This window comes from Python bivittatus, unplaced genomic scaffold (assembly GCF_059951505.1).
Source record: "Python bivittatus isolate LINGU-HERP-01145 unplaced genomic scaffold, Pbiv_v1 ctg000220_np1212, whole genome shotgun sequence".
Taxonomy (NCBI): domain Eukaryota; kingdom Metazoa; phylum Chordata; class Lepidosauria; order Squamata; family Pythonidae; genus Python; species Python bivittatus.
The window spans coordinates 24,158,075-24,230,163 of NW_028277048.1; the positions used below are offsets into that span (position 1 = coordinate 24,158,075).

Consider the following 72,089-nt stretch of genomic DNA (forward strand, 5'->3'; position numbering starts at 1 on the left):
GATTAAAATATTGCAAGCTTTCCCTACCTCCCACCCTTTTATTTCAAAACAGTAATCTTACAAGCACAGGCCCTGGCCTTTGCAGGCTGTTCACTTGTGGATCTATCCAGCTACATGAAGAAGGATCTACCCATCTCAACCCCAGTGGAACTGTGGGACTCAGTTTGTGCACAGGGTTTGTGCAGCTTACAGCTATTGCAACCCATCCATGCAATAACATCAGGTGGAAAGAGTAATGTTTGACCCAGCCTATATTTTAGACCATGACTCTGGCCCATTCCTCTTACCCCCATCTTATAATCAATAGGGTAACGTTCCCAACATTACATTTGGTTAGACTTTTGCCTTATGTTGCCACTGCATACTTAAATTTCTTAAAATCCAGTTGATGTATTAATATGCAAATCCAGCTGTCGAACAGTCACATTGGTTCCAGATTGCCTAAGAGCTTCGAGGGTGCCTAAGAAAAACTGCAGTGGCTGAACGATAGTGCCTGGCAGTGGTTAACTCTTGCTGGACTCAAATGCAGAACACACTTATGTCATGTGCGCGCATGCGTAAGGTTCTCTTGTTGTCTTCCACCCAGGAAGAGAGCAAAACCAGCTCTGTTTAGCATGGTTGCTACACACTGTATCTTTTGACCACGTTCTGGGATTATATAACAGGGCTAGTCAGGGCTGGCTCTAATCAGTGACAGGATGGAAAGCCATTTTGGAGCCCTGTGCTATTGAATTCAGACTTGGAAAAAAATCATGACTACATGCAAGCAAAGCAAGATCACACTGACCATCGAGACAGCCTTCCATGTTCCTACACGTACAGAAAGAACTGTAGTATGCCCATAGCAACCTCAGATTTATCTGGCGCAAACGCTTGCACGGTAGTACCTATCCATTTAAACCTTTGCATGTGCTTTGAACTTACTCCTCTGTGCACACGTATGCACATGCATGCACACACAGCTAGAGGCATGAACAGATTCTCTACGTTCAGTCTAAACGCTACCTTGCAAAGGATCCTTAACTGGTGTTTCAAAGGCAGCCAGCCCTTTGGGCATAGCAGCTGCATTCTTTCCAAGTGTGATCCCTCCCATTTTTCAGGAGTTGGTGGCGAGACGGGCTGGCGTCAGGTTACAGATCCAGGGGGTATTTATATTAATGTACATTCTCTGAGAGGTGGGTATCCCCCCCCCCACTTTTGTTGCTAGTGGAACAAATTAAAGATTCCAGAAGCTGTCGCCGGTTGTATGAAATTTCCCTGCAGAGGGTCGGTTTGAGTTATAGGGCTCTAGCCCAAATCCTCTTGGTCAAGTTTCAAAGGAGGTCTATTGAAGTCACGGACAGAGGCCAGGATCAGCAGTGAACATTGGAGGGGTGACCTTGAACTTCCTTTGAGCTAAGGAGTCAGAAATCCGATCTCTGGTCCCAGAAGTTAGGAGAGTGTTTGGGTTTGTGGAAGGAGTTGCTGAGTTTTTTCAGTGTCTTTTTAATCCTCAGAGCTGTGAGTCTTGCCGGGGGACTCTGGAACCAGCATTCTTTCATGATCTTAGCTAGGGCAGACAAAGTCTGGGAAGTGAGGGAGAAGGGAAAGAGAGAGGAGATAAGTAGAATCAAAATCTAGGCTTAAAATATTTCCCAAAATTCTACACAACTAGAATCTTGCATGTGTATTCACTGTTGTGGTGATAGCCAAAGCAAAGAAACTGCATTTGAGCCAACTGAGGTGCCATCATTAATGCATAATCAAATATGAAAATCTCTGTACTCCTCTGGTATGGTCAGACTCGATCAATTTCAATTTGTGACACCTGATAAGGTAGTAAAGCTCTCTCTTCTATTAGTAAAGCTCTTAGTAAAGCTCTTAGTTCTAAGAAGTTCCCCTTGTTCTTTTGCTCAATATGGCTTGTAACTTCTAGCCAGGAGGTTATTAATGATGTTTTTTGGGGGGGGGGGGCATGCCTTCAAATCAGTGTTGACTCCTGGTGACTACCTGGACAAGTCCCTGGAGTTTTCTTGGCAAGGTTTTAGAAGTGGTTTGCCATTGCCTGTTTCCTAGGGCTGAGAGAGAATGACTGGCCCAAGGTCCCCCAGCTGGCTTCGTGCCTAAGGCGGGACTAGAACTGACAGTCTCCCAGTTTCTAACCTGGTGCCTTAACCACTATACAAAACCACTACAAGAGGACAGGATAACTCCCTAATTAAAAGGGAGAGTTATTAAATCTTTTCTTAAGAAATTAGCATTGGATCCCTTGGAGGTAGGCAGTCATCATCCAATTTGTAATTTCCCATGCCTGCCTGTACAGTAGTTAGTAATAAAATAGATGAGGAATAAATACATTGAAGTCAAATTCAGACGTGACAATGTGGAAAGATCACAACTCCAGAAATTTAGTAGAATTACCTGTTTTACATGGGACTACAATCATGTAAAAGGAACTGGTACATGGTTCAGGTGTGCTTTGAGATCCAAATATCTCCCTGCTTAACCAGGAGTGCATTTGATCACCTTGAACTGATATGCCAACTACTTCCTTTCTTGGAAGAAAATTACCTTAAAATGGTAGCATATGTGCTGGTAACCTCCGGACTTAGTACTGAAGTACTAAGTGTGGGGCTGCTACTGAATCTACTCTTGAAATTTCAGTTAGTCCAGAACACAGCAGCAAGCTAGTTTTGGGAGAATTCAAAGAGACTGTATCTCTCCTGAGTTGAAAGCATTATACTCACTGGCCGCAACTTGTTTCTGAAGAGATAACAAAGTGCTGGGTATTATTTACCCTTATTATATAGCTTGAATCCAAGTGACCTTCTTCTGTATAATCACCCCATTGTCTGGTGCAGTTTGAGGAGGTTCACCAACAACTGCTGTAGGCTTAGCTTGCAGCAGCCAGAATCACTTTTTAAAAGCCCTCAAAATGCTTCTTTTTGAACATGTTTATTGATTTTAGAAATATAACTTATTTAGCATTTTGATTGTGAGAGATTTTGGTAGTCAGCAGTATAGTAAATAAACAAATATTAATATAGTGTATAGAACACAGTAGCCCCTTCATATCACTTATTAAGCCAAACCAAGCACACTATGGGGTACCTTGATGCACCAACCCATATTTATAGGAGAGTGGCACTCTCTCTATATTTCTAGGGGTGAATCTCATACCCCTAGATGTGACTAGTTTTATTGGAACCATTTTGTTTAAATTTTATTCAGGTCTCTCAGAGCAAGGACTGTGGACCATACGCTAGGGGACAAGTTCTATGTGTTTGTCTGTCATCACTGGACCATCACAGATCTAATGTGTAATAAATTCTTGCTGTTTTTTCTCCAAATTTCTTAAAATTTTCATGGTGGATGGAATTTGATGTCAACTTTAGCACTGATGATACCACACAACTCTGGAGCACACCTGGAAGAGCATTTATTTTGCATGTAGATGTTCCCTAGTTTATCCCTTGGTATCTTCAGATAGTGCTAGGAAGTCCCCTCTTTTAAAGCTCAAGGATTCTCCTGCTGATGTGGTAGACGATGCTGAATTAGATGGTCAATTGCCTAACTCCAGTTGGGGTTGCTGCTATGTTACAAGGCAGAGCATTTACCTCTCATTTACTTAAAGGAAAAGAGACTTCTAGAAGGATTGGGGAAAAGGCTGTATCTGCAACCAGCAGGCAAATCTGCCCAAAGAAAAAAGCTGAGGAAATGAAAGGTTCATTTGGGCTGACAGTTGAAGCTACTCCGAAGATTTATGATTTCCTTCTGAGGACTCAGGCTGCATTTCGGAATTTAATATCTTCAGACTAAAGGATACCCAAGGAAACAGAATGTAGAGATACCCTCAATTTATCTGATGGACCAGGGGTTTCTGGAGATGTCTATTGGAAGCAGGAAGCTATGGACATCTTAACTGAAAGTCAGAACTGAGCCTACTAGGAATGGCGTTTTCCAGGCTTTCCATGAGCTACCATTCACAGATTGTGTTCTGATTTCCAACAGAGTGCAGGTCACCTGGGTGGGGGCAGTTACAGATGCAGCCCCTCTCCCCTCATTATACAGGTCCAAAGATTGTCTGACAAGAATTGCAGAAAAGTGGAAGGACTTGCCTGGTAACCACACAGTTCTGGGAAGGGAGGGTGGTGTCCTAGCAACAGCCTTGGCCCGTAAGGAGAGTGGCAGTGAGAACATCAGAAAGGCATTAATAGTGAAATATCATATTTATTGAACAGAAGGCAACCCTGAATTTAAGATGACTGCCCACCTCTGAAAGAGTAGACAGGAAAAAAAAAATCCTGTGCAAGGCCCACCCTCCCCATTTTGCCGACCCAGAGTTGCCAACTCCAGCTAAAATCAATCTGAAATTTTTCCCCTCCCAAATAAATATGTGGGTGGGATATGCTTCTGGGTGCATGTATGAACCTGCCAAAAGTCACACTTCCAAGAAGGGCAGGGACAGGGACACAAAATATATTAACACAGACACATCCCTCCTTCCAAGGAGAGGAGAGGAGAGGAGAGGAGAGGAGAGGAGAGGAGAGGAGAGGAGAGGAGAGGAGAGGAGAGGAGAGGAGAGGAGAGGAGAGAAGAGAAGAGAAGAGAAGAGAAGAGAAGAGAAGAGAAGAGAAGAGAAGAGAAGAGAAGAGAAACGCACAAAAAATAAAAAAAGAGAATGGGGAGAGGCAAGGAAAAGGGGTCACTGTGCTGGGAAAGAAACGAAGAGGAAGGGAGGAACAAATCAAGGGGATGAGCAAGCACAGGAAAGGGATGGACAAGGAAGGAAAGAAAAAGTCCTACTTAGGCACTAAAAAAGGGTTAAAATTTAGTAGACAAGTGCCTGCTCCCAAGCCATGGGTAATCTGCAAAGGCATCCAGGTTTTTCAACAGTGAACCTGCAGCCATTTGCACATCCCACTTCTTCTTATCAGTCATGGTATGCCCGTAACTGACAGTCTGGACCAGCTGAAGCCTCCCATTGGTCTCCCAGGGCAGCCCTGTGTAAAGCACCATTGCAATAATCCAGGCAAGATAAATGTATGAGTGTATCTTGTGATGGGAACTCCATCCCTAGAAGTTTTCCATACTTGGCATAGGGCAATGTGAGTGACTTCATTCCTGTTTGTTGTTACTTTAGAGGAACATCAGCAAAAATTGTTGGCAGTATTTGCATCTGTTTTTCTTCCTGGGTGTATGGCAAAGTTATGCTACTGCTTCACTATGCATGCAGATCTTAGCTCTACAGTGACATCTCAGCATATAGCTTGTGTGATGACATTACAGAATTTTCCATGCTCTAGGAAAAAGTTACATAATCAGGAGGACATGGTATTGACTAATATATGCTAAAGCCATTACTGTTTGGCTTTAGTCCTAAGGATGTGTTATCTGTATCTCAAGGCTTCTGGTAACAGGCAACAATGATCTGGTTAGGCTGGTCCACTCCATTCTGTATTCCACTTTCTCTTTTCCAGATAAAGTATAGAAAAGACACTCTTGAATCCCCTTCTCCTAGTGGGATTAGCTACAGAGATGCTTGGCCCAAGGAAATCTGGATTCAATTCCTCCTCAGCCAGGAAGCTCATCAGGTGATCTTGAGCTATTTGCTATCTCCCAACCTAATTCGGTTTGGGGGACTATTGCAAGGACAAGATGAGGTAACCCCTTGTTATTCACCATTTAGATCTTCTTGAAGGAAAACATGTCATTGAAATATGAGGATTGGAAATAAAAGCTTTATGGGATAAAGTAGTGGACTGGGCTCTTCAAGAAGTTAAATGGTGGGCAGACTCAGTGATGCTGGCCCTTCATTCAGTCCTTGCTTAATTAAGATTATGGCCCTGTGCAAATTGAGTTGCTAATTGGGGTACACCCTTGTTTACATGAAGAAATCCTCAATTTGGTGGCCTAAAATCCAACAAAGAAACCCTTATATTTCACTTGTTTTGAATGCATACATTATTCTCTCTCCAAGGAGGGTGAATAGCTATGCTGGCATCTTATCTCCCGACCACCCAAAGCCCTGGGCATCCTCCCTCTGGCTTCTGGAATTCCAGCAGTCGCTGCCCACAAGTCTTCCTGCTTGTCTTATCTTTGCATTCTCTTTTTCCTTTCCCTGAATTTGGGCCAAGAATCTCTCCCCAGGATCTGAAATTATAATTTGCAACACAATCTGCACTTCTCTCTGTCTTATAAAAGTCAAGAGTAGGTCCTGCAGCTGATTTGCCGGGTATCAAGTCAGAGATTGGTCTGACCCATTAAAAACAGAGATTTTCTTCCTTCTTCCTTACTTCATTCATCCAGCCCTATCTCTGGCAGATGTTCTACAGTCCTAGAATACTGGTTGTTGCAGCAAAGAAAATGGGAAAGGGCATAATGTAGGAAAAAGATTGGAGAGAGAACTGGAAAGGACAAGATGTTATGGACACTGCGTCTTCTGGCTAACTAGAAGATACAAAGTTATATGATAAATCTCCATGTGGAAGCCAGGCAATCTGAGCTGTTAGAAATATTCTTTCTCCCTCAGAAATTGCCCCACAGAGAGTTTGCCTTTCAAATTCACCTCACAATTTTTGCACTACCTTACAAAGCAGTCCCTCAAGCAGACCATGGGGTAGCTTGAACAATGGGAAGCAGCTGGTACTCTACCAGTCTCAATCGTCACTTCTGTCCATAGTAAGTAAAATATCCCAAAGAGGCCATACTGTAATGTGATGGAGCAGCCCTCATCTAGCAAGAGGGAGATCCCAGGAGCTGAGACAAGGCAGGAGTTCTCTTCTGCAGGGAACTGCCCACCCTGCGGCTCTAGAACAGTGTTTCTCCACCTTAGCTGCTTTAAAAAGTGTGGACTTCAACTCCCAGAATCTCCCAGTCAGCATGCTGGCTGAGGAATTCTGGGAGTTGAAGTCCACACATTTAAAAGTTGCTAAGGTAGAGAAACACTGCTCTAGAGCAAGTGCTGAAACAGTCATCAGAGCAGCTCTTCCAGAGGAGAAGGGGAGCCAATTAACTGATGGGGTTAATCATCTCATCTTTCCAAGAAAGTTGGAAGATACATGGCATCATAGGGATAATAGTTTCCCTCGTGTGTGGAAGGGGCCTCTGTCTCTCCAAGCTGTTAAATAGATCTGGCTGGGAAGCTTCATTCCTATGCTGCCATGGTACACAACGCTCTCTTTGCTTCTCCCTTTAGTCTGGAAGTGGATTGCCACACAGCAATCCTGGCTCAACAAACGTCCTGTTTGGAACAACAGGAACCACTCCCTGTTTGGAATAAAAGTGCTCTTTCTAACAGGGCTGCATCACTCACCGGGTCAGAGAACATCCGGTTTGGAATGGTGGGTGTCTGCTGATCAATGCAAACCACTTTCTTCATGTCTTCAAAGCTGGGGTCGACTGGAACCAAGTCAAAGAAAGGAGGTTTATAATCTTCAATAATCCCTGCAGGACAAAAAGATGGAGGGAACCGGGAGAAGTCTGAGACTGAAAGCATGCAGAAATATAGGTCATGTAGCCCATTTTACAATGGAATGGCTCATTAACTTATTCAGTATGAACATCTTCCTGTGCCATCTGTTGCATCCGTCCCAGGTCCCAGGGTTCTGACATAGTCTGAGAAGACCAAAGGAAAGCTACACAGAGCCAGGGATGTGCTGATAAAGGATCAGGTTCATACAGATAGAAAAGAAAATTACCCCTTTTCAATTCTATGGGTATACAGGGATATATATGGAAAGAGGCTAAGTCTACCCATTATCCCAGACAGGGGGAGTCATCAGGAACATGGAGCGGGAATCTGTTTAGATCCCATGCCAGCAGTGATGTTCCCCAAAGCCATATAAGCTAATGGCTTTGAGGACGCTGCTGGAGAAAAGACCCATCTTGACGTCCATTTCTGTCCTTTGGGAACCCAGCCAATTTCAAGAGTGTGTCAAATAAAAGACTTTAAAACATTTCCTTTGGGAAACCTCAATGAAAAGATTCCAGGCTGACAGCCCGAGGCATAGGTGGCCTCCTCAGTGGACGCAAGCACAAGAACACATCAGAGCAAAGTGCTCCGGTTGGTTTATTCCAGTGCCTCCTTATTCTGTGAGAATCCACAGAGTGTGCATTAGACAGACATTTGGTTCGACTCTTATTCAGTAGTGAGTACTTTTAATCAGTAGCCAGATTTTCTGTTCCGATTTGCTAATAGTTTAGCTGAGAGCGTTGAAATGTTTTGTAGACTTTGTAGTGGAAAAAGTAGGAAGAGGGTGCAAATCAGCAACTGCTCCTATTTGTATCATACCATTTGCAAATTGATCCTTAAAGTTTGAGGCATAAGAAAAAAATTGGGTAGAGCAAATGGTTGGGAGAAGATATTTGCTCTTACCACCTGCAGCAGATGCACAATTTCAGCAAATGCGCAGAGTTTAAGAAAGAACAAAGGATCCGAAGACAGCCTAATGTCTTACAGGTCATATGGTAATGAAGCCAATATGGTTTGTGCATCATAGGATCTTCCAACCCACAATAAGATCAACTTCCTATCATCTCAGCGCTGGCAGAATTTTGCAAATTGGCACCAAGCAAAGCACTAATCATCCTGATGCAAAACGATTAAGAAGTTACAAAGCTATCAGGTATTACATTCCAGACATGAGTTTTTTCTGGCATAATGTACTTAAGTGAAATTACAAAAGCAGCATGAGAAGAGCTCTGAGAAAGCTGAGGAGATGAGCGGAAAAATGCAGGAAAGACCAAAGTAGAAATCTTTCAAACAACCTCCACCGAGAAATAGCAAATGGTAAGACTGCTTTGTTAATGACAGCATATACCCATACATGCCTCATGAGCAAATGCTCACGTGTCTCTCATTAAATGCAATAAAGCAGTTTCCACTAACTTAGAAAGGTGGGCGAACTACAGGAAGTCTGAAGGCCTTGGCCTAGGCTGTAGTTTTCTTACAGGGAGAATGGAAAAATGAGGCTAAATCATTGTAGACCAGTTTTTTTTCAAATTTGGCAACTTGAAGATGTGTGCTGGGGAATTCTGGGAGTTGAAGTCCACACATCTTCAAGCTGCCAATTTGAAAAACACTGTTGTAGATCATTGCTTTTCCTAGATGAATTGGCCTAATGTCATGATATTCACCCAAGGCCTTTGCTCTGAGCTTCATTATCTTTGAAAGGTCAGTGGGAATGGGGCATGGCTTTGAATTGGAGGGATGGGGCTGTTTTCAATCTCTTTTGGCATCGCCTTCCCAGGGGGGTTTGCTTAACTTCTTGCCTAATGTCTTTTTGTGGCTACCTAAATACTTTTTTCACTTGCCCTAGCCTGGCAATAGATCTTTTAGTTTGGTAGCGTTCCTAGTTTCTCTTGCTTCGATTATTACGTTGTACAATATGATGTCTGGCTATCATTCTGTATGATTCGGTTAACTACTAACTATTGATGCAAAAAAAGTTCTATTATGAGCTGTGTCTGTAAATATTAAGAACTGATATTTACTACTTAACTGATCTGTTAAGTAGTTTTATATTTTACTATTGAGTTTAATGACACTTTTAAAATTGAAACTTGGTGATAAAGCCTCTTTAGGAAGAGCAAACATGCCATGGTAGCCAATGGTAGTTCTAACACTCATGGAAAAAAGCAATGTTCTTAATGGCAGTGCCATATTTGCATATTTCATGGATGTGTTTTTACGGCAAAAGCGTCATGAATCAGCATATGTAATGAACATGGATCTTTCAGAATGGAAGATAAAAAACAAGGGTGAATACTGGCAATACTTCTTCATGTGAATTCTGTTTCTTATCTATAGAATATAAATCTCGGCAGCCACTTGCAGGGCAATGGTCATCCAGAGCTCATGCTAGAATCAGGATTTCTCACTATGAAAGCTACTTTAATTTTGCCAAACATAAATCTGTCATTGCAGGTATTGATGACTCAGATATCTTGATCTTGTTTCTACACTGCAAACAAACAAATAAACAAATAAATAGTACTGCGACCTCCCAAAGTGACAATTTGTGATGCTCTTTATAAATCTCATTTATAGGCTGCTCTACTCATTATGACTTAAAACATGCAAAGAAATGTTTGTGATACTAAACCAAGTTAGTTCAATTTTTGACCTAGGATAAAAGTTGTATAGTTTCTGCTGCTGCCACATATTTTTGCCAAGGTTAATAACAAATTATCTAGTAAGAGTCCGTAAAGAATATCGTTATAAATCTGAAAAGTATGGGGCATCTGTTGAACTAAAGGATACCATCACCCCTAAAGATATTAGAAAACAATGGTTACAAAATCCTTGCATCTTTACAGCTAGAAGGAAGTACCAATGCATTAACTGGAAAAGATTCAACAGTTTCTGTTAACTTTCCATCCAAATATTGCATGCTGTTACTACTACCATAAGTTCACTATCCTCATCAGCATAACTTTCAACTCATAGGGCATTAAAACAGGTTGCAATAAAAATAAATCCAAGTGTAAAACAATTACAACTGAATAAAAAAGCTACACTGAAAAGTCCCCACCTGGAAAAGAAGCTGTTGACTGCTTTCTGCAAGACAAAAAGAGTGGGGTCTAGATGCAAATCTTGAGGCTTCCCATAAAAAGGGCCTCTCTCCAATGTGCTGAAACTGGGGGCATCTTTTAAGGGGGCATCTTTTAAGAGGCGGCCTCTGGCTAATGAGTGTTACACACATCAGGGTCTCAACAGTGAAAACCTGCCATCACACAGTCAGGGCATGAAACATGTAAAAGAAAACTCCAGATGATAACTGAAACAAGGCTTGCACCAGTAAGAATATTTCTTTCCACCATTTATATGTCCCTCAATTCCAGAAAGGCCATGACCTTGGAATGCCAAACATGATCTACTGTACCTGGAACATGAAGGTCCATGAACCAGCACCAGCACCAACGTGCACGCACACACACACCCACACACACACACTGAAAAAGACGTGCAAACACTGTATAGATGGATTCAGTATTTAGCTTACTCTATATACACTGCTGTCATATATTTTTGAAGTACAATACAATGTTGAATGCTATGCTGAGGTTGGATATGAACTTTTGTATCAATGGGCTTTTAAATGTCTGAAATTATTGCTGGTATGGTTGTTGAACTCGGCATTAGATGCCGGTCCCTTACAACACTCAGAGCAGTGCCTACCAGTTCTCAGCACTAATGCTTCTGGTGCCACCTGGTGGCCAAGATCTCTACTTACCTAGGACCTCCCAGCAGTTGCCTTTGTTAAACCATTCTACTGTATACTAAACAGCTCAATATAATTGGACCCTAATCCATTTAATCCATCTGACAACATGATCTCGAATTTTGAGGATCCCTATGCCCAGTAAAGAACACCTCAGTGCTTTGCTCTGGCTAGAAAACAAGCATGATACCATTTTTCCTCAAGGTGGTCTAGCCATGCCAAGCAATACAGACCATTTTTCATATTCAGGTGGTACAGGATCACTCCAAAGAGGAGAGAGTGGATGGGAAATGTACCTTAGGGCACTTAAAAGGCATCCAGTTAAAGGTCCTTCACTGTGAATATAATTGGCTTATTAACTGGCAGTGTTCATTCTGAAAGGAAGACAGAATTAGCCCAGCCAATCCATGTCTCAATTGGATTTTTTCCCTGTCTTTAAAGCAATCATTATTTTCTTTGAAGCCTCTTGTTTCTGTAGTCAAGGATCAGACAGGAATGAGATTTAGAACAAAGAAATTATCAAGCCCACAAAACTTCAATAGTATAATCCCTGGTTATGGAAACACCAAAATGAAACAGGGCAGGCAGCAACATGGCCAGCTTCATGCACTGAGCTGAGCTATTGTCTGCTTAACCAGTTTACTGCATAAGCCATCATTGGTCTGGGTTCACCCAACACACTAAGCTATAAATTATAAAGTACAGTGGCTGGGTATTGGGAACATCCTAAGCTAAGCCAAAAATAAGAAACCCATTTGGGTTTAGCACAGTCTGTTAACCAGGCCAGCAACTTCATGATTTGAGAAGTCAAACGGCAGGAGGCCATATGGAAGCATGGGTTTGTAGGGCGGTATCTTAGAGGCGCAGATTGAGAGCACCTTCCCACAGGCTTGCACAAAGACTGTTCTTGGTATTTCTTTGGTGCTGCCTAATGATCATCTGGGTTAGTTAAAATGTCTGCTTCATTTTTTCCTTCCATCTTTGATGAGCAAAGTTATTTAGTCCTTGGAATGCCTTTCATAAAAAAGGGAAAAGGCTGATGCTCAGGGATATCTCCTTTGCATAGGAGGAGGAGAGACATGCCATGCATCTGATGAAGTGAGCTTAGCTCACGAGAAAGCTTATGCATTTTAATAAGTCGGAAAAGATCCTACCAAACTCTTTCTGACTTTTTTTGTCTCCTTTGCATAGAGAAAATCCCAGGCTCAATCTCCAGCATCTCCAAGCAAGGATGGGAAAACCAGAGGGGTGCAAACTTTAGTTGTAAGCTGCCGGGTCATTTGGGAGTCGGGTGACCTATAAATTAAACCAACCAACAAGGAAACAAACTAAGGCTCCTCAGGATGCATAGGGGCCCTGAGTTGCAGCCTCCAGAGCGCCTAAAGCATGTTGCAATCCAGTTGTTATTTTAATATGAGAGGAAGGAAACATTGCTCAGAACATGGTGACTAATTCTCATGTCATTCATGGAATTTTAATTTGATTTAAATTATTATTTTTTGTTTGTTTGCTCTGGACCCATTGCATCTTACTCTGGACCTACCTACTTTTTGGAGTGTGGCCCTCACCCTGCCACTCAGAGACTAAAGTCAAGGACTGTAGCCCTTGATCTGAAAATGAGCACACATTCCTGGCATAGTCAATACTAAACTAGATGAACCAGCACTCAGCTTCAGCATTCCTTGCAGGATCTCCCTTCCCATATAATGCTCTCACCCCCGACAGGAGAACTGAATCCTCATGTTGAATATTTAGGAAGCTTTTAAAGACATGGCTCTTCCAACGTGCATTTGGGAACTGAGGTGAGAATGGGAGAGGTTTCTGAGCTTGGGATGAATCTAGGCTTTTTTATGTTATAAAGCATCATGGTTTTTATGATACAATGATTGGATTGTGATTGTATTTATTATTTTATATATTTGATAATTTGATAAGTACTGTAAGATTATATATTGTATGTTACTGCTGTAAACTGCTTATGGGTCAGACTGAAGCAGCACACAAGCATTTATAGTAAGTAAATAAAAATATTAGTACCCACTTTCTTCAGGTCGTGCGTATTTTCATCCGTATTTGTTATAATCTGCCTCTGCCTTTTCGAACAGGGGAGTTGCTTCTGCCCCTGTTGCCCTTGTTTGCCCCCTTTCCTGCTTTTTAATAGTGTTGTGAAGATGCAGTTAACTAGAATCATGCCATAGGTTTCCGCTTCAGCATTCTAAACCCAGTGCCGGGTTAGCTCTTGATTCACATGTGTGCCTCTCACTTAACACCATGGATAGCTGCCTAGGGGGCAGAATTGCTTATCCCAGCCCATCGTTTCAGAAAGGGGTCTTTTCAGCTCCCATTTAGAGACACTAGAGGGTTGAACCTGGGGCCCTTTGCAGCAACAGAGATGCTTTACTCTTGAGCAACATAATTTCTTCAAATCCCTGCTCTGTGGGACCAAGTCTGCCAACTCAATACTTTTGATCCCTAAAAAAAGCAGATTTACAGATGTTTTCTTGCTTTTTCTCTATAAGGCAGTTTCTGCCAAGTGGTAATTGCCAGTAGCCATTAGCTGGAAGTCCAAAAATAGATTGGATCTTACTGCAGTGAGTTTATTGTATGCACAAAGATGGAAAGATTTGGCACTACCCACAATGGAGAAATGGTTGATGAAGGTGATGGAACTCGCTGAGATGGCTAAATTGACTTCTTTGATCAGAGAAAAGACAATATCTAAGTTTATTGCTGACTGGAAACCCCTTATGGATTTTTTGCATAAAACAGGGAAAAAAATGAACTTATGATTTATGGTTTTGATGATTAGATAGGATAGATTATAGAAAGAAGTGAGTCATGATGTAACTTTAGAGGAAGAGGTAAATTTATAATTGTACTTATAACTGTTGTAAAGAAGATTGGAAGCCACTTCTTTGTATCTTTTTTCTTTCTTTTCTATTTTCTTTTTCCTTTTCCCCTTTCTTGCACTTTTAGCTTTCTCTTGACATCTTTCTTTTTCTTTTCTTTTTCTTTACATTAGTTTGCATTAGTTTTTATCTTTCTTTTAAAAAAATCTTTAATAAAATTATATAAAGAAACAAAAAAACCCCCCAAATACACTGGATCTTTGCTTAGTCTCCAGTGATCCCCACTGCAAACTTATATAGAACGGTCTGCACATGACAGAACTGGACAGGCAGAATCCTTTCCCAGCCTCTTCCCTAAAGGAATGTTAAAAGCACAAGGAGGGAAAAGTCAATCCAGAAGCCGTTACTGGAGGCCTCTGCGTCTTTGCCAACGTAGGAGCAGAGGCAGCTTCCTTGCTGCGGTGTCCAGAAGATAGCTGAAGTTCCCTGAAGGTGGCCAGTTGCCAAGCTAAGCTGTGATGCTGCTTGTTTCCTAATCAGAGTTGAACAAACAAAGTGCTGATTGAGTCTAATGGTCCCTTTAATCTGCAAGCTGGGCGCTGACACTAGATTACAGTGTTTATAATTTACAGCTAATCGTTCGTGTGGAAAAAGAAAAAACGAAAACACGATCCAACTAGGCCAGTCAAAAACATCCCCATTAACAGGCCTGATTAGTGATTGTTTCTACACAGGGAGCCAAATGCAAGGGAGATGGGGACGGGCAGGCCAGGCCCCTTCCATTCTCTAGCTGCAGCTGAGATTCCAGATCCTCAATAGAGCATTTACTCAGCTGCAAGGCCAGCAGAGGCCACAGGTTCTTCCTTCAGATTAAAGAGCTGGAACAACCTGCCATCTCCCAAGGACTATTAGGACTCTAGCGCCATGCAGTCCCTGTCCGTGCTGGCTGGAGGGAGGAATGAAGATGGTCCCTGCCACCTTAAAAGAACCAGGGGCCCACCATGAACTCTGCCAGGTTCCATCTATTCCACAGTAAACCACAGTTAAACAACTCGTGCTCAGCACAATGTATGAACTGCCCTGTTTCTAGGCAAGACAGTTAGGATCTATCCACAGGATCCCTGAGCAGGTAGGAGTTGCCAGAGAACTGCGATCAGCTGGTTGTTATCCCACTCCTCTACAAGTTCTAGCTTTGGGCACAGCACTGCAAACACAACTTTATAGACACCTGCAGGGCTGTGCTGAAGCTGAATCCAGCATGGAGTAACAAAGGAGGTGGCCACCTCGTTGTGGGATTTCAGCCACTGCCGATCAAATTGCCTGTTGGTACAGAAAATTGGGTGAACGGTTTTCCCCGTTCCTGGAAACACTACAGCATGAAGGTGAGGAATAAGTAAAATCCTAAATAGCTAAACACAATCTCCATGTTAAGAGGGAGTAGACCTCTGAACCCCGGATAGACCTTTGAATCCCTGCTGCTGGGGACCAGCAATGCCAGAGCCTTGCTGATTAAGGCTTTGCATTACTGACTGCTAGCATGGCTGGACATGGTGGCTATTTGGCCTGATCCAAAAAGGTAGCATAAGGCTCCCTTACAAAATGGCTGCCCTGGTAGGTGTGGCTGGTCACAAAACCCTCCCTGAAAGAAGGAGAGAGTGCTCTGACTGCTCTCTTTAGCTTCCCAGTACGCTCCCCATTTTATCCCTTTCTGAGCAGGTGGGCATACTGCCAGAAAAGCACTGAGAGAACCAGCCATCATTTAGTTCCTAAGAATGCATCTGAGTTATATGTGGAGACCAGAAGCATTGTTGGGAATACAAAAGATACTTGAGGGGCTATTGTTTTACTTTGCACCATGCTAGCTTCCCATTTTTGTTTTTGTTTTCTTTAAGTTAAAAGAATCCTTAAATAATGAGGTGGAGCAAAGTGTCTGGCATGCACAAAAGAAGATGTCAGTGAGCTCGCTGGCCCCAAGGGCACCATCTTGAAGACCCCAGCTTTAAGGATGGCCATATTTGTAATATAATGTTGCCGAGTAAGTTGTTCTTTCTAAGTCACCATTTTCAGTTGAGGAATGGGGTAGAAATGGTTTAAAGAAATTCATGGTTTTAGTGAAAATCTCAGAAAACAGACCACACGGTAGCCATAAAACATTGCGGATGAAGATGCTATTTCAGATATTTAAAAAGTTCTGTGACTAGGAGAAAAACATCTGATTGTGTTTAGATCGGAGAGGCTAGAATTCATGATTTCTGCAAACCTTCCAGTCTATTTTTTGTAGAGCTCTCCTTTTGAACTTAGAACCTTTCCCTACTTGCATCTTACCATGGTATAAATGTCCTGTGGCAACAACAGGTGGATAGTACTTTAACTGAGCCTTGAGGAAAGGCCCTAGATTACTGCATCTTAACTTATTTCCATCTGGCTCCCCTTACCGTTCACGACGGTTCTTCGGGCTATCTCCCATAGCACCAGGCCAAAAGCCCAGATATCTGTCCGCTTGAAGGATTCAAAACAGTCCATGCGAATCTGTTCATCTAAAACTTCAGGGGCCATATAGCGTTTGGTGCCCACCCGTGGGTTGTTCCCAATATCCAAGTAGTCACTGCTCTGGGAATGCATGACTGCCAGTCCTGAAAAAGAGCCACAATGCCACCGTTATAAGGGGGGTGTTGCACACTGTGAAGCAAAGCCCTCTTCTATTTTTCTGCAACAATCCTGCATCAGGTAGCTAAATATCAAAAAGGCCAGATTTAAATGGAAAAGAGGCATCACTCCTGAGTTTAGGAGAATGGCATAACTTTTGTGACCGGGGGCGGGCGGGGGGGGGCATGAGAATGCACTTTGGCTTAGTGGGAATGGATATATGTATGTGTCTTTGTCTGCAACATACAAGTTCATGTGCACCACAACTCCTGTCTGTCCTCTTTCTTTATCTGTCCTTGGCTTTCTACAGCGCTTGTTAGGAAATGAAGTAAGAAATGATCCATGATTATTTTCTGGAGTTGGGAGGAACTTGTTCTTCAAAGTGCCATTGCTGTTCACTCTATAAACTCTGTTGTATTGAAAAGCTAATTAAAAATAAGGCTGATCAGGATAATCAATAAAATCTCTTTGGAGTGTCTAAGTCAGGGGTTCCTAAACTTTTTGCCATCACATCTCTCTTTAGAGTAATATTAATGTACACACCTCCCCTAAAAAATCCAGGCACCAAAATGAATGCAAACGAACAATGAAAACAATCCAGTGAAATTTTGGGAAAGGTGGATTTATTGTAACAATGTATGTAAAAGGTTCTTCATACCTCCTCTGGACTCTTTCTGCACCACCCCGAGACGGGTGCAGCACACAGTTTGGGAAACCCTGGTCTAAATAGATGGTTTAAGCTTGCATCCTTGGGATCTGATTAAAGCTAATATTTGAAGCCAGGAAACTTTGTTTCCCTACTGTGAATGGTTGATGATTGTGGGTTATTTTGCCTTTGGCTTGATCTGTTTATATGAGTTATGTGAAGTTATTGCACTATAAACATCTTTGGGAATAGATCTAGTCTTTTGCTTAGACAAAGGTCAAACTAGTCACCACTGATGCGATCAGCAATTATGTGCCTTTAAAAAAAAAAAAAGTTATTATGTGATCTTGAATTTTCCAGGTGTACTTTTTAACTTTTTTTCCAAAAACCAAAATTTTAGTTTTATCATAATTAATTTGTAATTGATTGCCTTGTCAATACTTAACTAGTGCCCCAAGTAAATGTTTCAAACCCAATCTACTACGTGAAAGAAGAACAGCATCATCCGCGTAAAACAAAGCCCAAATTTTCCTTTTTGGATTTTGGAGAAAAAGTTAAAAAGTACGCCTGGAAAATTCAAGATCATATGATAACTACAAGTAGAGAATGTTAGTTATTTGGGCATTTTATTTAACCATGCTCTAACCTGGCAACATCATTGCAAGACAATACTTCTGAAAGCAAAATCTACTATGATGGCCTTGTTTCAATATTTTTACTCAAAAGGAGGAATGTTTGTTCCTGCAGCAATACAAGTTTTTAATGCCAAAACTGTATTTCAGATTTATATGGAGCTCCCATTTGGATCACATTTCCTAATAATAACATAGTCCAACTGCAGACGAACATTTTAAGATCTCCTTTAAGTGTTCCAAGCTGTGTTCTAAATTCTGTTATTCTTTTGGAAACAAAGGCTTGGTTAAGCACTATTAAGTTTTGGTTGCAAATATATGTTTTTAAAAACAAGGAAGGATTGCTTCAGGAAATCCCAAATGAATCCTTCGTAGATATGTGGTTTAAACAGGTGGCTGAAAAGATTAGTCTGATTGGCACTGATTCTGATTAGTTATTCTCCAGGGATATGTCATCAGCATTTCACTGTATCAACCGAAGACTATGAGATAATTCAGTACAGGAATTAATGGCTAAAGCCAACGTTTCATGTTCATCTGTAACCTTTGGAATTAACTACAAATATACTTTTCAACTCCCTAAATATTTGAATAGCTTATATTTAAGTAAATACAGAATAGGCAGATCAAATGTGTTGCCATCAAATATGCTGTATGGTAGATTTTAAAAAATTCCCCTCTCTCAAAGATTTTGTCCTGTAATGGTATTGATCTTGAAACAGTGGGTCACATTTTACTGTATTATGAATTTTATAAGAGTCTTTGGCAGGAAGCTATCTGAACTATTTTAAAATCCAAACCAGGAAGAGATACTTTTGAGTATGTAAAAATGTTACTTGCAGATGAAAATCCTAAAAAAAATGTAAATGTCAGATATGAGCTTGTGAAAAGGAGTGGTTACTTCAGATATTCTCCATTCCATTCCATTCCATTCCATTCCTACAGGTCACAGACTCACAAAACAGATCAAAATAAAATGAATAAAATACAATAAAATAAGAACATGAATAAAAAGAAATGAGGTATGAACAATGCAGCATCTAATTCTTTACACCATATAACCAATACAGTGAACCTCGGTAAGAACTGCAGTAAACAGGAAGTAGTTAAAGTGGTTTGTAGCAGAGGTGTGTCATTTAAGATAGAGCCAGGATGGCAAATATAATGTTAGGGCATGCTCCCCCAACCTTCCTGATGTATCAGTTTTAATTCCAGAATTCTCAGTAGGAATTCTATGAATTGAAGCTCACACAACTGGAGGGCAACCAGATTGCAGAAGGCTATTAGGTTAGTGACTTGGAAGTTCTAAGGACCAGAGATAAGAACTTTCCTCAGATTACTTCCCCTAGAAAACTTTTCTGCCCTTAAGGAAAAGGTACACATCAGCATCTCCGCTTTGCCAGAAATGTTTGCTCTGAAATCCACTCACCTAAATCAGCAATGCAGCACTGCTTGTTGTTCTTGACCAAGATATTCCTGCTTTTCAGATCCCGATGAGCAATGGCTGGCTTGCCCTGGGTGCCAAAGATCTCCACATGCAGATGAACGAGCCCACAGATGATTGAGGTGGCCAAACGCAAGCAGGTCTCCGCGTCCAACACTGTGCATTGCAAGTAATCATAGAGGGAGCCATGCTCGTGGTAGTGAGTGATTAGCCAGAGTTGGGTACTTGAGTTCCGTGATGTCATGTCTGAGGCAATGAACCCTGTGGGCAGGGAAAGAGAGTAGTGCTCAGGGGCAGAACATGCGCAAGGTGAGGATTGGCATACAGGATGCAAAAGGAATATACCAACATTGCCAAAGAAGCTATTGCCGTTTGTTTGCCTAGGACCACTTGGGACTGGTGCACTTGCTGAATTTCTGGAGGAGCTGCATTGTTTCCACTCACCCAAGATGTTGTCATGCCTCAGCAGCACCGTGTTATAGATCTCTGTCTCACGGAACCATGACTGCTCATCACGGGAAGAGAAAATCTTGACAGCCACATTCTCCCCATGCCAAGTACCACGCCATACCTCCCCATAGCGTCCTTTGCCTGTTATGGGAGAGAGGAACATAGTTTTCAAACTCCTTTGCTTGCCTTCATGAATGCTTTCTTGCCTGAGCTGACTGGTGTTTCCCATATTAGACGAAATGTTAGTGTTCAAACTACTAATGTGTATGACTCATTTTTTGCCAGAGCAGCTGCAGGAGTTGATGACAATGAAAAATCCCTTGATCTATTTAATCAGAAATAGTTATTGATGAGTAGTTGGCTCTCTTAGCCTACTTTCCAACTGCTATGGATAAATGTACAACCCATTCAGAATCTATATGCTATTTCTTTTAAATGGGCGAGAACAAAACTTTCAGAGGATGATCACTAGCAGAACACAAAGTTTCTTTGTCAAATATATATTTCCAAAACATTTTGCTAGTGGCAAACTGGGATATTTCCATGGAAAAATTAACAGAGGATACGCAGTTCTTTCCTTGCCCAATGTTTATCCATTAAGTTAAGAATTTTCTTCCCAATATCTCAGGGTTAAGGCAGATCAGCTCAAGTGCCAGCTTAATCTTCATTTTGGGTTGGCTTGCAGATAACAGAAACAAACATCTTTAATGAAATGGCTGAGAACCGAGTGACAATGTTAACAAGTTTACGTGAAGTATCTGTTAATGGACCAGAATACTTCAGGCTGCAGGAAGAGTATCCAGTATTTGAATCTGTCCATGCACAAATAATCCTTGCGCACATAAAAGAAGACAGGATATTTTTTTTCCCATACTACAGAATCAGCTTTGCACCTCTGTGTTCTCATGATGTGTTCTGTGTTGATGTGTTCTGTGTTCAACAACTGAGTTAATGTATTTCTGCTTTAGTAATGGGATAACCCAATGTGGAAGAAAAGTGATCTTTCTGTTTACAGGAACAGGGGAAATGTTGTCTGTCTTCCACCATCCCAGCAACCTTCAGTGCAGCCTACAACCATGATTAGAAGCTTTGGGAAAAGCATCTGGTTACAAAATTAATAAAGTGATGTCATGCCACCTTCACAGCTCTAGCTGAGATTTTTGAGGAGGAATAATACTTGGTAGCCAAGCAGCTTCACCCCATTACAAATATATTATTATTATTATATTATTATTATTATTATTATTATTATTAGTAGTAGTAGTAGTAGTAGTAGTAGTAGTAGTAGTCACACAGTCAGCAAGGTGTTTAATCTGGATTTGGCATTTTTATCCACCTATTGAGTCCTTTCCAAGGACCTGGAATAGCCAGATGTTGTAGTCTGATGGTGTTAAAGGTATGATCACAGGATATAAGCTGCATTATTATTATTATTATTATTATTATTATTGTTGTTGTTGTTGTTGTTGTTGTTGTTGTTATTATTATTATTCATACAACATATATTAAAATGTGGATGGGAAAGTGCTAACAAGTTTGAATTTTTCCTTTTTGCAAATTGGGGGTGGGTTCTGCTCAGACTTCAGTCGCTTCAGAACCTGCCATGATTTGATGGGGGGCACGGACTGAAGGCCTTCTTTGCTGGAAAATGGACGTTGATGGAGTCTTGGTGTTCCCTGCCTGCTTCACTGATCAACAGCCTACAGGAGCAATGGCTGGCTTCAAAACAATTTGGAGGGATTGTGCAGTGGAAAGAGTGCTGTGTGGAAGTGTCCTGAAGGTGCAGGCCAGACGCAAATATGCCACATGCATTTGCCCAACCATTACCGCAGTCTGTACATTCCTGCAATTCCAGACAATTGTGAAGAAAGAGATGGCTCAAGTGTGTCTACTTTATCAGAGAACTGGGAGGTATCCAGCAGGTTCAACCGTTCTCTGCTGGTGACAATTCAGACATTTCTTTCTCTCCTTGGCTTACCAACACATTCAACCAAGGTGATCTGCCGAGCCACAGTTCTTTGGACTAGAAAGGGCAGCCCAGAGCCACTTCCAGTGGTGCAGTCGTCATTCAGCAAGACCTGAACACAATTCAAACATGGGAAGAATCTTAGAGGAATAGATGGAGAGAGATGTTTTGGTAAGAGCAACAAGGTAGGCAAAGCATGCCAAGCCTGGCTTCTGGAATTTCCAACTCCTTAATAAGTTGCCCTATGGACCACATGACCAAGAAGGAAGGGGGCTTAAAATGGGGAGATAGGCAGTATTATGTGGCAATTGCTTCTGTCACAGGAATGCACTGGGAACTTTTTTCAGGGTTTTTTCCCCTGGAGTCCCTGCAGGATCTGGCCCATAATCTTTCTTTTGCTGGCTTCTCCCCCCACACCTGGAATTCTTTCCAACCCCTTTACCTGCAATGGCAACTGCAAGTAACTGCACAGGAGGTGTCTGTATTTTCTTCTGTGTGATGTGGTAATATGTTGCATCTGATGTGTTTCTGCTTTCCCTATGTCATACCTTTTTGGGTCTATGTGTGCATGGGAAGTATAGGGCAGGTGCGTATGCTCTGCTGGGGGCCACATAACCAGGAGGGAGGGAGGCTTAGAATGGAGCAATTGGCAACATTCCAAGCGCTTCTCCCACAGGGATACCCTGGGATTTTTTTTTCTGGCCTTTTTCCACCTCCCATCCAATTCCCACTTGGATCCGGCCCATTTTCAAACTCAATATTTCTTTTGCCAATTTTTCCTGCCATACCAAATTCATCCTAACCTGTTCATTTTTCAGAGTGTTATTCTGCTGATGGAAAGACAGACAGATGGACAGGCAGAGTCTTGATCCCTTTTGTATAATGCCTTTCCAATATTCTGTTGGGTTAGAACAAATAAAAAGTCAAGATCTAACACCAGCCAGAAACTATTGTAATGCACCTTTGTCTCTGACTTCCCATCTCAGAAAAGTTGTGTCCTCCATGACTCATACCAAAGTTACCTCTGAAAGAAACTTTAGTGGATCTCTAGAATCCTTCCTATGGGAGAAGGCAAAAGCACCAAAGATAGCAGGGGACACATAGCTACAGCCAAATGTATTTGTCCCAGTGGTGGAGGCAGATCAGCATAGAAAACAATGCTGAACAATTTAGATTGGAAAGTATTCAAGAGCAGTAAGATTAAACAAGCCAAAGGCAATTAATACAAGTCCAGGCAATGATATGTGAACCTAATCTGTCATCATTAAAACAATCCTGGCTTAGAGTTATGTGAGCAACCACAGTGGCACTGAAATGCCATTCCTAATGCATACTTACTTCTAAGGTGCTGTCCCCGACCAGAGAGGTCTTCAGCATAAAATCCACATCCCCCAGTTCATTAGGCCCAAATGTCATATGTCTCCGCCGTCTCAGGGCCAGCTTCCAGACAAAGAGACCGACTAATATAATGAGAATCAAAATAGCAAACAGTGGAACCAGGATCATCAGGAGAAGATTCTTCAAAGATGGGCCCTCTTCAGGCAGATTTTCACCTGATTGGAAGAAGAATCCATTTGGTTACTACTGTTTTTCTGATGGCAACAAGTCCTATAGATTAACCATGTATGGCTTCCCAGTTATTCCAAACCAGTGTTTCTCAACCTTGGCAACTTTAAGATGTTTGGACTGCAACTCCCAGAGTTCCCCAGCCAGCATACTGGCTGTGGAATTCTGGGAGTTGCAGTCCACACATCTTAAAATTGTGAGAAACACTGTTCTAAACAAATGGAAATATCCCTCTGGGAGGAGGCAGCAGCATTTCTTCTTTACTCCATAACTCAGGAAGCCCTATAGGCTTTGGATCTTTATTTCCTCTGAAGATATAATTAACAAGAAATAGCATTAATATGGTATCCAGAGATGATTAAAAGTGGGAAAACGTAGGACCTAAAGAACACTCAAAGCAGGTTCAGGCTCTTAACCTTGTTGGGACCAGAACTTCTGCACAAAATTTGTTGTGGCTTTAAGAAAAACTGACAGGCAGTTCATGCTTCCTGAAAGCCTGGTAGGACTCAGCGTGAAGGCTCTTGCTCTATGTTGATGCTGAACAGGAGCATTTGCAAGGGGAGGGAGCCTAAGAACAAGTTAGCCCCCATTTTAAAACGTGGATGCAGGTCACATGACACTAAACAAGCATTTCATCTGTTTCTGCTTACACACATTCCCTCAGTCCATTTTAACAGGATTTTGGGAAGCTTCTCTGAGAACGTGACTAAACTGAACTTCAGTCTTCCTACTATGAGATGTACAGCATGTTGAAACATTTTGTTACAGGATCCACATATTCTATTCTATTCAGTTTATTTCAAACTCAATCCTTGATAGCACTTTTGATTTAAGTTAATCATTGGCTAAACAACTCGGTTATCCTAAAAATAGAGACAGGGATCTATTCCCCTTTGCTCTAATGAAGATAGTTTCTTTAGTTGGCAAAAACAAAACTCTTGTCCTTTTTTAAAAATTAATCTGATTTATCTTTTTGTCTTTTTGCCCAAGCAAGATGACTATGGCAGCTAACAACACGGCTTAAAAAGAAGGCAAAATAATAAAATTAAATAGCACTAATGGATTCACAAAAAGTCTGGCATCTCATTTTGTCCAAGAATGGAAAGATGACAACTGCTTGCCTTGTAATCATAAGTGAGAATGTGTGGAGGAACATTCAAAAGGCACACAGTCTTGTTCCTGTCTAGGGGAGAATGGTCTTCATACAAGCAAATAAAAATGTACCTGTTAGCTGGATGGAAAGATCCAAATTGCACATGTTGCCCTGGCAGCATTTCATGCCGTAGTTTTTTGTGATAGAGCCCCGGCATAACTCAGTTTCTTCCTTCAGGCACCCTTTCTTATGGATCATTTCTCCATCCTGCCAGTGTTTGCTTACAAAACACCAATCTCCTGAACACGTGAGGTTTTCTGAACATAATGATTTCATACACACACAATTCAGCTGACCTGTAATACAAAAGAAAACAATATATTTCATGGATGTTATATAATTAGTTCCTATGCCTTCTAAATCAAATAATACAGCAGCTATACAGTATTTGATGGCTGGATTCACACAATTAGGATATTTGGTTTTGGTTGAAAATATTGGGTGAACCCAGTTCTTCTGGCTTATTTAATAAATTATGGTTAAACAGACCATGGTTTAGCATGCAGGTTTGCATCCATATGCCTGCCAGCTTCTTTGAGTCTCGACCTGCCTACCAGGCCTTTGGGCTTCAGCCCTTCATGTCCCATGTAGACCAGTGGGATTAATCTGCCCTCTTTTGCTACAAGGAAACCATAGGTAACCATTCTCATTTTGGTGATAATGAGAATGAAAACAGAATCTATGACTCCTTTCCCTCTTCCCTCTTTTCAGAGTATGTGTGTGCACAGATATGTGTGTAAGGAACAATTCTGTTTCGGTAGGTGGCATGTATGGCTGTATATATGGTGCTGGGGAGATTTTATGTGGTGTATGGGTGTATATGTGTCTAAACGGATGGCTTAGGGGGAAGAAGACTGTCCATTTGTATGGGTTATGGGTGCATGCGCTCCCATGTGAGTTCATGGGAGCATGATTTGTGCAGAAAATTATGTGTGTGTGTGCGTGCACGGTTGAGTCCAAATGGATCTTGTAAATATGCACTACAGCTTGTTAACTTTTATAGAGCTTCCAAATGATGCACATTTTATAGAAGTTCCAAATGATGCAATCTTTATATACTGAACAGTCCAAGTTCTACCTTCTTTCTGTCCATCTTTAAGAAATGGTGGAAAGTTAAAATGAGGAAATGTAGTGGTGGTGGCTGGTAGGATAATATCTGAAGTGACAACATAGGATGAGACTACGCAAAGAGACTGATGTGTGCCTTTCAGATTTCAAGAATTTGGCAAAGTTTATGCATACAAGCCTCCCACATAACTCATGCACTATCCAAACCTGTGTTGAAAAAAAAATGATGTGCAAACTGCTTGCATGTTAATTCCTCCCCTTCGGTTATTAAATAAACATACTGCTATATTGGGTAGGATAAACCAGAAACATAAGCTTCTCATCAGGATCTGCCCAAGATATGCACATAGGTATAGCAGACTTTGGAACAACGAAATGGGTGAACACTGCATTGTAATTCTGACACCAAGAAAGAATGGGAGAGAGGCAGTGTTTTGTGAAAAATGGGTTGGGTATGGACAGTGTTTGTCTGTAAAGAGAAATGTATCTGGGAGGATGTGTGTGTGTGTGTGTTTGTGTATGTGTATCTGCACACTCATGTAAGTACACTGGATGTGCCCTGAAGGTCTGCCTTGACATCTGTTGTGCCAAAAAGGTTGCCTCCTTGGGCCAGCCAATATTTAGGCTTAAACGCTTTCAGAAGCAGTAATGATAGAGAGGACAAGAAGCAAGTTTTGGTTGGATCAATGCCCCATGGATGGAAGCTCTCCAGGTACCTGATCATACTACCTTGAGCATCCCAGAAAAAGGCAAGACACAATACAAGAACAGAGGCAATAGCCAACTGGGAGTATCCACCACTGGGAATCACTACTTCAAGATGTTCTGCAGAGCCTGGAACTGGAATTCCCGCCCGGTCTCCATTCCTAGCAGAGGCTGCGGCAAAGAACTGGTCCCTGCCCTTAGCTTGGAAAGACCTTTTACATCACTGAGTGATGACAAAGGGTTGCTCGTCAGAGACAATAGCAATTTGGGATTCAGTACTGAAAAGCATGTCTTTTCTTGTAAAGACCAATTACCCAAGCTGCCTCGATTCAACTTGCAGAAGTGAATAGGAAACAGTAACATTTCAAACTCTGTCTCTCTCTGTCTCTCTCTCTGTCCCCATGTCCTCTGCTTGGCTTTCGTTGCTCGAACTGTTGTTATCACTGTAGCAATGTCAGAAAGAAGCTGCTGGGGAATTGTTCCCAACTGACATGCTTTGCTGCTTTTCCACCAAACCATTGATATGGAAGAGGAGAAATTAGTGATGGTTCTAACCCTATCTGTCTGCCCTGCCCATTATTTTTAGTAAGCACTCTACTAGCATCCAATGAAGTGTTCCAGGATAACCATTATAAGTATACAAAATCAGTCATGGGTCATTTCCACAAAAGTGACTTCCAGCATTTTCCTAGGATCACCCAGCCATTGCTGAAGTGCTGTACAGTAAAGCCAGTCCACGTTATTGTTATTTTGTACAATGATGGTTGTATAACTCTGGAAGATACTACCAACCACTAGTATTAAAAGGGGTATGTTCAGTGCTGGGAGAATAAAACAATAGGACCATTGTTTCTCATCCTGGCAGATACTAGCCTGGCCCAGCTGATGCTGAGGAGGAAACTTTAAGATATGTGTCCATTTCTTTCATTTCTTCAAAGGTAGAAAATACACTTTAATGTTGGTTTCTTCAAGGGGCCCTCCTGGAAGATATTTCCCTTAAAGCACATAAGGCATCTCATTAAGAAAGAGCCACATTTAGGTTCTGGGTGTCAATGTTTAAGCTTTTTATAATGATCCTCCAGCTTTCTCAGTTGTATGCTAGGAGAGTGTAATACTGTAAATGTAATCCTGTCACGCTTCGATTTTTTCCCCTCCTTTTTCTCCTCTCCTGAAACTGGGCATAATTATCTATAGATTAATCAGTGCTCACTAATGCTATAGTTACACAGCCACCTCTACGTACATGGCATTTAACAAACTACAAGGCTGTATGTTCTAAGCTTCAACCCTGAGGAAAACAGCAGAGGAAATGGGATGCTATGCCAAGGAAGGAGTAAACAAGGAAACACTGCACAGACAGATTTTTTTCTGAAAAGGAAAATGACAGAAGTGGTGGAAATGAAGATTATGATGTTGGGAATATGACTAAATAGCTCACTGGAAGCTTCCAAAATCACCAGCTAAGTTACTGTTACAGTCATAGGAAGAGATCCCATCAATTTCATAGAAAAAAGTTGTTTTTTGAGAGATCTGATAAAACCAAGATAGGTGGGCTTGCAAGTAGCTGCAAGTATATGGGGCAGAAAGGAAGAAGGGAAGGATCTTTTGAAGGAATAGATGTCAGTCCTAAGGCAGACCAGATTAAGAAACAAATGCCATCTGTATTTGTAGTATTCTTAGAATAGTCATAGTAACAGAATCTTGTAAGTATAAATGTGCTTCCCTCCTCCCTCATTTTATCTTTGTGTGAATTAGGGAGGGGCCTGCCTGAGGCATTTTCTTAAGTTTGTTTCTTGGAATGGGCTCAAGCCCTGCTTATCTGATCGTTGTCTTGGTAATGGATGTTCCCACTGTCCTTCAAGGCCATTTTCTTTGTCCTCTGCAATAGGAGACCTTCAGGCAATAAGAATTCACACATTGCACAAAAAACCTTAATGTGGTTTGTTTGGCTTTGGCTTAGCAGGATGTATGAACCAAGCCATTGTGGTTTGTAAGCCATAGTTTATGTCTTAACACAGTGAATAAAGCCAGGCAACTGAAGCTGATTCAATAAAATATACTGAAGCAAATAATGGTTTAGCACATAAAATGAACAATATTTGTGAGTGTCAGTGGAGCTGGACATGAATATTTTTCTCTAAACTTCATAGATGTTAATATAAACCAAAACAACATAATTCTATAGAAGCTCTCTATCCTTCAAATATTTCTTACCAGCTGTGAGCGTGATGTTTCCTACAAGACACAGAATTACCAATAAAGGGCGTGTGATAGCTGTTTGCGGTAGCATTTTCTCTGCAGAATGAAAAACAAAATGAGTTACTAATAAGGATCCTAATAAGCCCTTTTCAAACACACACTGTAATAAAACTTGTCACATTAAAGATATATGTTGTGCGTATTTCCACATACACATCCTTGTTTTTTTTAATTAAAGAAAAAACACGCAGAGTATGGTCATCCACGTGTGAGAGAGAAGTAAAAAACAGCAAATAAACAAAATAAGCCGGAAAAGATAGAACAGGGAAATCTACCAAGGAAACAAATGAACCAGGCAAGACACATTTGCTTAAATCATTTTTGGATAATTATCACTATGCAAATATTCATGGACAACCAATCCTTGTCCTGATATAGGGCTAGTCAGGCTGAGAGTGACCCAATCAATTTGCACCACTTCCCTCCCTTCCTCCCCTAACTTTGTATATAACTGCATTCAAGGCTTTTAAAAACAAAAATGGGTCATAATATCTGGTGGAAGTTGCCCTCTACCAGATTAAGCTATTTTTGCATCTAGCTTAATATTGTTTTTCAGACTAGCAATGGTTCTCCAAGGGCTCAGAAAGAAAAGGGTCTTATCTTTCATCTGTTACTTGATTTTTTTAAAACTGGAGATGCCAGAGACTGAATCTGGGACTTTCTGCTTGCCAAACACATATGGAACTATTAAGCAATGGTTCCTCCTCACCAGTACAACAGAGCTGCAGCATCAGGCCAAAGAAGCATAACTTCATTAATCAGATATTGTTAAAAAATAGAAGAGTAGGCACAACAGTAAATGTTTCTGGGAAGGGTGTTCTATAACTAGGACATCGTTTAACCCCTGGAAGTAAGATCACTTGAACCATGGGCTCAAAAGTTGGTATCAAATGAATGAATGGAATATGAAATCTATCAGATATCCTGGAATTAGATACTCAGTGGTTCACATGGTCTGTGCAGTAAGATTTATTTATTTATTTTATTAGATTTTGGCACTACCCAACTCCAAAATTATTCCGGGCAGCTCACAATATCAAAGAAGTAACAAGATAAGAAACACCATACAGTATAAACAAACCACATAGCATCTGGCCAGTCAATACAGAGACTCATTCAAAGGAACCCCATCCACTCCACCCCAAAGCCTGGAAGAACAGCCAGGCTTTCAAGGCCTTCTGAAACACCATCCGAATGGGAGCCACATAGCTCTCCGAGGGATCTCGTTCCTGGGGAAAGGTGCTGTGACAGGGAAGGTGTGCTTCCTGAGTCCTGATAGATGGCACTGTGCTATCAAAGGGACCTAGAGCACACCAATGCTGCCAGCTCTTACCAGCCAGGCAGAAACCATGGGAGACAGGCAGCCCCTCAAACAACCTGGTGACAAATGATCTATCATTTCAGTCATTATTAAGAAATATTCATAAGAATACTTTCAGACTACCAGTCCCTAGCCTAATTTCACAACTGAAATGAAATAGACCTTGAGTGGGTTACCAAAACCATAAGAGAACTGGCATGTTTACTTCTCCGCAAGTCTGCAGTTCTCTGCAGGAACCCACAGCCAATGAGAACTTTCCTACCTTGCCAACAGATGAACACAGAGTTGTCTTGGCCAAACAGTTGTTAGTCAATAATCGAATGCAACACACCAATCACTCAATCTCACAACAGCAAACAAACTACTTCTACTTTAAAACAAAAAAGAAAATTCAGATGTTAGTATTTCATCATCTGCTATGATGGCATACCTTCTGGCTTGATGATCCTATATTTTGGTCCCTTTTTCAAGCCCTGCTATCTGGCTACCATGGAAGAAAACTGGGAAGTGGGTGGTGGGGCAAAGTAGGCATCTCCTTCAATGATCACACAGAAGCCCCATACAATACAGTCGACTGAAACTCAGCCATTTCTGTGCTTTGAACAGAAGTTCCCCATTTGCCTGAACATTTGCAGCAGTAGCAGCAGCAGGAGGAAGCTAGGCCTAACATGATAGCAAGAACAACACTGGTGACTGCTCAGTGGGGGTCCTCAGTTCATTTTGTGAGCAGGCGTGAACTCATATCAGATAAAACTTTATCATCTTGCAATTGATAGGGTGACTCCACCTCCCACAAGACTCCTGAGATTCCCTCCTTTGCACAATTATGAATGGTGCAGGAGAGCTCTTATCTTTCTCATCTGGCCATCCTAAGTGCTAGATGGAGAACTTGGGAAACTGTTTTGCCACTGTGCCTGCAACAGAAGGACAAACTTTTAAGCAGCAGTTGATTTGGTTCTTCTGTATGTCAGGGAAAACTAACTTGGTGTCTTCCCACATTCTAAGATATTCTTGATTTGAATTTCCATCAGCTCAAGCTGGCATAGCCAGTGGCAAGAGACTGTAGGAACAATATTCCAAAGAATCGATAAAGTATTCAACTGCCTATTCCCATTCTACACAAATCACAGTATTTGGAGATGGTGCACTAGAAGGCTGTTAATGATCTTAGGAAACCTGGTTGCCATGAAAGAGGGAATGTGCAGGGCCTGTTTGCACATCCAGTTCATTCGTGACCCTTAAGCTTTTGTATTTTTATTCTCTACTTTTCCAGCCCACCCAGAAGACAAAATGCTATTTAGTGGCAGGATCTGGCCTCAAAAGATGCTGGGTTTCCCTTGTACTGCTCTGATGGTGATTTTTTTTTTTTTTTTTGCTGCATTTCTGGCTTTGTTCTAACTTTTCCCTTATATCTTCATGAATTGAGGCCAACTGTTGATTTGAGAGAGACTTGGGGGTTTTGTAGCAAGCTCATCAAGGATATAAAAATACTCTTTGCAAGAATCCAAAAATGTTCCAGCTGCTCCACTGAGGAGATAGGAGCAAAAAGGATTTTTTTTTGTTTTTGTTTTGAGGGCAGGGGGTTGCTTATTTGTTCACTTCCTTGTGAAAGAGAAACTCCTGCCAAACTAAATCCAGCAGAGTCGTGACCTTGCCCAATCTGCTCCCAACTTGTGCAACCTTCCTCTTAGTAAATGCAGAAAATGTGGGTCCTGAAAGTCCAGGACTCATTTTGTTCTGTTTCACCCACAGATTCCTAGCACAACAAACAAGCTATGTCTCGGTTTCCTGCCATTCAAAAATTCCAGCCTGTCGTCTGGGCGTTGCAGCCTGGACAGGAATCAAGATTGTTTAGATTCTGCTGTTGATGGGGGGAAACGGAGACATATACAGAGAGATCTATAAGTCTGTAAAGATCTATCGGAGGAAGACATAACCAGCGTGGCTCCAGCCATGAGGCCGCCTAGCAGGGCAACAAACTACCCCACAAAAAATAGCTGGCTTTGTTCCTGCTGATGAAAGAAAAATACAGACATGACTTTCAAACAAGATTGGCCTATAAACACTGAGCTCAGAAGAGAACACTGTTATCAAAGTCCTGCATGGAGTCGGATGCTATCTCCCAGTAAATCCCGTGCAGGTGCTTCTTTCTCTTCTCTGACACAAACTCACTTTTCTTACAGACCTTAACAAGTATTTAGCATTACTTCTGCACTCGTGCAAGCCATCGTTCATGTTAAATAGTCTCTGACTGATGGATCCACAATTATATTAAACCACTGATCATTTTGAACATGGTGTGTTGAGCAAGCAATAAAATGTCAATTATGATTAATAAATGGCAATGAATGAATTTACACATCATGCTAAGCCATAGCCAGACAAACATTATTACGGCCTAGTGCATCTTGCCAATGACTGCTCTGAAGTGGAAGGATCTGTCGGAAGCCTTCTTTGACTGTTCCCACTTTCCAAAGAGTTTTTTTTTTTCTGTGTGATTATGTTCAGATTATGGAACACTCTCTCCCTGGACTTATTCACCTTAGGGCCAATTTTTTAGATGACAGGAGAAGTCTGTCTGGTTCCCATGTTTCTTTTTTTCCCATTTTATTTCCTCCCCATCTGGTCTCTGTTTCTTCTCTCTTTCCTCCTCTTGGACAGCTCACCAGCTTCAACACTTGAGTTCCCCTTTTCCTCCAGCTGTTCCCAGATTCCTCTGCCTTCAATGCAAATTTCAGTGACCTCTTCCTTTCATAACTGGCTTGAGCTCTAATTCTCATAGACATTGTCTACATTGGAGTCCCCAGAGGATACGCCAAAGAGGCGCCTTCTCATGTCAACTGTCTTCTGTGTCTCCTCTTTAGAGGAGACTTGGGAACTGTACAATCAAACCCTTCTATAATTCTGCTCCAAAAATTGGGAAATCATTGGGCAATTACATCTTGCAAACAGTGGAGAGAAGAAAAACATAAAAGCATGGAGGTGGGGATACCATTTTTTCTTCTTATGGATGAAACTTAAAACCAAAATGCTTGGGGATAAATCATATTTGGAACTCAGCACTATGTGAGTCAACATCTGATCTAAACATTTTTTAAAAAATGTAACGTTCCATAACCTATACAGCACAGAGGAATGGTTTCATAACTTCATTGAAACTACTTAAATTTCCCCAGTGGCCCCTATACATGTAAAATCTAATATTTACACACACACACACACACACACACACACACCTGTAAAATCAAATGAAACCTGAACCCTTCTTTCTTAATCTTTATAGCCCATTGATTGAGATTTTTCTAATCTCAACATGACTGCAGCTTCCAGAATTAGTTTTCGCTGGATGAGTGTCTCCGCCCATGCTCTTCCCCTTACCTACTGGGATGGCTCAGAGCACATCTGGAGGGTATATTGTTCAGGAAGTCTAGATAAGAGTGCAACCGGTCTAATAACTCTTGATATCTATTAGGATAAGTGTACTATACTGTTTGGTTACCACTTATCATCTATTTAGTTTCTTGGATCTAGTTACTTATTCATTTGATTTATTTCTACTCAGAGTGAGCACTCCAGATGGTGTTCAGGGAAATGCATGGTGTTTCACTTCAGAATGAAACAACTCAGAAATAAATGCCTAAAGGCTTAAAAACTGTGTCTATCAATTTTCCATGCATTTAAGAACCAGGAGTTTAGTCCATTTTCGTGTGTGTGTGGGGGGGGGGGAGAGAGAGAGAGGTATAAATCAGAATATACAAATATGAACTTTCTTTCATTCCCCTTCCCCACTCTTGCAGTGATTAAATGACAAACCTACCTAGGTATTTGAACAACTCCCAGGTTCAAAAGAAGCACGCCTCTTGAAGGTCAGTTTATGGGATCAACACAAATTCAGGCCTATGGATTTTTCAGAGGGATACAAGAAGGAAGATGCTGAACACAATGAATATTCATGCTGATTAAATAAGTCTTTTCATATATTTTTTATATCTGAGATGCTTTTTAAAATGTATCCTTAAATAACTCAGAGTAGATTGAGAAGTGGAACAATGAAGTTAGAATGGCTTCATTGGTGGTCAGAATGCTACCACGATCATCTTCAAGTTGCACCAGAGTCATGTTTCACATGCATGATGCTGCTAGAACAGTGGAGTACTAAATGTGGTTTGAGGACTGTGAACTCGCTCCATGGTTAAGTAATCACACAGCTGCTTCAACCACAGCCAGGTTTCTGCACAGAATCAGTCAAACCACATTTTGTAGAAGCCAATTTACTCATGTGACTTGGCTCTAATTTGTACATTCACAATTTCTCCTTTTTATAAGATAGAAATATAGGACACTGACAAAAGCCAAGCCAATATAGGACCCTGTTTAGCTGGGTTCTTCCCATTATCCGATACCGACCCATTCAAGTGGAGATATTTGGGAGTTAAGCCTGGGACTCTGCTACTGAAGGCTCTTCCAGGCGTAGGTGATAAACTATCAGCTATGCAAGATGACATCCCAGGATGACCTCTTGAAGCAGGAGCAAGCTGAGATTTGGCAGGATTGTTCCACTCCTTGGAACCGTGTGAATCCACTAGAAAAGGGTGGGTAGATGGGTCATCTCACTTTGTTGATAGAGCTATACTATACTCCACTCAAGAAGAGCCCTAAGTTACAGTTTCATTGTTAAGTTTAAATGCAATATGGATTTTGATATTCTGTTGACTTTTGGTTCCCCCCCTTGCTACTCTTTATGGTTTTTAGCACTAGTGTTTCATAGCAATTACAAGTATGACTTGAGTATCAGGTTCATGAAACATGTGGGACGCAATGACTGGCCTCACTATAACCCTAAATCATAATTTGATTGTTTAGTTTTTGCCTAGCGTAATGTGGGAACTTAGCCACTGTGGTTTGTAAGCCATGGCATATTGCTTTCTTTGTTGTATGAACCCAGCTAATTATAGTTTATTCATGTATGGCACATGATGTGAGCCCACTCAACGTGCCATTTTATCAGCCTGCACCCCTCATCTCCATCTGTAAAAATATAACCTCACTTTATTCAGTCATTATTACTGAGAGTTTATTGAGAAGCACTTAGAGGCCTTGGAAAAATCCTCTCTAAATACAGAACAGAATTTTGTGGCTGACAGTCTCAAAACCTCAGATTTATTTGCTGATTCTCCTTTTTAATGTTAAAATAAACAATCATGACTTGGTTCCTCTTTTAACAACAGTTATCTATTGCGTGTGTGTGCAGAAGTGACTTTTGGCCAAATTTCAAGGTAGAGAACTGGAGAATTTCCCACAGTTGTAGTGCCCAGTCAGTGTCATACTTCCGCTCCATGACAGCAATGAAAGGAAGAAAGCATAACTGAAAGAGGGCACCCAGGTCTTACCCCACCATTCCTGTAATTTCAGCAGTTGTTTAAGTTTCAGAACATTGACAACATCTCAAATCATACTTTAATCTGAAGGCAAGCAGTATTTGGGGGGCTTAAGGGTGCACGCAGATATTGTGTGGACAGTTAAGGTCACATTCAGAAGGGGGATGGGGACACTGGGGAAAAAAGAGCAAGGTATTAGCTAATATTTAATACACAGTTAACTAAATAAAACTGTTCTGCCACCTGCAGCTGGATTCTTCTAAGACGTCCAAAAGAAAGGCATGAAATCCTTTACAGACAGAACATTCTCATATGTATTTTGGCCAAGGTTGTCCAATATATATAATTTTAAATTTTAACATTATAATTTAATAATTTAAAATATATTTAAATTTTAAATACATACTTATATGCATGTGTGTATATATATTTATAAAGACACACATACACATACATGCCCATAAAAATCAAAGATAAACTATTTATATGCATGCATATAACGCTGCCTATTTTGTCATCAAGTGGGGCATTGAAAAGATGAAAAAAGTCATGTTATGTTAAAAAAAGTAAACATATCAATTTCAAAATGGTTCAGAAGTTTAAATTTAGAAGTTCAACCATGAATCTTAGTTACAAATTGAACTGTCATTGATTTCAGATGGCAAAGAACTTGGTAATATTTTCAGAAGGTTTATTTATTCAAATTTATACCTCTGGGGTTGATGGGCAGCATATAAATTGAATAATAATAAATAAATAATTATATATCTCACAAGAAGTGACTCTGGGCAGCATACAATAATCAAATAAAACAACACATATACAGTGCATTCGGAAAGTATCAGACCCCCTTCATTTTCTTCAATTTTGTTATGTTGCAGCCTGATATTACAATTGTTCAAATTCCCTTTTTTTTCTCATTAATCTACACTCAGTACCCCATCATGACAAAGTGAAAACAGAATTTTAGAAATGTCTGTAAATTTATTAAAAAGAAAAAAACTGAAATATCACATGTACTTAAGTATTCAGACCCTTTACTCAGTACTTTGTTGAAGCACCTTTGGCAGTCTTTTTTGGTATGACATGACAAGCTTTGCACACCTGGATTGGGGGATTTTCTGCCATTCTTCTTTGAAAATCCTCTCAAGCTCAATTAGGTTGGATGGGGACAGTTGGTGGACAGCCATTTTCAGGTCTCTCCAGAGTTCAAGTCAGGGTTCTGGCTGGGCCACTCTAAGACATTCACAGAGTTGTCCCTAAGCCATTTCTGTGCTGTCTTGGCTGTGTGCTTAGGATCATTGTCACGTTTGAAGGTGAACCTTCGGCCTAGTCTGAGGTCCTGAGCGCTGTGGAACAGGTTTTCATTGAGGATATCTCTGTCCTTTGCTCCATTCAGCTTTCCCTCAACCCTGACCAGTCTCCCAGTCCCTGCTGCTGAAAAACACCCCCACAGCATGATGCTGCCACCACCATGCTTCACTGTTGGGATGGTACTGGGCAGGTGATGAGCAGTGTCTGGTTTCCTCCAGACATAACGTTTAGAATTGAGGCCAAACAGTTCAATCTTGGTTTCATCGACCAGAGAATCTTGTTCCTCACAGTCTGGGAGTCCTTCAGGTGCTTTTTTGCAAACTCCAAGCAGGCTTTCATGTGTTTTGCACTGAGGAGAGGCTTCTGTCTAGCTGCTCTGCCATAAAGCCCAGATTGGTGGAGGACTGCAGTGATGGTCGTCCTTCTGGGACTTTGTCCCATCTCCACACAGGATCTCTGGAGCTCAGTCACAGTGACCATCGGGTTCTTGGTCACCTCTCTTACTGAGGCTCTTCTCCCCCAATTTCTCAGTTTGGCTGGGCGACCAGAAGAGTCCTGGTTGTGCCAAACTTCTTCCATTTGAGAATTATAGAGGCCACTGTGCTCTTGGGAAGCTTCAGTGCAGCAGAAATTTTTTTGTAGCCTTCCCCAGATCTGTGCCTTGCAATAATCCTGTCTCTGAGCTCTGCAGGTAGTTCCTTTGACCTCATGGCTTTTGCTCTGATACAGTATGTGTTGTCAGCTGTAGGCCTTCTACAGAGAGGTGTGAGCCTTTCCAAATCATGTCCAATCAATTTAATTTTCCACAGGTGGACTCCAATCAAGGTGCAGAAACAGCTCAGCAAGGATCAAGAGAAATGGGAGGCACCTGAGCTAAATTTCAAGTGTTGTTGCAAAGGGTCTGAATGCTTATGCCAATGTGATATTTCAGTTTTTCCTTTTTCATACATTTGCAAACATTTCTAAAATTCTGTTTTCATTTTGTCATTATGGGGTACTGAGTATAGATTAATGAGAAAAAAAAATGAATTTGAACAATTGTAGTATCAGGCTGCAATATAACAAAATTGAAAAAAGTGAAGGGGGTCTGAATACTTTCCAAATGTACTATATAAAACAGGCATTAAAAATATAAAAAGTCAACATTAAAAATAAAAGGTATTAAAATTAAAAATATACAAACTTCAGGCAGAGGCAGAGTGAATATATCGACCTCAATAGTGGAGCCATCTAAACAAGATTCCCATTCCCTGGGACCCCCAGGCCTGGTGACATAACCAGGTCTTGAGGGACTTCTGGAACATCAAGAAGGATGAAGCTAACCTAATTTCAGGGGGTGGGGAGAATGTTCCTCAAGGCAGGTGCCATGACAGAGAAGGCCCGCCTCCTAGGACCACCAAATGTAAGTTCCTGGCAGATGGTATCTGCAGCATGCCTCTCTGGCAGATCTAATGGGGCAGGCAGATGTAATTGGGTAGAGGCAGTCCCTCAGATAACCCAATCCCATGCCATAAAGGGCTTTAAAGATTTAAACCAGCACCTTGAATTGGACTCAGAAGCAAACTGGCAACCAATGCAGCTCATAGGCCAGAGGTGTAACGTGTGCTGTCCTAGGAACACACGTAACTGTCTGCGCTGTTGCATTCTGTACCAGCTGAAGCTTCCAGATACTCTTTAAAGGCAGCCCCGCGTAGAGCACATTACAATAGTCCAATCTGGAGATGATTAGGGCATGAGTGACTGTGAGCAGAGCCTCCTGATCCAGAAACGGGCGCAACTGGTGCACAAACTGAAGCTATGCAAAGGCCCTCCTAGCCACAACTGCCACCTGCTCTTTTAGCAGGAGTTGAGAGTCTAGGAGGACCCCAGATTGTGCACCGAGTCTGTCTGGGGCAGTGCCACCCCATCCAGCACCAACAATGGCATAGTCCTAGAACCGGAAAGCCCCAAAATCCAGAGCCACTCAGTCTTGCCAGGGTTCCGCTGAAGCCTGTTGTTCTGCATCCAGACCCTTGATACTTGGTAATATTTTTAGAAAGTTCCTTAGCTCAGGCTATATATTATTTATCCTCTAATAATAAGCTTGTGAAATTCAGTGCTGCAAGTTCTGGTGATGACTGCCAGAGCACAGGTGGCTTTAAAAAAAGGAATTAAGTGTATGGAGGAGAGCTCTATTGGTAGCTCAAAACTATGTTGCTCTGGAAAAATCAGCAGAGCCATAGTCTTCATGCTCACTGTAGAGAGATGCTACTGCTCACAGTTAATGCTGGGTTAGATCTCTTTACTCTTCAATCTCATACTGCTTGTTTAGATTACTAATTGTTGCTTTACTTATTTTATTCCATCAAGCTTTCACTGTACTTATTTAAGTTTCTTACTGAGAATGTGTCATAATATATAACAGGGGTAGGCAATGTGAGATCCTCCAGATGTTCTTCGTCTGAAGATCCTATTTATCTCACTTAAGACACTTCCATATAGCCACTGGTATCATCCCTCTTACCTTTACCACAATCTGCTGTTGCTAGGCCAGTATCTCCATTGCTATACTCTACTGTCCCATGAAACCGGTCAGGGCTCCTTCCAGCTAGCCACTGTGTGGGTGCTGGAAATGGCAGCTGTAACCACACCCTTCCCTTGCTATGTTTGCTTTTCTTAGCAAGGGAGAAAATGATTGGCCATCCCACAGCCCCAGGGGGAATGCTGTAAAATGATTTTCTGTTTTTTTCTGAAACAGGAGCTAATTCAGTAATTAATTGGTTCAGCTTCCCAAGACCATAAAAGCCCCAAGGGTTCTGGGAATGTGAGGTAATGCCAGTGGTCTTAATGGCTGGAATTTGATGAGAGCTGGAGGACCTTTCATTATCCAACCCTGATTTAGATACCATATGCAATTTATTGGGAAGTTTCATAAATGTGGGGTGGGGTGGGGTGGGGGGACAGAACACCAAAAGACCTTGACTTGATAACTTGATTGATCCAAATGGCAGACCTACAAGCAAAGCCTACAACGTTGATCTTAATATGTGGCCAGATTCATGAGTGAAGAGAATGCTTCAGGTAACCTGGTCCTGGAATTTATGTAGCTTTAATGATGAGCAGTAGCTCTTCAAATAGGACTTGGAAACTCACCAGGAACCACATGAACTGATGCAAAAGAGGCAGTTATATCATTCAAACTTCCAGTCCAGAGGTGTGCAACTTTTTTCAGGTTGAAGGTCACACTTGGGTTTGAGAAGCACACTGGGATATACGCTCCAGAATTGGCAGGGCCAGAACAAAGAAGTAGTAAGGCCAGAATAAAAGCTACACTTGAATCATTTTACTTCAGTTGAAATTACATTAACTTAATTAAAAGAAGTTTATAATTATTGTTCATGTATTTATTAATTTTATTTTTCTAACATATTAAGAATCAGAAGGTGGTGGATAATTCTGAAGGGGTCTTGAAACTGTATCTAAAGCTTTAGAGGTCCTGGAATGGCAGATTATGCAGTTCAGTTCCAGCTCCTCGCTCCTACCAACCCTGGATACCTTTTTCACCAGTGGAACTTTTTGAAGTGTCTTCATAAAACAGGAGACAGCTGAGAATTTCCCTGGAAGTCTCACCAAAGCAGAACTGGACAATGCAGTTTAGAATTGCAGTAGCCTCTTGAATTGCTGATTCATAGCACTTTGAGCCTTTTTGCTCACTGCTGAGCTGAAGTGCTCTCTATTCACCCCTGAGTCAGCAGAATAAATACCAACATGAGATTTACTGTCCCCCCACTGTTGATTCCTATCCTGCCTCTCTTCCCAGTCACTAGAATTTCTTGATTTCCCTCCAAGGCAATGGATGACAAAGCCTAACAGGCTTTATACTCTTTGAGGCTGCCTATAAATGATGCCAGAATAAAGAAAACAAACATCTGAACAACCAAGGACAACTTTAGCCAACTTTACTAATGACATGACATGAAGGAATGACATGAAGGCAACATCTTGGGAATACTGTGGAAAAAAGATGTCAGGGTGTGTCTGTGCTGTGATTAGGTGCAAGTGGAAAATTGAAATCCTTTTCAAATGTATCACTTTTCAACATACATATTGGGTTTTTCTCATCTCAGTGTAAAACATTACATGTGTCTTTCTGCAGAAATTCACTTTCAGGGTGGGGGAACACTATTTCTGCATAGTGTACTATCAAAATAATCTTAACTGCTCAGTTTCAGTTCTTCAATCTACCCTTCCAAGAATGGGTAGTTTTCAGTCTTGTGGCATCTACCTGATTTTTTTCCCCTAGAACCCAAAGATCCTCCAGTTAGCACTTGGTTAAAAGACATATGCTTAGAATTAAACACATTCCAAGTCCAGGAATTAGTTTTTTAGTACTAGATTTGACAAATTCTCATAATCCTTTTTATACAAAAAATCCCCTCGTTACCCTTTTTCTTCATGTCAGCTATAAAGGCAGGGGAATGGACATGGAGGTCCTAGGAGGCTCAATATGGATTATTGGGAGGAATCTATTGAGGTTAAACTTGAAGGTCTTTATGCAAATGTGTTCCCGGCCTTGATCCCTAATTTCCAGATGGTACATGGATTTACTAGAGGCATCAGTTATCACAGTTCAGACAGCACCCATTTCAGAATAAAAATGCAGCACTTGGTGCTATGAGCCAAGTGCCCTGGGAGGGGCACCAGGACTTAATCTGCCTTCTTTGCTGACCTCTGATTTGGATGTGCTAAGCTACAAAGCAGGGAGGAAGCCACCATTTTGCCAGTTGCACAACATCCCAGAGTGTCATTGTATTGAGGAAAATAAAATGATGGCTGATTGCAAGGCCATGCCACTGCTAAGTCTACTGGATCAGAGAGGTTCCCTTGCTGGCATCTCCCCATCTATACAGCCTTGTCTAGAAAACAGAGAATGAAAGACCTTCTATAAGAAAATCCATTGGCAATCTTCAGAAATGTCAGGACTAAAAAAAATCATGAATTCCTGGACTTGCTGGAGAAGGTTCCTCTAGGACTTGCAACAGGAGCAAGAAGATGGCACATTCTGGGTCACATAATTCTTCACTTTCTGGGGATACTTTCTGTTTAACGGTGGAAAGAACCACCAGCATGGGGCAGCTGTTCAGTGCAGCGAGGAATACACACAAACCAGTAATATTAAGAAACAGGAGCAGAGGCAGGATTTATAGTCGCAGAATATATCTGTGTATTCAAGAGAGACCTCAGCTCTAGTTCTTAGAGATAGGGAACATTACCTGAATAGCCATGTCATTTATATATCAGGAAGGTACATACACAACATTCTTCCGTATTTCTACATAATAAATACAAATCAGTAGCAGAAAACATAAGCAGTTAAAAAGGCATTATTCCAAAGAAGTGCGTACTTACTTTGTGGCTGTTCTGTATTCTCTAATCTGTCCCAGCAACAAATCTTTAGCTAAGCTGGCTGCTGAAGGATCACCAAAAGAAGAGGGCAAAACATGATATAGAATGCAAATGCACATATATTTGCATATGTACATGAATAAGTGGATATTCATAGTGACTGTAATTTAAATAGCCACATACCAATATCTCATTATTGAAGAGAAAACTGACAGGGCAATCTCTGTGTCAGCTCAGTCTGTGGTGTATATTGTAAGGATTTCCACATTAGACATTTGATATACCTCTGAGGCTAGAAATGTGATCTTTTTGCTGAAGAGCAGCAAATTAATTATTTTATTGCTCTGTTTATTGCAGCATTTGCCCTATGCAACAATCTCAGAGCAGATCTGAATTTAGCAAAGAAGGTCGTGATTTGTAAAGAGGAGTGGTAGGCAGGGAGGAAGATCTAACCTTTCTCCAGCAATGTACTGCTTTCTCTCTGAAATCACCTCCTCCCCACCAAGGGGGTTTAACAAATCTCTTTCCTGTGCTGGTTCTGTTCCTTTGTGGCCAACCACCTTGACATTTTGCAACTGTCTGGTGGAATAACGGCCTGAGTCTCCACCAAAAAGGATTGGCTTAGGGAAAATGTAAGTTGTCCTTGGGTCAGGCTTGATTCCTGGTGCCTGCGTTCAGGCATTTTCCTGGTATACTGTTACAGTGTTCACCCTTCCCTTGTACCCGGCTGGTTTTTTTCAACTTCCCAATCTAGCCTACAGTCCTGGAAGTCCCAGGTGGTCTCCCATCCAAATACTAACCAGTCTTCTTAGAGAGGAATAAATACAAATCCAACAGATATATAAATGGTATGTGTGTGTGTGGGGGGGGGGTTGTCATTTGGTTTCTACAGTTGCCTGATAAATTGATTTCACATTTTGCACAGATGACAAAGAGGAATGGAAGAAAGAGCCCATATTTACTGGAGCTGGAGCTAGCTTACCATTGCAGAAATCTGTACCACGTTTCTTTGGAACTAGTCCTGTCGTGACTAGGTTTCCCTTTTTAGTACTTCATGGTGCTGCTGTTTGGAGGTATTCCAACCTAAGAATGATCCCTCCTAAATCTTTTAAAAAATAAATCAGCCATCACCCAAGATGTAGTCTCTATACAAGTTTTCCTGAGGACCATCATCTTCAGTTTTAATTGCTGATGGCCTGGCAGCTTCTCCATAGAATTGGATGATCTCCCTTGGAGAATTCGTCCCCCATGGAAGATATACTCTGAGATTCAGGCTATAGTGGGAGAAGCTCCATGCTTTCTTCAGAGATTTGACATTACCGTTGCCTGTTGCTCTTGTAAAATCTTTGCCTGGATTTTGCAGGGGAACCCTCATCCGAGTTGAGCTCAGCAAGTCAAAGCAACTGCCAATCATTCAGAAAAAGGGCAAAAGCGGACCAGCTAATTTAGCTTGCAACTGATTATCTGAGAACCTACCTGGAAAACTTCAGCCCTCTCGGCTCCCTCTCCTGTTTTGATATTTTTCCCTCTCTACAGCAGAAGGCCTGATGCTGAAAGAGTCAGTCTTAGGAGTTGGGAATATTTTCCTCCTTTGCTTGGGAGTGTTTAAATTTTGCCAGAGAAAAATAGAAAAGTCTGAAAAAAGAAACAGCGATTGCAACTTACCCGGAAGATTTTATATTGGGAGGGGAGCGGAGCTTGACCACGTCCTGTATCCTGCTACTTTCCTGCTTTTGGCAGGCTGTGACGAACTCTTCCTCCGATGTGAGGTTTTCCTCCAGTATCAAAACCTGAAGTGCCTTCTGGAAAGGTGTATTTAATCTCTCTGCCCTGGGCGAATCCCAGTTCTTCTCTGATTGTGCCTGAGAGGTGGTCATGGACCTCCTTTCTGACCACCCTCCGTTTCCCTAGATTTCCCAACTGAAAAAAAAAAAAAATTCCCTTGATTTAGCCCAAAGCTCAATCTAGCTAAAGCTTGTCTCAGGGAGGTTGGTGTGTTGAAAAGCAGGCAGAAGTGTGTGTGTGTGTGGTGGTGGGGATAGAAGACGAGATCTTATTTCCAGCCCCCCTCTTAGCCTCTCGCCTGAAAGCAGCGGTTTGGCAAGATCTGGATGTGGGAGAAGTTAAAAATGTTTCTTATTACTGCCTCTTCCTGCTTGGCTTTTCTCCACCACTCCCAGCTAATAAAGCATTTCCTATTGTGGAGCAGAGATCTATACACACAGTCTCTCTCTCTCTCTCTCTCTCACACACACACACTTTTCCTCCAAAGCCCAGGCAGCCTCCTCTGCCGTTGTTTTCCACGATCCCCCATACAAGCCCTCTTGCTTCACCTTTCCTCTCCCCTCCCCCCCGCTGTGGACTTCATTTTCAGAAGTTGCTTGACTAACAAGAGTTGTCAGACCCATCAAGTGACTGGATGGGCCCTTTAGTTCGTGCTTTGCTTGGCCATGATGTGCTGACTAAGCCACAGATGACTGGAATTACAGACTGAGATGGCTGGATTCACATGGTTAGCCTGAGTGGTAAAATTATATTCTTTTGGGAGCAGCAGTGGCTCCACATTGTGGATCCAACCCAGTAGCCAGAGGACACCCGGAGAACAGCTGACTTCTCCGCCTGCTTAGCACTGGCCCTGTCCTCGGTGTCTTCTGCTTGCATTCTGGTTCTGCCACTTCAGTTTCACATTTTGGCCAGTTTCTGATCCTGACCCAGCTTGAAATCCAAAGTGGGCCACCCCTATCAACTGGCTGGTATCATTGGCCTGGTATCTGTTGTCTCACTCCTTAGAACTGGTACCAGCTGGGGACAGAAATAGCTAAGGAGTTGCAGGCAAGGGTCTGAATTGTTCCATCTTTAGTAAGTTTGCCTCACAAGATGCCGATCACCTGGGCAGGTAACAAGAGTGACATTTATGAAACTGACTGAAATCAGCAGTGTGGGGTTGTTTGTGTGATGGTCCCCTGCCCCTTTTGTGTGTGCATCATCATCATCATCTGCATGTACAAAAAGGTGAGGGTTTGATTGGGCTGTTGTGACCTCCATCTTGACTTTTTGACTCCTTCACCCCATCAGACCCTACTGGTTGAAATTACATGCCAATTTTTTAGGGCATAATCTTCACTGATGACACATAAACATGTATCAGACTGGACTTATGAATCATTAACTTTGTTTACAGGAGACATGGTGGCTATGCTCATGCTCCTCAAGAAACTGCAGTTAGTGCACCTTCAACACATTTTTTATACCCTTACATGTGACTTTTTAAAAGGTTTAAACATCCAGCTTTTCAGATGCTGTTCAGCCTTCAGCTCTTCACCATCTAAGATTCCATTCGCCTTAATGTAGGTGACAGCATCAGCTTTAAAGGTATGCAAGACAACTGACATTTAGGGTTCCAACAACCCAGTCAATTAAAGAGAGTAAACATGGGATTGCCTAGACACTTGCTAACTGCAGTTTCCTGACGCACTTATTAAATCAGAATAATTTTGGCTTGTTATATTTTGTGAATCCAGCCATTGTGATTTGTAGAATATGGTTTATGACTTAGAGATGTGTGAACTCAGACAATGGTGGCTTAGTCCAAAAAGCCAAGGTTAAGAAACTCTGGCATAACACAATGAGTGAACCCAACCAATGTTGGAGCAAAGCTGAGGACAAATATAAGGAAAGAAGTTTTCTATCAGCTTTGTAAGGAATGCTACCGGTTCTCTAATTGTGAGAGTAGATGGTATGTGCTGACAGGATTGGAGCCCAAGTGGGGGAGACAGCACTATGCATACAGCTTGCAAAAGCACAAAAATATATCTATATGTGTATCTATAGGCAAAAAACTTATTTTGTCCCTTGAGAACAAGTTGGCAAGGAAGGTTGAATGCCAGCTGGTAAAAGAAAATGGAACTCCAAAGCCCACAATCGTGGAGAAAAACCAGAATGCCTGGGGTGAGGATATGCTTCACTTAACGTCTTCCTTCTCATTTTGGATTTGTTTAATTTTTCCTCCTAAATTTCATACTGCTGTATGGAGCTCCTTGCCCTATTGCCAAGATTTATTAAAACAATTCTGAAGGTTGATGAAATGTCTCTTGTGACCGTTTTGCTCCATTTGTGTCATTTCTCAGAAGTGAAATTGGAGAGCAGGTACAAAACTGAAAGACATCCTTCACTGCAAGGAGGATGCTAATACCACAGCATCTCTTACCAAGAATTGTAATAAAGCTGTCAAGGAGAAACTCCAGTGACCTGCAATCAAGACATTTTTGGTCATTTGAGCTTTTTAAAGGAGGTTAATTTATTTATACTCTGTGTTAGGACAAGTGATGATCAGTTCCATTATCCTATAACATTGGAAGGTATCTGTGGCCTTGAACATCTTGTACAAAATTAATCCATGCTTAATCCAACATTAATCCATACTTGAAATGAACATTCTGCAATCTGCTGGTTAAACATTTTAGCACTTGAAAATAAATCCATCTGTGTATTATTTCCATGGAAATGTAGACATGTTAGGAATTTTCCCACAGAATTGTATTCCTATCTCATGTAAATTCTGTCATGTCTTCCAGTCCAATGAATGAGCAATGTCAGAGTTTCTTACTGGCAATTACAGGGTGCATTTGTGTGATACTAATATCTGAGTTCCCAAAAGTCCTTCACTTCATGATGATCTTAAAATAATCAGAATCCCACAAAAAGGTAAGACTTTCAGTGAAAAACAAAAATGTGACAGGAGACCCATTCTCCTTCCTGTCTCCCCTTAACTTCCTCTTCCTGCTGAAAAAGCTGAACCTAAATTCAACAATTTCCCTTTTTTTCCCCATAGAAAAGAAGCATCTCTACCTATTATTCAGAAGCCCTGCCAAAAATTTTCTGCATATTTTGTATCAAAGTACTCAGTTCTCAGTCACTTCCTCAAACCTGCTTTGTCCATGTCCAGTCCAGATAATTTCCTCACACATTGAGACTCAAACAAGGTTAAAGCAACAAAAATAATAAAGTCTGACACATTTATTATGGCACAAGTTCCACCACCTGCTATATATAGTCTATGTAAGTTATAAGTTTGTGAGTTTTCTAAAAATAATTTTTATTGAAAAAATTTAGATAGATAAAATATAAACATGAAAATTCGTAAAGAAAAGTTACAGAATGAAAAAAAAGATAAATGAAAAATAAGAAAATAATACAGTTAAAGAAAGAAAAGAAAAAGATAATTAAGAAGCAACTTCTGATCTTTGCAGCAGTTACAAATAAAGTTATTATATCTCCTCCCTCTTCAAATTACATTACAGAGACCCCTTCTGCCCCACATTCAACTTCTTTTTCAATCAGCAAATCTACAAACCATTTCATTTTTTCCATTTTCAGCAAAAAGTCCATAAAAAGTTTTCAATCTTTTATAAAAATACTTACTGTTTTATCCCTGACCAAACAGGTCAGTTTTGCCATTTCTGCTAATTTTGTCATCTTTACAATCCATTCCTCCACCGTGGATATTTCAGTATTTCTCCATCATTGTGCATATAATAATCTTCCTGAAGTTACCAAATATAAAATCAATCTTCCATAAGTTTTTTCTAAATGATTATCCATAAGTCCCAATAAGGAAAGTTCTGGTTTCATCTCAATATTTATCTTTAAAATTCTTTGTATCAAAATATGTATTGGTATCCAATTTTTTGTTTGTTTGTTTGCTTTTTCACAAGTTCACCATGCATTGGTAAAATGTCCATGTTTTTCATATTTCCAGCATTGACTAGAAGTACCTTTATATATCTTAGATAATTTCTCTGGTGTCATATACCTTCAGTACATCATTTTATAAAAATTTTCTCTTAAATTATAAGTGAATTTCAATCCTTTTACCTACATCCTCTCCCATTGATCCATCTGTATGTTATAACCAAAATCCTTAGCCCATTTTATCCTGCAATCTTTAACTTGTTCTTCTTCCATTTCAAATCTCAACAAAAGTTGATACATTTTTGCAATCACATGTTCATCATTTCTACACAGCTCAGTTTCAAATTTCATCTTACATTGTTCAATTCCAATTATCTTTTTATCTATATTAAATCTTTTTCTTAATTGTGCATATGAAAACTATTGAAATCCCTCTGCAGTCAGTTGTTCTCTTGACTTCATCTTAAGTTCTCAATGTTCCTGTACTAACAAATTTTGATATGTTAACTGTTTCTCTTTGCCTGCTGTTTCTTTTCTATAAAATGCTTCTTGTGCTAAGACCAATAAAGGTATTTTTGGGCACAGCCTGGGCTTGTATTTATTCCATATTCTTAATATGGCACTTCTCACATGATTTTTAAAATCTCTATTAACTTTAACTTTACCATAAAAAGCCATGCCAACCAAACCTCAGGTTATGTTTTTCTAATTCTAACATTCTCTTGTTTCTCAGCAACACCCACTCTTTCATCTAAGTTTGTCAGCTTTTAAGACTTATTGATTTTGTTGCAACAAGAAAACATGGGTAACCTTTGAAATTATTACAAGGCTGGAATCTTTACATGCTCTGTTCAGCTCTCTAAGTTCTAGGCAAAGTTTATTCTTCACCTTCTCAGCTGAGTCATCATCCATCCTCAGTCTGCAATAGATCCTTCAATCTTCTCCACTTAAATTACATCTGTAGGAATCTATTCCTAATCATGATATTGCCAAAAAGATGAAATGAGCATTGTGACATCACAATGTGAGCTCTGCCGTTTCATACTTGTGTCAAGACATCACATGCAACTACATAAGGAGTGGAGTTTGCATTGCAACCTCCTGATTCACATTTCAGCACTTGCCTCCGCTTGCCCGCTCCTGCTATGGGCACCTATGATTTATATCCCAAACAAATTGAATTGTATATACTGTAAGTTAAAAGGAATTTTTAAGCATTGCATGGAATGGAATATCTACATTTCAGATATAGTTTCTTGGCATTTTAATAAATGGTATCCTTCCAGCTTCTAGATATGCCTTTAGTCTATTCTGTTTCAGATACTTCTTATAAACTTAGGTTCAAATGTAGCTTCTTCTTATGGCTTAGTGCTTTGAGGCTAGTCTAAAAGTATATATAATCTGGTATAGTGTACATTATGTGCTATGCTAGCTATTCATAGTGGTGATTGTGACTGCCCTGGCATAAAGTTTATTAGGCTCTCCAAGCTATAATATTTACATAAATTTAATATTTATCCTTTCATTTTTCCAAAGAGCTTAAGAAATGCCCCTTTATTTCTCATAAGAACCTTGGCTGAGATAAAGTGATTAACTAAGATCATTCAATGAGCTTCATAGCTGACTGAACATTTGAGGCTATTTCCCACTGTTTTAAATCCAGTAATGTAAATGTGTATGTATGTATCAATTTTGTGTTTCAGCATAATCCCATAACAGCTTCCCAGCAGTTAATAACACGTCATAAACACAACAATTAAAAGGCATAAAAGCTTATAAATAACAGCAACAATATAACCAATCAAGTTAAGAGTACCCACTTACAAACAATTCTGTCTTCATCAGCTTCTAGAATATTGTCAGGGTTGACCTGGCTTTTGTGAGGAGGCTATTCCACAGACCATAATCCAAAACACTACTTCCTACTCCCCGCCCCCATTACTTTAAAAAGTGATGGACCAGTAGTAACCTCTTCTGTGAAGACCATACTGGTGGATTGATTCCACTTGGAAGAGGTGGCCCTGAAGGTATCTGGGAGCCAAGCTAAGCAGGGCTTGATAGGTTAAAACTATCACTTAGAAATGCACCCAGAAACAAATTGGAAGCCAACCCAGGGCCTACAGCAAGGTGTTATGTGCCTGCAGAAGCTCTTACCCACCACAAAGGCTGCTGCATTTTATACCAATTGCTGTTTCTGAGTGATCTTCAAAGGCAGACCTATGTAAAGCACATTGCAGTGGCCTAACAGTGGTAATGGTGGCATGTGTTGCTCTCATCAGAACCTCTACTCTACTTTAATGGGGACACCAGCTGAAGCTGGGCAATGCTCCCTTGATCATAACCTTATCCTGCCCATTTCAAATCATAGAACAGCTCTTTCAGGTATAGTATCACCCCATATAGAATTAAAACTGGAACTGACAAAGAACTGGACAGGAGGCAGCATCTTGCAAGGGTTCTGCTTCAGCCTGTTTTGTTCCATCCATATTCCAATAGCCTGTAGACACCAGATCAAGACTTCCACAGTATGTCTGGCTCAACCCAGGATGGAGATGTTAATACTGATGATGCCTCACCCCAAATTCTCCTAGCAGTTTTATGGAGATGTTAAAGAGCAGAGGGAAGAGGACTGAGCTTTCGTCCCCTACTATCACCAATTGGAACTGCCCACTCAAGAAGGAATGGGACCACTATAAAACAGTGCCTCCAATCCTCACAGGTAGTCAAGGATACAATGGTTTATTGTACTGAATGCTGCTGAGATGTCCAATAGTACCAGGAGAGGTGCACTGCCCCCATCCAGGTCCCAATTAAGGTCATGAACCAGAGTCAGTAGTGCTGTCTTCATCCTATGTTCAGAGGTGAATCCCATGGAAAAGGATCTAGATAATCCACTTGTTCTATGGAACTCTGCAACTGAAGCCCTACCACCTTCCCCAGAAAATTATGATTGGAGACAAGACAATAATTGTCCAATATAACTGGATCCTGGGAAGACCTCTTCAGGACAGGGAACACCAGCACTGATCACCTCATGGACCCAGCCAACATTCCCAGCTCCAGCCTCCCAAAGAAGCTGGGAAGGGATCCAAGCTACAGATAGCTGAGTTTATGCTGAAATACAATTTATTCACTTCATTGGACTCTACAGGCCAAAAGACTTTACATGACTTTACTGGATGCTTATGCATGCACATGCCTTTACCAGAAGCTTCCCCAATCATCTCTCCAGATTCTGCCAATGGAGAGTCAAGACTTCAGTGAATGTGAACAATTTTATCAGCAAATGTGCAGGATAGCAGGCTGCAGGGAGACTGCAGCTCAGCCATGCACTAAGGGAAGAGAAATACTGATGCTTCTCCACCCTTATGGCCATGATGTAGGTTTGAATATGAGCTCTTACCTGATTCAGATTCAGTGTTCTTCCTCTATCCTGCAGTGCTTTAGGCATCACTTCTTTTGCTTCATCTTCCAGAGGTCTTCGATCAGCCAAGGTGGTCCCTGGGTTCGGCTGACAGAGATTTCAAAAGGAACCACATCAGACTCCTGGGTCACCTCCTGAGGCCAAAGATCCACCAGGTGCCGTGCTTTCCCTCTTAAAAGTTGCCTTTTCTCTCATGTTTGGGATTAAATGTAATAGCATGACCAGGACTAATATTAAATAGTGATGGTTGAAGGAGATGAGCCAGGACTGTTAGGTCAGCAGTTATGTGCAAGATTTTTTTTTTCTCCCTGCTCCTAGCATTTTGATTAAAGCTGGCCATTAGAATTACTTCTTACTCAAGTACAGTGTTTCTCAACCTTGGGAACTTTAAGATGTGTGGACTTCAACTCCCAGAATTCCCCAGCCAGCCACACATCTTAAAGTTCCCAAGGTTGAGAAACACTGCTCTAGTATAATGATCAGTGTGATTTACAAACATGATATATATACTATTCTTAACACTAAATAAACTATATATTTTGTATCACCGGTATTTGTGTCTGAGTGTAGAGAGTGGGAATCACACTTTTTAAAGTTCCTTTCAGAAGTTTAAAGATAGCATGTTAAGTTTAGTAGTCATTTTGCATAAGCTATTTATAACTTTATTAGAATGGGGAAAGAAAACAGCTGAAATGCAATTCCTCCTCTGAAATTTCCTGTGGTGTAAAGATGCAGCGCTAGAGCTTTCTAAAACATTGTAAAATTACTTTGGCATATATTGTCGCACCTTTTTCTTTTTCAAATCTGTAGGTCATTACCTATTATCTGAGTTTATCAGAAACTGCAAGCTTTAAGAGCTGTTCCTTATCTTGGCCGGGGGTGATTTCAGTTCCTTGGATGGGAAAGCAGAGTCTCTGCATCTCTTGAACTGGAAATAAACACTTCTGATCTGATAACAGCAGGTCTGTTGCTACGCAGGCAGGAAAAGGAAATCTCCTCCTTGCAGGAAATGTGTCTTGGAATACCTTTCTCTAATCAGGCCAGCCATCTTTTTTCCTTTTTGGAAATCTCAGTTGCCCACCCATCCATGGTACAGCAGGCAGCCCCAGATTATTTCTCAATCAATCTTTCATCGATGCTTCCCTTGAAAGTAGAAATGTATTTTTCAGCAGGAACTCATGACATCTGTAGTTTTTCTTCAGAGAATGAAGTTGCTGTGAAAGAGTTCTTTTTTTATTAACTGAATTCTCAGCACTCAAAAAGCCACATGATCGAGCTGGCACAATGTTTTATTTCCTGATACGGTGGTTTGTCAGCACCCAGCTCCTCAAACAGTACTCATCACATGAAGCGCTCTCTCCATCTGAAATTTCAGCAACAAGAAAACTTTATCTGCTGAATTGCCACCTGCCAAGAGAGAAGAGGAGCCTGGCACTAAGACTAAAGAGAAAATCAGGTCTAGATATCACGTGGACTTTCTTTGGGTTACAAGGTGAGGCCTAAATTAGAAAGACTAATGTAACCTGCTTAATGACTAATGCAATAAATATATATAATTACTAATGCAATTAGTCTTAAAGTTCCCAAGGTTGAGAAATACTGCTCTAGTATAATGATCAATGTGATTTACAAACATCACATATATACTATTCTTAACACTAAGATATAAATACTGGTTAGTCTTATTATCATTGCTGAACACATAGGAATAACTGAGCCATGCTCTTAACAATATTTCAGAAATGGTTTGCCCTTGCCTCCTTCCTAGGGCTGAGAGATGGGGACTGGCCCAAGATCACCCAGCTGGCTTTGTGCCTAAGCCTAGAACTCACAATCTCCTGGTTTCTAGCCCGGTGCCTTAACCCCTACACCAAATTGACTCTCTTAAATGCATTTACTAGAGTAGAAAATCCTACTGAATTTAGCAGGACCTATTGCTATGTAAACAGGCTTACAGCCATTCTGCACAAGCCCTCTAAAACAGTTGACTTAGTTTTTTTCTAAAGTATAATTGGGATTGTCTGTTCAACATCCTGAGAGGCTCTTGGTTTCCCAGATGATGTCATATGATATGCATATTACTGCTTGAGATTATACTCTCATAGACTTTTTTTTTGTTCTCTCTCTCTTTCATTGCAAGCCTGGGCCAAACCAATTTGGTAAATATGTTGAAGCATAGAATTTATTATCTTTTAAAATATCCACCAGCTGCTTCTCTTTTGGTTACTGTAGTGCAAATTTCTGCTGGGAAAAATTGTCCTTGCATTGTGATGCAAATAGAAAAGTTGGTTTGTTTGGTAAATCTTTGCTAAATGTTTCAAATAATATGTCTTCCAGGATAGTTTGCAGAAGAATCTATTTAAAAAATCTAAAAGCATCAAAATCATTAGCAAAAGAAGTCTTCAGGGCAGGATTAAAAGTTATTTTCAAAGCTTGGAAAAAAATTTCAGTCTGATATCAGAAAGTCAACCACATGTCAAGAACATTCTTTAGATGTAGAGTCCCCACTGAGGAAAGCTCTCCTTCTCTAGTTGTAACTAATATCTCACAAAAGCAGCACCCAAATAAGAGCCTCCATTAATGATCTTGTGGTACAGGCAGGAGGTAGATACAGGCAATCCTTCAGGTACCTCTGTTCCAAGATGTGAAGCGCTTATAGAGCTAGCATTGGTACTTCAACTATGCCCAGAAAGAGATCAAGAATCAGTGCAGCCATTTAAGGGCTGAGTGAGGGACAAGGAAAGCAAATTGGACTTTATCGATGGAATCTGGTAGGGGAATTTAAAGGAAAATCCTAGAAAAAGAACCTCCTAAATCAATAGTTGTACTCAGCAGAGCCTGAAGGAACAAAAATAAATAATAACCTCCAATGGTGGTATTTTAGACGCCAAAATGAAAATGGGCATGAGTCTACAATCATGATTTGCACTGCTTGTGGCATGGTTATGTTCCTGCCTGAAAACTTGATACACCCTTTTTCTTGAAGCAGTAATGACGGCTTAAAAACAAAACAAAAGAGGACTGCAGTGGCAAGTGGCCGTACTTCGCCTTAAACTAGAGGGTAAACATGTACTGAATCAAAGACATAGTGAATCAAAGGAGCTGGCAGAGGAAGCAAGTCTCCATAGGGAAGATGGTTGGGGTTCTGAAATGTTAGTAATAGAAGATCCCACACAGCGTTCAGCTAGTTTTAGCGGTTTATTTAGCAGAGTAAAAGGCAAACTTGCACAAAGGCTTAACTAAGTTCAGTTCAAAACAAACACTCTCTACACATTAGTTAAAGAGAAATAAAAGATAGCTCTCGGTTTAATTTGCAGATCTTCATACAATGCAGTTTCATGGTAGAAATGGTCCTGTACGTGTGAGTAATAAGTTCAGACGAAACCTACATGCTTCTGAATGCAGGCAACCTGCATGGAGGCAAGAAAGCCACAAGGAGGAGGGAGGATTCCCTCATACCTGTGCTGGGCCATGAGGTGAAGAGAAAAAAAGAAGGCAGGTGAGGGAAACAGGAAACAAAAAGGCGGGCTCCAAGCCCCTCCCACACAATGCAGCACAGCTAGGCCACAGCGGAGTCGACCCTCCCTTTGTGCTTGCGTGAGACAGGCTTGGTTGAAACCCCATATTTTCCAACACCCCTTCTTTTCAACCTTGCATGTCTCCATGTCCCACAATATTTAATTTTTCTTAGTTCCTGATCATTGGTTCTTGACAACGGCTTCGTGAAGATGTCCGCTGTCATGTTTCCTGTGGGACAGTAGTCTAGTTTGATTAACCCTTGTTGTTGCAACTCCCTCACATGATACTTTACATCAATGTGCTTAAATCTCCCACCTAATTTCTATGACTGTGATAGTCTGATGTAACTCTGATTGTCTTCAAAGATTTGTATAGGAGTTGGTTCGTCTATACCCATGTCAGCAAGCAATAATCTAAGCCACACAGTCTCATTACATGCGTCTGTTGCTGCCACATACTCTGCTTCTGCAGAGGACTCTGCTATTGTGCTTTGCTTGTGACTTCCCTAGCTTACTGTTCCACCCCCATAGAAGAATACATAGCCACTAGTGGACTTGCGGTCAGCAACGTTTTCTGCCCAGTCTGCATCTGTAAATCCCACTAGTCTAGGATTCTCAGTTGCTGGCAGTTTTAGTTTTAGGTGCATGGTCCCCTTTAGGTACCTTCCCACCCTCTTGACACCAATCCACTCTCTCTGTGTGGATGTGCTTGTCTTTCTGCATAGAATGCCCACTGCAGCTGCAATATCTGGTCTAGTGGTGGTGGCTAGATACAATTTTCCTATGGCACTTCTATATTCATTGTTCTCTGGTAGGAGATCACTGGGTTCTTGTTGCTTGTGGAAAGCCGTCTCCATCGGTATAGGTGCAGGATTGGCATTTTGCAATCCCAAGCTTTCCAACAGTTCTAGAATCTTTTTGTTCTGGCTTAGAAGAAAGCTCCCATTTTCTTCTCTCTCGATCTGTATTCCTAAGTAGTAGCTGGCATTGCCCAGATGCTTCACTTCTACTTCTCTATTTAGTTGAGAAACAATATCATTAAAGTCCCTCTTGAATTGTGGCAAATCATTAAATCATCCACATAACAAAGTATATACACATCCCTCCCATTTCTGTGTCTTGTGTATAGGCAGGGATCAGCTTTTCCTTGAACGAAACCCTGGTCAAGAAGTATTTGGTTTAACTTCTTGTTCCATGCTCTGGCCGCCTGCTTCAGGCCATAAATCCCCTTCTGAAGCTTGCAAACAAGATGCTTGGTATTGGGATTAGTGAAGCCTGGGGGCTGTGTCATATAAAGTTCTTCTTCTATTTCCCCATGTAAAAATGCAGTTTTAACATCTAAGTGTTCGACGTCCATGTTCCTGGATGCTGCTAGACTTAGAAGCATTCTAATTGTGGTGTGTTTCACAACAGGAGCAAAACATTCATCATAGTCCTGTCTATATTTCTGTGAGTAGTTTTTTGCTACCAATCTGGCCTTGTACCTTTGTACAGTACTTCGTCATTCTCGTCTTGTTTTGCCTTGAACACCCACTTACAACCTATGGCCTTCTTGCCTTTTGGTAATTTAGTTAAAGTCCATGTTTTGATTTGTACAGAGCATCTAGCGCCTCCTGTGCTGCCCTTTTCCACTTACTTGCCTCATCTGCTGGCATTTGCAGCACCTCATTCCACGATGCGGGTTCGCTTGGTAGTGACAACCTTGTGAGGTAGTTAAGTCTGTCAGCTGGAATTCCTTTGTTGGGTCATGATGAGCGTCTCAGAGCAGGTTCAGGGGTGACGACTGGTGGTTCACCCTCTTCTGCATCCTCGGCCTCATCATCTGTCTCTGGTGGAATCTCTTCCTGGACTTCCATCTCCCTCTGGGTTGGTATTGTTGTGTCTTCTGGTGTCAGGCTGAACATCTCAGGCTGGTAACTGCTGCTGCTGGTTTCTCCACAGTCATTATCCACCTGAGTGTGGCAGCCTCTCTCCCTCTCATCAAAGTATACCACTCTGCATACGCTTACTCTTCCCGTCTTTGGGTTCAGGATTCTGTATCTCTTGCTTCCTGGAGCATAGCCAATCATGACCCCTTCTTCAGCTCTAGGGTCTAGTTTGGATCTCCTTTCTTTTGGTACGTGGGTATAGGCCTTAGATCCAAACACTCTTAAAAGTTTGACACTTGGTTTTCGCCCATGCCAAAGCTCAAAAGGCGTTACCTTATTGGCTCTGGTTGGCAATCTATTTTGCAAGTATGTAGCTGTGATAATGGCATCTGCCCAGTATTTGTCAGGTAGATCTGCCTCTAACAGCATACACCTTACCATGTCCATCAATTATCTGTTCTTTCGTTCTGCAACTCCATTACTCTCTGGCGTGTAAGGAGTAGTTAATCTGTATTCTGTGCCTAGTTGTGTTAGGTATATCTGCATGGTGTTAGAAATGAACTCACCGCCTCTGTCGCTTTGAAGGGCTTGAGGGGTCCGACTGAATTTGTTCCTCACCATAGCAACGTATGTCTTCAGCATATCCCCAGTTTGGGATTTTTCCTTCATCAGGTAGGTTACACAATACCTGGAAAAATCATCTATAAAACATATTATGTATTTGTTTCCACCTGCTGACGCTTGAAGAGATCCACATAAATCAGCGTGGATAAGTTCAAGTGGTTTAGTTGCACGCCTTTCCCTTTGTTTAGGTATGGCAGGCCTTGTTGCCTTTCCTCTGATGCATGCTGCACTCTTTGACTGGTATTTTTCATGATTGCTTAGTTCAAGGTCTCTTACCATATTTTCCTTCTTCATTCTAAAAATTGCATCAAAGTCCCTGTGTGCAAACTGCTTGTGCCAGATAGTGGTGCTGATGTCCTCTTTTCTCTGCTGCTGCTGGCAGGTGAGGCTGACATCTGGTGGTGGCTGTTCACAGTTCACCTGGTACACTCCATTTTTCTCAAAGCCTGTAACATAAATCTGCCCACCACTGGTTACTTCACATGTTCTATTGGCTTTAAACATTACACTGAAACCTTTTCTGTTTAATGATCGCACACTCAGCAAATTGGTAGTCAATCGTGGTACATAATATGCATCTGTCACTATGAGGTCTTTGTATTTTTCTCCATTAAAACATCTCAAGGGTATTTTGCCTTTTCCTCTTATTGAGATGGAATTCCCATCAGCAAGAGCAACGTTCCCTTGTGGCTCTTCATTCAGTTCACTAAAGTTATCTTTGTTCCCACAAAGATGTTGGCTTGCACCTGAATCTAGATCCATCGTTTTTTGGTTTCATCAGAATCAGCTCCAAGAGCATTTTCTGCTCTGAAGACTATGCAGAGCTAACTTTTCCTTGGAATGCCTTCCTTTTGAAAGATCCCTTTTGTCTCTGCTTCTACAAAATCTAGCTCTGTGCCCTGGCTTGTTGCAGGAATGACAAACAATGGGTTTATTGTTGTGCTGATGAGCAATCAATGGCTTCTGCTCACGTTTCCCTTTTTCTGCCAGGTAACCCATGTCTTTTGTTGACTTTTTATGGAAATACAAATAGTTTTTCTGTCTCCTTGCTTCACTTCTAATTGCTTCAAACAATTGAGACAAATTCATCCCTTGTAAATTCTGTGCTGCTACGAAAGGGTAATATTTGTCAGGTAATGGGCTTAGTAGAAAAGCCATTTTTAGTCTTTCATTCATGAGATTTTGAATTGTGCTCAGCCTTTCAAAGATAGACTGCATTCTCAGTAAATGCTCTTAATATCCTCATCTTCTAAAAGATTAGATGCAATCAGTTCCCTCAGTAATGAAAGTCTTCTGATCATCATTTTCTAAGTATAATGTCCTCAGGCTCTCAATCATTTCTTTGGCAGTGGGAAGATCTTTTATTTCTGCCAGTCTGTGATCAGGTAGTGAACTAGAAATTAAAATCATGGCCCTTTTGTTCTTCTGTTCCCATAATCTCTTGGCTTCCTCAGAATCCCCTGGTTGTGGTTGAGGGGAATCTAAACAATCTAGGCTGTCCCGAAAGTCCAGTTGTAGCCTTAGTCTGTATAGCCAAGCTGAAAAATTATCTTCATTCAACTTTGGGATGGGGGGAAGCTCCTCCTCTCTCTCCATTGTTAAAAGGAGAGAGAGAAAAAAAATCTGAACTGAACTGAGCCTTTTTAAAATGTGCAAGGAGTTTCTAGGCTGTAAGACCAAAGAAACCTCCTGGGCTGATACACTGGGCCTGTAACCCAATGTTGGGGTTCTGAAATGTTAGTAACAGAAGATCCCACATGGCACTCAGCTAGTTTTAGTGGCTTATTTAGCAGAGTAAAAGCGTTCAAACTTGCACAAAGGCTTAACTAAGTTCAGTTCACAACAAACACTCTATACACATTAGTTAAAGAGAAATAAAAGATAGCTCACGGTTTAATTTGCAGATCTTCATACAATGCAGTTTCATGGCAGAAACGGTCCTGTGCGTGTGAGTAATAAGTTCAGACAAAACCTACCTGCTTCTGAATGTAGGCAACCTGCATGGAGGTAAGAAAGCCACGAGGAGGATGAAGGATTCCCTCATACCTCGTGCTGGGCCATGAGGAGAAGAGAAGGAAAATGTGGGAAACAGGAAAAAAGGCGGGCTCCAAGCCCCTCCCACACAATGCAGCACAGCTAGGCTGCAGTGGAGCCTCCCTTCCCTTTGAGACAGGCTTGGTTGAAACCCCATATTTTCCAACAAAGACAACATCCATAATTTAAGCAATGAAGGAAAACAATACTATTATTGGTGAAACTAATTCATATTGAAGAGAATGAAGGACTGTGAATGTTTAGGCTTGAGAACAGAAGACTGAAGGAGGATATGATAGTACTCTTCAAATACCTGAAAGGATGTCACAGAACAGAAGGCCAAAATCTGTTTTCTAACTGTACAACTTCGTTGTTCTCTTACTGATATTATATCTTTGCATAAATCGTTTTTTCTTTTTCTCCCTCTTTTGCTTGTTTTGCTCTCTCTCTTAAAAAAAAATAATAACGTATTTTTAAAAAATCTGTTTTCTCTCATTCCAGAATGCAGGCCATGAAACAATGGATTTAAATCACAGGCAGGCAGATTCCAATTTAATGTTCAAAAAGCATTCCTACCAATGAAAGCCTTTTGCCGGTGGAACCAATCACTTTGGGCTCTGCAGTGGTCTGGATTCATAGGGGAAAAGGAGATTTATCTGGGTATGTGGGTTTGCTCATGTTGCACTTGTCAGCAAGTCCTTAAAGATGTATGAATGATTTAAGGAGGTGATGACAAGTGCTGCCCTTGTGCCCAGATACATTCTGAATCACTTTTCCCCCTTTAAATTTGGGTCATTGCACAGCCCATCCAGAATGATGATGGGCACTCCTTCACTGGATATATTCAAGCAGAGGCCATGTGTCAGGGATGTTTTAATTTGGATTCCTGCTCTGAATAGCCCTAACCCTTCCAATTTTATCGTGTTATGATTCTGCTGTAAATTTTGTACATTACTGCCACCCTTTCAACCAGAACCTAAAGAAACATATGTAGATGATTTCAACTAGTGCCAAGAAATACATAAGCAGCAACTATAAGGAGGAATCTTCTAACTCAAGTTACAGGAGACCTTTGCATAATGGGACTTGCTCCTGAGTAAGCCTAATAGAGGGTCTTGGCCATGACAGTAGGATCCTGGATAATATTTAGTTTAATCTAGTGCCATATGGGACTATTGTTTTAATTGCAGTTCTAAGGGACTATGGAAAAAGCAGTGCGAAAGTACCTAGCAGTATATGAACATTGTTTTAAGGTTGCAATTTGTGAAATGTTTTTTTAACTCTCTCATTCTAGTTTTAATAGTGACAGAACTATCTGTGAGTTACAACCGTACTAAAGACTTTCTCATTTAGCAGCCAAATGAAGCATCCGCGTCAACTCCTACACATAAGTTCTTGAGAAAAACAAATGTCAGTTGGATGTTGTGAAAATATTATTGGAAAGTTGACATAGGACAGGAAGGGGGGATTTTATGATATATTCTAATGAAATATTACTTAGATTTTAGAAATATGATTTATCCAGTGTTAGGCTTGTAACCTGCCATGATCTGAATCTCCCCCATCCCCCATTGTTTGGGGTAGGATTGTGAAATTTTGGCACAACAAATCAGCCAGCGGGAAGAACAGGCTCCTTTGAATATTTTAGGAAAAAGAAAAATACACAGAAGGCAGATTTTGCTTTTGTTTCAGGGTAGGAGATTAAGAGAGACATAATACTTTTAATGGATGTATTCGTGGGAAATGAAACATCCTGGAAATTGTGACTTGATTCAAAGAACAGGGCTTGTAGTCGTTCAATAAGAGTTTGTGGCTCGTTAAGTTTATCCATACAATCTTCTTGCCCTGGTACAAAGATGTATTCCTGAGGATATGTCTTCACAATGGAGCCTCCATGTCATAGGCAGCCCACTGCTGAGGCAGACTGAAGCTGGTCTAAGCTGGTCCAACAGTTTCCTGGGAAAGCAGAAAAAATCACCCCATGCAGATATTCCAGGTTGCATGAAGGAAGAGCCTTTGGAAGTTGGCAACCTACTGGGCTGCAGTTGGCTCATGGCAAGGCCACCCCATCTCATCTAACCATTGGGCTCTGGGTCTCCATGGCCCTTTGTGTTTTGGCTGTCAGAAAAAGCAGAATTTTGTTCAGCCACCACTTCCTCCAACTTTCTGTGGTGTTGTCAAGGGAATATCGACCTCATGGAAGACTGAATGCAGGTTTTCCATGAGGCAGCTATTCCTCTTGATAAGCAAATAAAGAAAGTATGCAAAGGATTCCCTTGTATTTTCCCTTTGCAAGACAGAAGGGATTTAAGGACAAGTCAACTTTCTGCAAAAATGGACTTCTGCTGCCAAGGGGGGAAGAGAAGGAAAAGAGCATGGAGGAAAGAAGATTCTCCTCCCTCTTTTCTCCTTCTCCACCCAGATAAATATGAAAAAAAAGTCATACATACTTGCACCTAACCCTTTATTCTGCCTTCTATTTATTTTAAATAAAATCAAAGGGTTCTTCAGGGAGAAAGAAAACCTTGGATGATAAAGGAAAGTTGTAGTGGAGGGAAAGAGGGCAAAGCAAAGGATGACAGGAATCTTTTCAAGGGAGAATGAAAGTGAGGGGAGGGGAAGGCTTGGGAAGAGGACCATTGGTCTCCTGAAAACAAGCCATGTTACTTTCTGTGATGGCAGCGACACTGCTGGCCTCATTCCTGAGGCAATGTAAAAGCTAGGCTGGGTGGTGACCATAGTTTTCAAAATGATACACTTCAAGGGTGGGAGAAAACATATCACAATGTGTGGATGAGCCCTTAGTAACTATCTGCAGTTCAGGGCCCTGGGCTCAGAATAAGGCGACAAGCATAGTAAGATGGTTCCTTAACCTGTTTTTTTTGTAGATGCACGGATTTCAACTCCATCACTGACAGTCAGTATGGTCAAAGGCCATGCAAGCCCAGCGATGGGACCGAAGTCCCAACATATCCAGCGGGCACCAGATTGAGCTGCAGAATGTTTGGAATTTGAAGGCAAAAGGATGTTTCAGAGCACACAGGGACCTAGCGTAGCATCTGCCTGCAACTGTTTAAAGCAGCCACTCCTTTTCCCAAGATTCAGCAGCTGCCTTTCGCAGCAGCAGCAGCAGCAGCAGCAGCAGCAGCAGCAGCAGCAGCAGCAGCTGCAGTACAGTCCCAGGAAAATACATGTTTCTATTTGTCAGGAGTGTATTCCACACCTTGGGACTCTTTTACCTCCTTCCCATCTTACTGTATTGCGTGGGAATACAGACCAGGCTCAAATTGGGAGAAAGGTATTTGTAGACAAAAGGCACAGTATATCCAGATTTCATAGAAACATAACTGGAAGTTAATCCAAGTAATCCCATTGGGCCTAAAGCAAATTTGTCACAGATTTTGTAATCAGAATTCATAAACATGGGATTGTATTCAGATGAATAAGGGTAGATGGAAGAGAGGCCAAATATTCAAGACTTGAGTGCCAGAATGGGTATGGTTCCTCAGATGTAGCTATTACCTCTAACTGAGTACTACAGGTAGTCCTCAGTTAACAACAGTAATTGGGACCGGGAACTCCATTGCTAAACAACACAGTCATAAAGCACAATGTCACATGACCATGCTGATTTACAATGGCAATTCCAGCAGTTTCAGTTGCGGTCATTAGGCGAATCCGGCACGTTCATTAGGCGTGACATCATGTGATTGCCATTTGTGACCTCCTGCTAGCTTCCCCGTTGACTTTGCTTGTTGGAAGCTGGGAGTGAAGGTTGCAAATGGCAATCACGTGACCATGGGATGCTGCAACCAGTGTAATTGCTAGCTGGTTGCCGAGCGCCTGAATTGTGATTATGTGAACGCAGGGACACTGCAACGGCCGCAACTTCGAGGACCAGCTGTAAGTCTCATTCAGTGCCATCGTAACTTCGAATGGTCACTGAACAAATGGCCATTAAGCAAGGACTACCTGTAATGCTGAGATGGTAGAGGGGATCAATCTGTTTGATTTGGGTTGGGGCTCAGACAGCGTGCTCTGTATCCTCTGAATACACTTCTAATATTGATCCTGAGGAAAGAAAAACAGCATCTGAGGCATCAGTGAGGAGAGAGAAGCGTGTCTTCCCTTTCTTTTACACTACATTTGCTGTTTAAGGATACTGAAAACTCCTTTTTGACATGTGGGAAGACACCTGCTCAAAACATGTCTGGGTCGCTGTCCCATGTAGGCCGAACCCATAACACTCAATGAATGAAACTTCCTAGCATCTCTCAGTAAGCCCTATCCTTGGCTTTCCCTGTTTTTCCCCTTCCCCACCAGACGCTGAAGGCAAATGAGGACAGCGTGTACTGAGCAGATATTTCCCGCATCCATGTGCAGCACGCCCCCATCCCATATGCAGACTTTTCTGGAGAAGGCAGATAAGAAAAAAAACAGCACAGGGAATGGAGATGAAATAATAATGAGGTGCTCTCCCGAGATCCCATTTCTGTACTAGATGACTCTACCCTGACTCTGAAGATTAAAGGTTTGCAACCTGAGGCTCAAAATATAAAGATTATACAAAAATGGTTCTCCTTTTGCTTTCATGACAAACTACATCAACAGTTTGAAGCACGATTGCTTATTCCACTCATGTTTTACATTGTAATTGGTTCTTTGAAGTATTTGTTTTTCATTTATGCTGTGCAAGTGTCTGTAACTTTTGGACTGGGCAACTATCTTATTTTAAACTCATTCTCCAATACCACGCTGCATCTACCTTAGTACAGTCACATATGTCCTGATTTCATATTCTGATTTGCAGGGAGTTTTTTAACCAGGATTTCTCACCTCAGTTGTCAGAGGAAATAGTTTAGGAAACTAGGACACCTTGGCTGAAATCTGGCTTCTAAAGAGAAAAGAGAAGCATAGGGAAGAGGCAGTAAATCAATTTATTCCTTAGCTGATAAATCATGGCTTATTAGAGCAAAACTGACATTTGAGGTGGCCCATGATCTACAACAGCCATGTTCTATTTTTTTCTTTACCCTCAGTGACTCCATTTTTCTCATTCTAGACATTTTCCTGTAAAATGGACAATTCCTTAATTGTTTGTGCTGCAAATATAGAGGCATTAGAACCATCAAGTTCCTAATCCTGCTAGGATTCTGCTAAATCTCCATGACTAGGAAATTATCTGTAGGCTTCACTCCTACAGAAGCTCTTTTCGTTCTACTGAAACAATGCTGCCATCAGCTTCAAGGGAATTAAAATGGTAGTTCTACTCTGTACTTTATCCACCTGTCCATCTATCCATCTGCTTCACATTATTGCCTTTTGGGTAATCAACATTATGCAAAGTACAGAAAAAAGAGTAAGAATTAGTAAGCAAAAGAAATTAGAGGCAGGAGATAACTGGAAAGAAAAAAAATCTAGCAATATCTAATCTGTGCCTTTCACTGTACCTCTCCATACTTTCAAAGCACTCTTGCTTCTCTCATGTTCCCGTAACTCTTCATATATTGCCTCTTGTTTTACTTAGCTCTCTCTTTGTCAGAGTCTCAACATCTCCGCCCAATCATGATTTTCTTGGTCTTCCTCTCATCCCATTCACTCTTCCTTCATATATTTGTTCTGGAATCACTCATTCATTCTCCCCATATGACCAGCTCAATCCAATGTACTTTGTTCATACTGGTCACTCATGTTTGTATTTAAGCCACATTCATTCTTGACCCTAATTCTTGTTTTACCCCACACATTTCTTAAATACCTTGTTCTCACAACATTCAACTTAATTTTATGTTTCTTCTAACATACCCCAAATCTTATTTGCATATAACAAAGTGGGATTTCTGTATTTTTTCTCCATCCATTTTCTAATCTTTAGAAAACCCTCCAACAAGGCAAACACATTTTTACTTGTTCTTGTTTATTGTCATTTATGTATAACACACAGTTGTTCACTTCAGTGTCTGTGTCAGACACAATTATCTTGGTCTTTGATACATTAATTCATACTCTGCATTGTATCATGCAATCTAGCAGCATTGTCTGCATACAAAACTACATGTGTATTCATTTCCTCAATCAACAAACTTCTAATGTCACCATTTATCCATAAATATATCAAAAAATCTAGAGGAGGTTACATATCCTTGTCTCACTCCCTGATCAGTGTCGAGCCATTCACTAAGCATTTCCTTTATTCTCACACATTCTTTACTTTCATCGTAAACAACTCTTACCTTATCAGATTCAGCAGCCAACCTTCAACTCTCTTTTTGTGGGAAAAGTTGCATAATTCAGGGCTATTCTTTTTCCTATACACTTCCTCTAAACCAACAAGCATACAATACTGCATATTTTCCCGCCCATATTCATACATTCCTGAATGATCTGCTGAAGAGCAAAAGTCTGGCCTGAATTCTTTCTGCCTAGCATTAAATTGCACTGAACTTTCCAAAGTGTACTCATTGCCCTTTTTAATACCTTTTCAGTCAGCATTCTGCCAAACACCTTCCCAGGAATTAACAAACTGATCCTCCAGTAGATTTTTCTTTATTAAAAGCTTATTATGTTGCTAGCTCTCCCTTTGTATAAGGGAGCAATATTCCAATCATCAGACACAGATGTAGTGTTCATACACAGGATAAACAAATTGCAGAACCACTCCATAACCAAACCACATCCATATTTTAACATTTCTCTGGTTACACCATCTACATCTGCAGCCTTGCCATTTTAAAAATATTATTGCAGCATTTATTACATCCTTTTCACTATTTTTCCTGAACACTCATATTTATAGCATTCATTTTAACATTGGAGGAAACAACTATTCCTCAACATATCCTTATAATTCCCATACAAATCTCAGAAATACTCCTTCCATTTTTCCCTTGCTCCAGTTTAATTTCAAATGATTTCATCATTTTTATTCCTAACTCCATGCATTCTGCTGAAGTCCTTTGTTTAGCCCTGTTCACCCACTTACAAAGCAGTTGGACCATATACTCCCTTTACATTTTAAGTCACAATGTATTCTCTTGGGAAGAAAACACATGTTATAGGCTTATGCATATTAAATAAAACTATATTGGGAAGAAAGAATCTAAAGTATAAATGGAAAAGAGAGCAGTGTTCCTTCCTTCCTAATCCTGCCCATTTTCAAGCCCTAAACCTCTACCATCTGCTTCTCTCCTCCAGATTTTCCATCAGAGCTCAGAAGGCAAAGATGCTCAGGCATATTGTTAAGGTTCCTTTGGGGACTGATGAGATTGGAGTTGGGAAATTCTAGGCAAGGGAGACAATAAATTACACTCTTTCTTCTGTGATACGAACACTTTCTTCCTGAGCATTAGGGTCCTATTACCCATACTGACAATCTCCTCTAGAAGTAGTTCCTTAGCCTGACCAAGAATTGAGAAAGTATTCCATATGGGTGATGACATTTTCTGAATCATCCTGGGGCAGATTTTTACTTTGTCTTAGGAGTATGATTTTCTTCTTGCATCCCCAAACATTACAACTGTTCATCTTTTCCTTTAGCCTAGTCTGGCTTCCTCTTGGACCCCACTGCTTCCTCAGCCCTTTTCTTCTCTTCTCTGAGCTCCCTGTATCGCCACTTAGGCAATGGCAGTGCGTTCTGGCTTCTGGACTCGGGTGGTTTGTTCTCTTCGGGAGTCAGCTGGGCAGAAGACTTGGTGAGCTTTATTTTTGGAATCCCTCTGGGGAAGATGCTGTTGCATCGCAAAGGAAGTGATAGAAACTTCACAGTGGTACTAGGGGGTTGATAGGGTGCCAGGGTTTGGGTCCCGAACTGGTCGCTGCAGCATGACCTGCTAGCCATTGATTTGGCATCAAGATCAGGTGCATATTTGTTGAGAATTTCTGGCACTGAGCGTCTCTGCTTGCCTACTTCTGGTGGGCTGTCAGGACAGAGAGTTTGGCAAGCAGTGGCCACAAATGGGCTGGCCAAGGAAGTTGTCATGCGCACCATGTGATCCATCACGCCATCTGTCTCAGGATCATGTGGAAAACGGATTGTAAACATGGAGCAAATGTGATCAGACAGACGCCTGGCTCTGGATTTTGTAGCCATTGCTTGGGCCACCAGTTCAGGCAGACAGGGCCACTCTGGCAAGTACTTGTTAGAGAACTGTTGGGCACATGGGCGTTGCAAAAGGATTCTGATCCGCATGATAGTTTCAAAGCATCCAGTCATGGCTGCCCACTCCTGTGCTGTCTTTCCTTTCACGGGGTCTACAGCTGTGAGGTCAGCTCCTAGGAGAAAGCACACATGATGAGAAGCCCAGCAGTGTTTCATTCCCCACAAGCCCATGCTTATGTTTCCACATGGCTACCCCTGAAGTCTTGGCATGGAGTGCCTTCACTGGACCAGAGCTGTTTTCACCATTCCATTCGAAGATTCATGTGATCAGGGAGGAGAAGCAGGGCCCCTTTACATCCCTGAAAACTCTGTTCTGCATCCTGTGCTAATATAATTCTTTTTTCTCCAGGCATGTGGTTTTTGCACATCTGAGTTGTACAACTGAGCTGCACATTGAGTGGAGAATCATGGATTGTAGTATTTCCCTTGCCTACCTTTCCTCTTGAGGGTGAAAGCAGTGTCTACAGGGATATATGTGCACGTGTGAGTGTGTGTGACAGAGTGTGTGATTTCACTAGGATTATGGTGGAGAAGGAATGATTAAAAAGAACCCCTTGCCTGAAATTTAGATTTAAGAAAAAAATATATAGTGTTATGTGTAGAATTGAACATTAGGCATAGTTTCCCCCAAGATTACCATTAGGTGACCGTGTGGAAATCACCAAATATAAACATGTAAACAAAATAGTAAAAAGGATGAAGGACTCTGGTGGTTCCTGCCTGCAAGCAGATAGAAGAAGGTGCAATTTAAAAAATGACATCTGTAGAGTGACATCAAAGGGAAGACAGAACTCTGCTGGTTTCTATCATTAGTTGGACTGAGGTAGGATTCTGGAAGTCAGGAGTTTGATTAATATAGATTATTAAGTATAATAAAATATGTATCAGAAGCTGATTTGGGTGAGGGGTTCTTTTTGAACTTAGATTTGGATGAATGTTTTGCTTTATTTATTTATTTATTAAATTAAAACCAGGCACTTTTTTTTCAGTCAAGAGAACTGTGAACTGTTGTGTATGTTTCACAGGTTAATTAGCAAGGTGAGAAAAACCAACTTGAATTGTTCATTTACTGTAAGTGAGACCTTCCAAAACGTGCCAAGCTACTTCTCAACACCTGATATCTTTGGGCCACTGGTAGAATCCACCCTTGATGCCTGTCCTGCCTGGACCACTGAATCCAGAGTAATTAGGCCTAGCTGCTGTTTTTATTTCCCACAATATAGCATCACTAGGTACACATGACATGTGTAGCAGGAGAATGTGCTGGGGGAATAGCCTGACTTGCCACTGGGGAGAACTTTTGAGGAGTTGTGCAATGAAATACCTGGGGAATTTGCTGCGGCACTGCATCATCCCTGCCCTTCTGCCTAACACCCCTTTCAGCCAACTCTCTCCCTTTTCTGCCATCTCTGAGCAGCTGAGGTGAACACATTCTGGCTCCTGCAGACAGTGAGAATTGATTTAGCTCTTTCAACCTCCCGTGCCCCTTTGCTTGCAATTTCTAACAGATGGCTACATGTGCAGATCTACTAGCTATCAAAATCATCACCAATCTCAGCAGTCCTGTGATTGGGTGGCTGGTGAAGCTGAGAAGGTGCAAAGAATCCCCTCATATGGGAAATGAGGACACTGTCATCCAGCTGTTAGCCAGAACAGAGGCAAGGGGGACTAGCAATAGAGACAGCAACATCTAAACTGGTTTAGTTTCCTATAGGCCCCCTGAGGGTAGAAAACACTTTACTGAGCTGTGGGGAAGAGGTCATGATCCAAGTAGTGAACTTGTGGTGATCCGATGACTGTTGGCTGGCTTTCCTTATGCAAAATAAGAACTGAGGTAGACATTCCCCATCATCCAGAGGCTCATTCCCTTCTCAAAGCTGGCTACATTTCCAAACAGCATATTTTTTTTTCCCCTCAGCTTCCACCTCCATTCCCTCATAAGCTAACCTTCACTTCCGCTGGCCTTGAAATGTAAGAATGGATAAGGATTCTATGAGCCAATCAGTTCTCCCTCTAGCTGATCAACAGAAAAATTCAAAAAATGAGAGGCACGCTGAACTGCCATGGTTCCCAGAATAACAAACGTCCCCTTGCCCCCCTACACACAGAAGAAGAAAATAAATTGCCCCATGCCCCCCCCTTATTTTCAATATATGTTTTATGCAAAAACATTGCAAAAAATATGAGTCATGGCAGTAGCAACTGTTTTGATGGGAAGGTACCATTCCTTCCATTTCTGCTCAAAAGGCTCTGCTAGGTGTGATCGTAGAGGGAGAGCATCCTGGTATTTTCCCCAATATTATATTACTGTATAATATCTTTGTGTGCAGAATAATGGCTTGCTTGACCCCAGGGATAAGGCAGGAGTTCTGCACAGGCTGCTGATCAGTTTGTGAAACTGACTACAAATGTATTAAAGGATTAGAGTGGGGGTGACGGTTTTCCTTTCCTAGCCTAGTTAGCTTGCAACAGAAGTGGAGCAAAGCCTAATTTATACCTAGGGTTGGGAGGCATGACAAAGCAAGACCAAAGCCAACAAAAAAACAGACCGCCCACAAGCCCCAGCCCTGCAAAGAAAAGAGGGCAAAGGAAGCAGTCTAGCTTTGCTCTAATTTCAGATGAAAAAGACTGATTCAGCCTGCAAAAAGAACTAAAGTCATGGGAATGTCCAAGCCTGGAATGTCTAGACCAGTGTTTCTCAACCGTGGCAACTTTAAGATGTGTGGACTTCAACTCCCAGAATTCCCCAGCCAGCAGGGAGTTGAAGTCCACACATCTTAAAGTTGCCAAGGTTGAGAAACACTGGTCTAGAATGTGTGTGTGAGTGGAAGGGGCCCATGGAAAGAGGCAATTCAACACTGCTGGCAAATCTTTTTATGAGGGTTGGGTTGCTCTAGGGGTTACTAATGACAAAAGGCTCTAAGTCAAGGCTCCCTCTCTCTCCATTTCTCTATCGGGGCTGCTCTTGAACTATCTTTCATTCCATTCGTGCTGGTGAGGAATGAAGGAGCGTCAGGGAAGTGTTTCTGCTGTCCTCCCCTGCTCGTCCTATCATGAAATGGGCTATTGCCCTGGAAGTCCCTGCAGAGTCTCTTTTCTGCTGTGGCCTAAAAGCAGTGAGACTCCTCCTTTTTCTTCCTAGCCTTACTTCTAGCAGCATGAAACAAGTGCCTTTTGCATCTTCTAGGCTCCTCTGGAAGCAATTTTTCATTTTCCAAACCAGCCTTGAAAAGTACATCTCTCATTCACATTCCAGTTTGGGCAGTATACCTTCTCCCCTTGAGCAAAGAGATGTCCCCAACGTCTCCCATCACTGGTGGGTTCTCTGCACAATGCCTGATTATGTCAGCAACTAAAGTTGGTCCATTAACATTAAAATCAACATCTGGAAGGCCAGCTGCAGTTAATGAGGGGTAATATACCTGCCATGAGCAAGGCAGCAACGCAGTCATTCTTCCCTTGTATTGCAGCCTTCATGAGGGCAGTCAGGCCCCTGTAATCCTGCTTCTCAATTTGTAGTCCTGGATAATAATTCAGAAGATAGTTCAAAATAGTAATGTGTCCTTGGTGGCAACAGAGAGAGAAAGGGAAAAGCATTAGGAATGCGCTGATGTCTCCCAAAACAGGCACTCATCACAATCTAAAGGCAGCACTGATCATGGAGAATTCACAGTTCCACTCAGGGGGCTAATTTTTAATTTTGTGCAGACCCCCACCATCTTTGGATTGCAGTCAGTTTATACCTACTACCTTGCCACAAGCACAAGTCATCAGTGTGTGTATAAATGAACTGATTGAGCAATGCATTAAAGGTGAGATCCTTTGTGGCTATAACAAACAAGGTCCAAAGACCCAAGTTCCTTAGATAAGCCATTAGCTCTTAACCTATGCTTTTGGAGAAGATAAAATAGGAAGGGGGAAGTTAGGGTTAGGGTTACATACTAATTCATTTGCAGATTTTTGCTAAATGGTGGATGAAGAAAGACAGGATTTATGCCAAGCTTTGTACCTTGAATATAGCAGGAAATCAAAATCAAACATCTCCATGCTTTTTCCTTTTTTAGAAAGTGATATACATGTTTAAAGTTTAAAATAATATATAATCTTATTGTAGGGTGTCATTAAGGAAAGGAGGAATATCTTGATAAAATACACAGGCTTTAGCCAAACAGTGCTGTGCATAGGTAGCGGTTTCTACAAGCAGACTAATATCTCTGCCTCTCCATATCCATATCCACATCCATCTATATCTATATATCTATACCTATACCTATACCTATACCTATATCTATATCCATATCTAAATATTTCTCTATATAGATATATTCCACTCAGATCTCAACTGTAGAGGAGGAAATCTATTTGGATTGTCACAATGAAGAATTTTTCCCTTTGCTATGATCCCTGTTCATTTCATTTTTTAAAAATTCACCTTCAGTGATTTAATTTGACTTTATTTTGTTGTTAAACTGCATATCAGTTATAGTCTGAATAAACAAATGAGGAAATACTAAACAGATAAACTGGGACAGGAAGGAAGTACAAGGTAATCATACCCATTTCAACTGGAATGCCAAAAGAGACCTGAATTCAGATGGACCAAGTTCTATATAATGAATGCATTTGACTCACTCTGATGATCAAATTGGGTCCTAGTTCTCATGGAGGCATGGCCATGTCTTGCTGAAAATCAGGTCACCTTTCAGGAATCCCTCTTGACTTTTGTCTCATAATATATCTCACTGTCCCTAATGCTAAGTCCTAAGACCCTCATATCACTTTAAAA

At 41.2% G+C, this 72,089-nt stretch overlaps 2 protein-coding genes across 5 annotated transcripts in view; both read right to left on the minus strand.

The window, feature by feature from the left end:
• Positions 1-1,175: 1,175 nt before the first annotated feature.
• ACVRL1 (activin A receptor like type 1) lies at positions 1,176-44,089 on the minus strand. Of its 2 annotated transcripts, XM_025170441.2 has the most exons (11): positions 43,652-44,089; positions 33,727-33,806; positions 28,544-28,624; positions 24,628-24,852; positions 23,176-23,390; positions 21,850-21,949; positions 19,866-20,012; positions 19,407-19,682; positions 16,489-16,686; positions 7,295-7,425; positions 1,176-1,565 (listed from the first exon to the last, which is right to left on the minus strand). In XM_025170441.2, exons 3-11 carry the CDS (start codon positions 28,617-28,619, stop codon positions 1,404-1,406), a joined length of 1,530 nt encoding a protein of 509 aa, XP_025026209.1. In that variant the 5' UTR covers positions 28,620-28,624; positions 33,727-33,806; positions 43,652-44,089; the 3' UTR covers positions 1,176-1,403. The 2 variants fall into 2 exon arrangements, with proteins under 2 accessions (XP_025026209.1, XP_087994289.1); XM_088138163.1 differs by lacking the exon at positions 33,727-33,806.
• Positions 44,090-65,056: 20,967 nt separating this feature from the next.
• The window catches only part of ANKRD33 (ankyrin repeat domain 33), a 15,834-nt gene continuing 8,801 nt past the window's right edge, over positions 65,057-72,089 (minus strand). For 2 of the 3 annotated variants that reach the window (XM_025170442.2, XM_088138165.1), the window contains 2 exons: positions 70,726-70,866; positions 65,057-67,416 (listed from right to left, as the gene is read on the minus strand). In XM_025170442.2, coding sequence (XP_025026210.2) covers positions 66,683-67,416; positions 70,726-70,866 — 875 coding nt within the window. In that variant the 3' untranslated portion in view covers positions 65,057-66,682. The remainder of the gene's footprint in view (positions 67,417-70,725; positions 70,867-72,089) is intronic. The other variant, XM_088138166.1, reaches the window with a different exon arrangement.

What these genes read in the sequence shown, in the direction of transcription:
- ACVRL1 (XM_088138163.1), bottom strand. Translation starts at nt 28,619, where the DNA reads ATGCTACCGCAAACAGCTATCACACGCCCTTTATTGGTAATTCTGTGT. An exon ending in GTGCTGCATTGCTGATTTAG is followed by an intron (nt 16,687 to 19,406) that starts GTGAGTGGATTT and finishes GCTCTTTTTCAG; the next exon opens with GACTGGCAGTCATGCATTCC. An exon ending in CCGAAGAACCGTCGTGAACG is followed by an intron (nt 7,426 to 16,488) that starts GTAAGGGGAGCC and finishes TTTGTCCTGCAG; the next exon opens with GGATTATTGAAGATTATAAA.